General features: G+C 47.4%; 1 protein-coding gene across 1 annotated transcript; it reads right to left on the minus strand.

Annotated features, from left to right (window-relative positions):
• Positions 1-5047: 5047 nt before the first annotated feature.
• On the minus strand, positions 5048-21105 carry LOC103698670 (alpha carbonic anhydrase 7-like). Its single transcript, XM_008780711.4, has 7 exons — positions 20974-21105; positions 20636-20853; positions 20446-20552; positions 20206-20308; positions 19909-20076; positions 19477-19530; positions 5048-5193 (listed from the first exon to the last, which is right to left on the minus strand). Exons 1-7 carry the CDS (start codon positions 21059-21061, stop codon positions 5110-5112), a joined length of 822 nt encoding a protein of 273 aa, XP_008778933.2. The 5' UTR covers positions 21062-21105; the 3' UTR covers positions 5048-5109.
• Positions 21106-72089: the final 50984 nt, after the last annotated feature.

Consider the following 72089-nt stretch of genomic DNA (forward strand, 5'->3'; position numbering starts at 1 on the left):
TTAACTAGCATGAAATGTCTACCCTAATCTAAAGTGGCAGCACATCGCATCTTCCTTAAGCACGGACTATCTTATATTTACTTAGTGATCATGAAGAACAATTGTATAAACATCATATTTAAAATCACAGAATTCAAATATGGAATTAAAGAAATATTCATTAAGATCAAAGAAGTTTATACAATTCCAAGAATATAAATCAAAAATACAAAACCCTTGGCCCTTTGTTAGGGCTGCATCCGGCCCTAGAGAGAAGATCAACCTTCCATGGAGTTGTGGGTGACAGCAGCAGCGATGTAGAAGGCCTTCATCACGACTGGGTTCTTCCTCTTTTCTCCTGCCGGCTTCCTCTCCCACCTGAGCTTCATTATTTTCTTCTTTGGGAAATCATTCCCAAAATACCCAAAACTACTCTCTCACCCTTCCCTTTCTCTTATTTTTTTAATTCTTTCGTGGGACTTGCCTCCGAGGGATGGGAATGCCTTCTCTGTTTCACGGTTGACCCTTTTATAGGCTGCGCCCTTCCTTCTCCTCTTCTTCGTTTCACGTCGAGATAAGGACCGAAGCTGGATGAAGTTGAGATTTGTTGGCTGTGGAGGACTCCGGACATTAGGATAAGGGTGCAAGGAGGTTCGAATGGATCTTGAGTTCGGTAGGATATCTTGTGGAAGATGGATGGAGTTCATCCGGAATGACGCGGGAAACAGGGGATTCGGAAGAAGATTGATGTTGTTGAAGGTTGGAATGGCTGAGAAGAAATCCGGATTGGGATGAAGGTGACGTGGAAGATGAACTCGGAATGGATGTGCACGACTGGGAAGAGATCTTCGGGTGATGAGAGGATGAACTCTGTTTGGATCCCGTGAATGCAGGGGAGTTCGGAAGGAGTTGGATTTGGTTGAGGACATGATACGACGGGATGAGAACTGGCTTGGTTCTGTTCGTGGGAGCTAGGGAGTTAATCCGAATGCTGAGATTTGTTGATGAATGCTGAACGGAATGAAGGGTTCTGTTTTGAGGCAGGGAGAAATGCTTGTAATCCGAGATGCAGGGAAGTTTGGTTTGTTTGATTGGTTTTGTTCATGGGATACGTGGGTGGCTGAAGTTATCGTGAACGCTGGAGAATGGGAAGACGTTGGAACTGCTGGGATACGAATGAATCTGTGAAGAAGAACGGTTGGGATGCTGGGTTTATCCGTGGGAGAATGGGATGAACTCGATTGAAACCGGAGGAAGAGGATGAAGATGCTGTTCACGGTTGGGAACGGCTGTGAAGTGATTTGGATGAAGACGTGCGAAACAGAGGAGCTGTTTGGGTGCCGTGATGCTCGGGAGAATAGCTGAGACATTGTTAAGAGCTGATCCGAAAGATGCTGGGATGAGGATGCACGCGGAGATGGTTGAGAAGATCCCGGCTGTTCCGGAGCAATGGAAGACCGTGGACGTTGGGAGGATCTCATGCGAACGATGGCTGGGAGCTTATCCATTGAGAAAAATCGGAAGGAGTTTGATCTTATCGCGGAAGAAGAAGAGATTCGCGGAATGGCTTGCTTGAGGTTGTTCTAGAGGTAGATTTTGGTTTTCATCCGCACGAAACAGGGGATTTGATATGGATGTTTGGATATCAGCTGATAACAGGGAAGATGAAACCAAACAGCGGAGAAGAGGTGCGAAGTAGTTGCTTCAACGAGGTGGAGATGAAGATGTTGAGGAGATCTGGGCGTGGGAGAATCAACGTGGAGGGGATCTAGCAGGAGAAGATGTGCTTGGTTTTGTTGTGGAAACAGGGGAGTTGGGATGTCGGGTTGTGACAGTTGCGGCTCTAATCCGGAACAAGGCAAACTGAAAATGAATTCGGGCATGAGGGAGGATGTGTGAATTGGAGGAGATAGGTTGAGCTTTGGGATCCGTGCGATGATAGATGGTGCGCTTTGAGATCTATGAGACAAATGATCGAATGGATCATATTATTTTTAATGTTAAACAGGAGAATTGAAATGGAAAAAATTTAGGTGAATGTGTGAAGAGTCAGGAATTAATGGGAAGTACTGGACTTTAGAAAAGAGTTCTTGGAGCCGATTCTGGAGGATGAGGTAGTGTCCATTTAGGCTTTACCTAATTGAGCTCGACTCGACCTGCATGCATTAAGCTTAATCAATAATCAAATCAAACTTGAATTACCTTGGATAATTTATTAAAATGCAATCATGAAGGTAATACAATTTTCAGTTAAATTTACAAAATATGTTAATTAAAATAATGGTAAATGCTATAAATAAGATATTAATTTATGAATTATTTAGCACTTATCAGGCAGCAAGCATGGCTTCTTCTTCCTCCTCTTGGTCAGCTACATGGAAGAAAGGAAGGTGTTCCTCTCTTCCCTCCTTCTTCATCCATGGTAAAGAAAAGAAAAGAAAGTGTTTCTTCCTCCTCCTTCTTTTTCCTCTTGGAAGCAATCAAGAGTTGATTGTTAGAGGAGTTCCAACCATCAAAGGGATCTCTGCAAGGGAGCTAGCACCCCGGTGAGATTGTAACCTCGATTAATCTAGATCTTCGTGTGGATACCCTAGAGGCCGGACACTTGTGCGGCTTCAAACGAACCTGATTTTCACGATCATCAAATAGCGGTGAAGATCTACCCGCTCAAAGGTAAAGATTTGATCTTTATAATTTTTAATAGTAGATCTGAAAATTAATCAAGTAATTAATTTTAATTCTTTCCTTCAGATTTCATGATCTTCTGAGTTAGAGAACTTCGATTTTTTTTGAAATCTACATTCCTCGGAACGTTCATGAGATGAACGACCCTGCGTGCGTCTTTCCGCTGCGATCGTCGCAACGCGTGCGTAGGTAACCCGACATGTCAACCATCGACGTGCAACATGCATCACAGATTACATCCCAGATTAATTTAATATAAAAGAATAATTACAACCCTTTTTCATGAGACACGCAGGTCTCTAGTACATGAATTTAAGATGCACGCAGGCATCTGAAAATCTGAATTACATGCTATCACATAACATCATAGAACATCGTAGAATATTTCAGCACATTCGAAAGGGTTCATTCATGATCATCACCATACGCATCTCATGCATAAATATAATTTGCAGATCTGTAATTTAACTGATTATGTCATCTCATAAGTTGCTGATCATACAAGATATAATTCTAAATATTTATAATCATATTATTAAAGCAATAGAATCATTAATCCAAGCATACAAAAATCAGCATGCAAAAAATCAGCAGCCTGAAATTCTGCATGCAGAAAATTTCAGCAAACATAATCTTTTAAATTTCAGATTTAATATGCCTTTACTAACTAATCCTAATCTTAATCTACGAACGACGGTTTTAAAATAAGTTTATGCGATGAACGGAATTTCGCGCATGCCTTTCGCTGTGTTTAGAATTTTTCTGCGGCGTGCGAGAGATTCCAACAACTAGATCAAGAATGTACCGAAAAACTAATGTACTAGATCAAGAGTAGGAGTATGAGATGTTGAGGTTTGGAGTGAGACCGCGCCTGCCAAGTTTACCTTCACCAAGCTTTTGACAGTATGGTTTGACATGCTGTTGATGGGATTTGGAGCGAGACCGCGCCTGCCAAGTCTACTCGCCAAGCTTTTGACGGTATGGTTTAACGCACTGCTGCTAAGGTTTGAAACGAGATCATGCCTACCAAGTTTATCCGCCAAGCTTCTGATGGTATGGTTTGACATGCTGCTGCTGGAGTTTGGAGCGAGACCGCGCCTGCCAAATTTACCCGCCAAGCTATTGACGGTATAGTTTGACGTGCTACCGCTGGGGTTTGGAACGAGACCGCATCTGCCAAGTTTACCCGTTAAGCTTCTGACGGTATGATTTGACGCGTTGCTGCTAGAATTTGGAGCGAGACTAACTGCCAAGTTTATCTACCAAGCTTCTGACGGTACGGTTTGAGCCACTGCTGCTGGGGTTTGGAACGAGACCGCGGCTGCCAAGTTTATTCACCAATTTCTGACGGTACGGTTTGATGCACTGCTGCTGGGGTTTGAAGCGAGACCGCACCTATCAAGTTTACCTGCTAAGCTTTTGATGGTATGGTTTGACGAGCTGCTGCTGGAGGTTTTTTTTTTAGAGTAAAAAAAAAAATACTTTAGCCCTGAGGATCCAAGTGGGTCGGCGATGTCACCTTCCGATCGAAAGTCAAACAAAAAATAATGAAAAAATAATAAAAAATAATTAAAGAGAAAAAGAAGAAAGAAAGAAAGCTAGAATTTTATCAAGATCTTGATGAGAAGAAGGGGCTTTGAAAGCCACCGAGGCCGGAGCCCCAGCTACACCCCCAAATGAGACAAAAGAAATAGAGGATTACGAGTGATGATGACTACAGAAAAGGCGAAAGAGAGGATGACAGCAGGTTACGTGATCGGTAGCTCTGACACCATGTTGAAAAGGAAGCATGAGAGAAGAGAATTGTATTTCTGTCTGTCAGTTACAATATACAAAAGCAATCTTTATATAGACTAGAAGGCTGACGAAATTTGGTAATGCTGACTACGTTTGGCACAATCAATCACAAATCAATCAAGGTAAAGTTTAGTAAGACCAACTAAGTTTAGCACAATCAATTAAATATCAATCAAGATGAAGTTTAGTAAGGCCGACTAAATTTGATACAATCCATTAATTAATGGATTCCAACAATAGTTTTCAGACTAGAAGGCTTGTGAAAAGGGGTATATTTTAATCCGTGGCTGGCTACGGTTGGTCCCCTTCCCCACTTCCTTTTTCAGATACATGTGTATTCGGTAATCTGATAATTAGATTTTTCTTTTATTTTTCCTCCAAGTTGAAAAGAATAGTTGCTGGCTTCATTATTTATCTTGATTGATAGCCAGTCTCTTCGAGGGATGTACGTAATGGGCACTCCATACTTGGCGGATTGGCACTACAGTGATTTTCTATTTCATGCTTAGTAATTATCGCAATTCTTCGCAATGACGAACTTCTTTATTGCCTAGTAATCCAAGATCCCAGTCCAAATGCTATAAGATTTTCTCAAGGAAACTTCATTAATACAATACATGAATCTTCAAGCCTACAAAGCATTGTGATTTAACATTTAAAATTTGGAGGGCGATAAAGGCTAACAGTCCTTTCATTGATCTCCTGTATTGGTCTTGCATTCATTTCAAAATCCTGCAAATTTCAAGAGGCAGAGATGATAGACCTAAAATATCGAATTACAATTAAAAAATAAGTACAATGGGACTCATATCATAAAATATTTATATGTCTTATAATGCTCATGATCCATATCACATGCTACCAGGAATATCTTACCTAAAAAAATTTTGTTTTATCAATCATTTTACTTATGACTGTGATATTGCATTTTCCCCAGGTTCTTTTATTTTGCATGAAATGTTTCTTTGAAAATTCCTAGGATTCTTGGGATCTTAGATTATTCAGAACATTTCTGGCTTTCCAAAATGTAACAATCTTCATGATGGTGGTTAAAATTAATTTTGGTCCAGGGTAAAGAAACGAATTGAAACGCACAATAGGGATCTAAATCCTCATAAATCTTTACAGTATCTTCCTCAGCTTCCAAATGAAGAAGATAAAAGATAATATTTTAATTGAATTTTAACTACATGGCACTTTGCAATCAGACCAATTTGTTGAATCTATAACATAGTTTTTTGTTTCAATCAAGAAAAATTTTGTATGGTATCAATCCACACTACTGAAAAGTATGGTTTCAGTGATGGCTTTTTATAGTGCAAAATAATATTTACCTCTAAAAAATTTTAGATATATAGTTGGAAAAAACTAATTGCTCCAGAAAAATATTATATTATTGCAACAAAATATGTGGATGATAAAAAAATCTATTTTAGTGAGGCATTTGTTTGCTATGATAACTTATTTTATGTCAACATATAAATTGCCACTAAAATTTTTGCTATGTCTCTATAGAGGCTATTATTTTTTTGCCGCTACTCTGTTAGGATGCTTATGATAACAATTTTATGACTTTTGGTGCCTTTAACTTTTGCCCTTAAAAGCCTATCTCGTTTGTACCAAAAAAAAAAAAAGAAAAAGCCTATCTTGCTGTAGCACTAATAAAAAATCAAATGTCTTTTTTATATGTACAGATTAACATGTCTTTTTATATTCGTCTATATATATATATGCTACTGCTACATCTTGCAAGTAATCAATCAAGAATAAAAATATTAGGAAAAACTTATACTTTATATTGATGATTCAAGCACAAATATAAGAAGTATTTTACTTTGGTCCACAAAATTTTGGGTACATATCATGCGATTTACCTTTCATAACAATTATATATATATATACATATATACATACGAAAAGCAATACGATAAATGGAAAATACACATAAAATGTCTCTTATATTATTTTTATTCAAAATAGGGAAAGAGGTATTATTGAAGCAATGGATGTCAATATCAATAAATAGAGTAAAATTATAACTAATACAACAAGTTGACTATGTTTAGTGGATATTTTTTAATCAAATATAATATATCCACTAATATAATATATATAAGATTATAAAAATTATTTTCTGTTTTTTATTGATGGAGATAAAAGTGAGAACTCGATTTATATTGACATTAGTAGTTTCTAGATTGTCTATATCCCTAACTATAAATGGATTAGTTTATAAGTATCTGATGATACATTTCGTGGATTGGATCTGTTATGGGGGGAATTGAGCCGCCATGCCCCACGTGATCGGCACGCGTATCCAGGAAAGCTACAGCTGCCCTATGATCCAGCACTCCGACCCCGAGTCGGACCTCCTCGGCTCTGCAGCCCGACCCCGGGTCGGCTGCCCTATGATCCAGCACTCCGACCCCGAGTCGGACCTCCTCGGCTCCGCAGCCCGACCCCGGGTCGGCTGCCCTATGATCCAGCATTCCGACCCCAAATCGGAGATCTTTTGATAACGACAGGCTATTCTCCAGAGGCACGCCGCGGCCTCCTGCTCCACTACTCCCTGCAACGGCTGTACCCGATGCTGCCCACGATCTCCTGTATCGACCGTTCAAAGCGGAGCTCCACTACGCCCTGCCATGACCGTACCCGGCGCTGCTCCACGACGCCCCGTAACGGCCATGTCAGTGGCCATTCTATCGTGCCCCACGACGACAAACCCCCCTGAGAGACCTCCCAGCCAGGCATATATGCGGCTGGGGGGAGAAGGGGGGGGGGTAAGCAATACCTCCCAGAGCACTCTCTCCCACTTGTGATTATCATCTCTCCTCCTCCAATCTCCTCTGACTTGACCGTCGGAGGGCCATCACCACCCTGGTGGTGGTGCAAGGCTTGTTTTGCAGGTTCCTTGGCGGAAGGTGGAGCGCAACCAGCACCAACCAAGACAACTCAGGCGGAACCCCGTTCACACCGTCGTGTCAATCGTTCTCGGTTTGGACCACCAGCAACAGTTGGCGCTAGAGGAAGGGACGAATCTCAGAACGATCGTAATGGCACGGCGAGGTGGTCGCGGAGCTTCCAATGCTTCCGGTCGCGGAGCCTCTCGCGCCTCTGGCCGGGAGGCTGCTGCGTCCCCAACACACTCTCAGCAGCATTCCACCGCTTCTCCTCCCATTCAGACGGTCGAACCTGCTCAGTTCGACCAGCTAGCCCAGCAGGTTCGCACCCTCGCGGAGGCAGTGCAGAATCTGCAGGGTGTGATCTCTCGGGTGCCGCAGCGGGCTCAGGAGCCGCTGCTCCCCGAGCACTCGCCTCTTCCTCACAACCCGCGCTCCTTCCTCTCCCATGGAGAGGAGCGCCGGCGCGGGGAGGATTCTCGAGTGCGGTCCATTCTGCCAGGACCTTCTCATCGGAGCTGCGCGGGGTACGAGAGGCGGACCCGGGCGCGTTCTCAGACACCCCAGTCCTCGAGGGGCCCGCACTCCAGTCGGTCCCCCTCGCGCCGCTCCTTGTCTCCCACCCACCGGTCGCGCTCCCTGGACCGGCGGGTGGACGATCTCCACAGACAGCTCCAGGTCCTGAAGGGCCACTCCAAAGATCCCTTCGCCGACTTGGAAATCTCCTCCCAGCCGGCGCTTGCCTCAAGGATCCTGCGAACCCTAAACCCGCCGGGGTTCAAAATGCCGGCGATCGAACCCTACGACGGGGCGGCGGACCCACGGGACCACGTGGAGAGTTTCAGGACTCTTATGCTCCTCCATGGAGCATCGGATCCTCTCCTCTGCAAGGCCTTCCCGGCGACCCTCTGCGGCCCGGCAAGGGCGTGGTTCGCCGGCCTGGAGGCTAATTCCATCCAGTCCTTCCACCAGTTCACCCGTCTCTTCATCAGCCATTTCGCCGTCAGTAGCCGGCGAAGACTGGTCTCCGACTCCCTCTTCGATGTCCGGCAGAACGAGGGAGAGAGCCTGCGGGATTATCTCACCCGCTTCAACAAGGCAACACTGGAGGTCCGGAATTTGAGCCAGGAGGTGGCTCTCTCAGCCCTGAAGCGAGGCTTCCGGAAGGGCAGACTCACCTTCTCCCTGGACAAACGTCTGCCGCGGAGCTTCCCGGAGCTGTTGTCTCGGGCAAACCAGTATGCAGACGCCGAGGAGGCAGCCTCCCACCGGAACAAGGAGGCCGCCGAAGCCCCTCTAAAGCCCGGGAAGAAAAGGCGAAAAGAGGCACCCCAGAGGAGGAGCCCGACGCCTCAACGCCGGCGCAGAAGCCCGTCACCAGCAAGGAACCACGGCGCCACACGCCCTCGTTCTCCGCACCGACGCTTCAACCGGTACACCCCACTCCTGGCCCCCGGGCCCAGATCCTCATGGAGGTCAAGGGGCGGGAGGACCTCCCGGTTCCGAGGCAGATGAAGAAGATCCCTGGGAGGAAGCCTTCTCGGGCGTACTGTGAGTACCACCGAGACCACGGCCACGATACCGAAGACTGCTTCCAGCTTCGGGACGAGATCGAGGCTCTCATTCGCCGAGGACGTCTCGGTCGATATGTAAACGACCGACGTCCCCCCGCAGACCCGCGTTCAGCCGACCCGGCCCCTCAGGAGCCTCGGGAGCAGAATCGACCCGTTGCGGGAGTGATCCACACCATCACTGGGGGCTGCTCTCGGCCCGTGAGGAACGCAGGGGGCTCGGCGGAAGTATCAGGAGTGGCCGTCGCGAAGAGGCAGCGGGTCGGAAATGTAATCACTTTTTGTGATGAAGATGTAAAGGGGGTTCAGACTCCCCACGATGACGCCATGGTGATCTCTCTCACTATGGCGGACTATGATGTAAGGCGTGTTCTTGTGGATAGTGGAAGCTCAGCTGATATTTTGTATTACGAGGCCTTCCAAAAGATGGGCTTTTCCCGACAATTGTTGCACAAAACATCCACCCCCCTCATAGGATTCACTGGAGACGCTATCTCGGCCGAAGGTGTCATCGAGCTGCCTGTGACTGCGGGCATTGCACCCGCAGAAGCCACGGTGCGGCTCGGGTTCTTGGTCGTCCGTGTCCCCTCGGCCTACAACGCTATCCTCGGACGACCCGGACTGAACGCCCTTCGCGCGGTGGTTTCTACCTACCATTTGCTCATGCGGTTCCCCACAGCGGCCGGGATTGGAGAGGTCCGAGGTGACCAGCCGACCGCACGGCAGTGTTTCCTAGCAACTCTCAAAGGGAAGAAGCCCATGGAGGCCCTAAGCGTCGAGTCACTTGACGCCAGAGACGAAGTGGCCTTGCGGCACGGGGAGCCGGCCGAGGGCGTAATCGAAGTTCCCCTCGAAGAAGGCCGCCCGGACCGCACGGTCCGGGTCGGTGCCAATCTCGACTTGGAAGCTCGGCTCCGGTTAGTGGAATTCCTCCGAGCCAATGCAGATGTGTTTGCCTGGTCGGCGGCCGACGTACCTGGGATCGACCCGGAGGTCGTTTCTCACGCCCTCAACGTCGACCCGACCCACCGACCGGTAAAGCAAAAGAAGAGACACTGTGCCCCGGATCGGATCCGGGTGGTCGACCAGGAGGTAGACAAACTCTTGGAGGCAGGTTTCATAAGAGAGGTGAGCTACCCCGAGTGGCTGGCAAACGTCGTACTTGTCCGGAAGGCGAGCGGGAAGTGGAGGATGTGCGTCGACTACACCGACCTGAACAAGGCGTGCCCCAAGGATAGCTTTCCGCTTCCACGGATAGACCAACTGGTCGACGCGACTTCCGGATATCAGCTACTGTCTTTTATGGACGCCTTCTCCGGCTACAACCAAATAATGATGGCTCCACAGGACGAGGAGAAAACTGCCTTCATAACAGACCGGGGGCTGTACTGTTACAAGGTAATGCCCTTCGGTCTGAAGAACGCTGGCGCCACTTACCAGCGCCTCGTCAATAAAATCTTCAAGGAGCAGATCGGCCGGAATATGGAGGTGTACGTGGACGATATGCTGGTAAAAAGCCGCCATGCAGACCAGCACATTGCAGATCTGGAGGAGACTTTCACCACCTTGCGAAAGTTTCGCATGAAGCTAAACCCAGCGAAGTGCGCTTTTGGTGCTTCGGCCGGGAGGTTCCTCGGTTTCATTGTCAACCAGCGCGGGATCGAGGCCAACCCGGACAAGATCAAAGCCATACAAGATATGTCCCCTCCGACCAAAGTGAAGGAGGTTCAGGAGCTCGCTGGAAGGGTCGCCGCGCTCGGACGATTTGTGGCAAAGTCGGCCGAACGCTGCCAACCATTCTTCAAGGTGTTGAAGCGCCCAAAAGACTTCCTCTGGACGGCCGAATGCCATGCGGCGTTCGACCAGCTCAAGGAGTACATGGCGTCTCCTCCCCTGCTGTCCAAGCCGCAAGAGGGGGAGATGCTCTACCTTTACCTGGCGGTCTCCCCAACCGCAGTCAGCGCAGTACTGGTTCGGGAAGAGGCAAGACTTCAGAAGCCTGTATACTACATCAGCCGAGTCCTCCGGGATGCCGAGACGCGGTACACGAAGGCTGAGAAAATCGCCTTCGCGCTGCTGACTGCGACCAGGAGGCTTCGCCCCTATTTCCAGGCTCATTCTGTCACCCTTTTGACCGATCAACCACTGCGGCAGATTTTCAGCAATCCAGAGAATGCGGGACGGCTGGTGAAGTGGGCAGTAGAACTTGGTGAGTTCGACATCCGCTACCAGCCCCGACCAGCCATCAAGGCCCAGGTACTCGCGGACTTTCTCGCTGAGTGCACTGTGCAGGAGGCGGAACCTAAGCCGCCGGAGACACCCAGCCTCGATCTCCCGATCTGGACGCTCCACATTGACGGGTCGTCGAACCCTGAAGGTGGAGGGGCTGGGCTGGTCCTCACCAATCCCGATGGAGTGATAGCCGAGTATGCCTTGAGGTTCGGATTTCCAGTGACCAACAATGAGGCGGAGTACGAGGCCCTAGTCGCGGGACTCAAACTCGCCAAGGAGCTCGGCATCCGGCGTCTGAAAGTCTTCACCGACTCCCAGCTGGTGGTCGGGCAGGTTCGAGGGGAGTTCGAGGCGCGGAGCCCGACCATGCAGAGCTACGTCCGGAAGGTGCAAACACTCATTCCCGACCTCGGCAGTGTTGACATTCAGCAGGTCCCGAGGAGCGAAAATGCCAGGGCCGACAGGTTGTCCCGCCTAGTGGACGCAGACGCGCACAACTTGTCGAGGGCAATCTACCTGGAGACCCTGGATGCCCCGAGCATTGACGGGGCTGGAGCGGTGATGGCAATTGATCCGGAGCCGTCTTGGATGGACCCGCTCGTCGCCTACCTCGCCGAAGGAATCCTCCCTGAAGACGAAGATCAGGCCCGGCGGCTTGTAAAGAAGTCCGCCCACTACGTACTTTATGAAGGGAGGCTGTATCGGACCTCGTTTACCGCCCCCCTCTTAAGGTGCCTCCGCCCCGCGGAAGCGGCCTACGCCCTCGGCGAAGTCCACGAAGGCATCTGCGGATCGCACTTGGGGGCTAGGTCCTTGGCGCATAAGATCATGAGGCAAGGCTACTATTGGCCGACCTTGATGGAGGACTCGAAGGACCACGTGCGGAAATGCGACGCCTGCCAGCGCCACGCCAATGTCCAGAGAGTCCCCTCTGTCCCCTTGGCGCCAATCACCGCGCCCTGGCCCTTCGCACAATGGGGAATGGATATCCTCGGACCATTCCCCGTCGCTTCGGCCCAGCGGAAATTTTTGATTGTCGCCATCGACTACTTCACCAAGTGGGTGGAGGCAGAGCCACTGGCCACCATCACGGAGGCACAAGTCCGGAAGTTCGTGAAGAAGAACATCATTGTCCGATTTGGAGTACCTCGGGTCCTCATCTCGGATAACGGTCGACAGTTTGATAACAAGCACTTCCGGGACTTCTGCGAGGAATTCGGGATCGAGCATCGGTTCACATCCGTGTCGCATCCCCAAACCAACGGCGAGGCCGAGGTCACAAATCGGACAATCCTCCAAGGTATCAAAGCGCGGATCGGCCGGACGGGGCAAGCTTGGGTCGAGGAACTCGAGAATGTCCTTTGGGCGTATCGGACCACACAACGGACTCCTACTGGAGAGACGCCTTTCAGCCTAACCTATGGCACGGAAGCCGTTGCCCCCGTGGAGCTCGGACTCCCCTCGCCTCGGGTGGCCGCGCACCGACCCGAGGCCAATTCAGAGCAACTCCGAGGGAACTTGGATCTCTTGGAAGAGGCAAGGGAAATGGCTCAGGTACGGATGGCAATGTATCAGCAGAGGGTGGCCCGATATTACAACTCCAAAGTCCGACCGAAGCTTTTCAGAATTGGAGATCTGGTGCTGAGGCGAGCTAAGGCATCTCAACCTACGGAAGGTGGGAAGCTAGCGCCAAATTGGGAAGGCCCGTATAAAGTTCGTTGGGTAAACCGACCTGGCTCCTACCAGTTGGAAGCCCTAGATGGCCGAGAAATTCCAAGGGGCTGGAATTCCGCTAACCTGCGGATGTATTACCAGTAGAACAACAAGGCCAGAAAGACAATTTAAAAAGGTGCAATACTTTTCATTTCAATAATTTCTGGTTACAGTGGCGTGCTCGTGTGATTACAAGGAATTCCCAGAGGGGAATTAGGGAGTAAAGAAAGTAAAGAAGAGGTGGGGACCCAAACCCTCAACCCAGGGCGGCTGCAGTCCCACCAGAAGTGGGTGCTTCTAACCGGAGGCGCCATCCAGCACTCACCAAAAAGAGGAGGAGCCGCCGCAGAAGAAGCTCCCGCTGCCCCCAGGGGAACGCCGCCTCCAAAGGATATTCCCATCTTCCCCAGTGGTAGGGAAGAGAAGGGATTCGAGGGGGAAGAGTATATGGAGGCGCGGTCCCGGATTGAGCGTCCGGCGCAGAGCTCAACCGGGAGGCTGAACTTCAAGGAGGGGAGATGTGATCCCGGATGAAACGCCTAGAGCGGAGTTCCGCCGGGGAGACCCTCCTTGTTGATCCCAGATGAAACGGCTAGTTGGCTGAAGTTGTAAGGGGAGCGCCTCCCCTTTCCTTCGACAGGAGTCTCTCAGTCATATGCCAAGGAGGAGGTCCGCGATCCATGGCAACCTGCAGCTCCGGCTTAGCAAATTCCATCGTACCTGCACCTGTATTTATAGCCAAGCTGCGGCCCCCTGGTAGTTCCGATACGGGTGGCTCCAATAAATGCAGGCGCACTGAATCCGGAGCCGTTCCGGCTCCCGAGGCGTATCTCCCCGCGATTTCCTAAGCGTCATTCTCCTTAAATCGCATTCTTTGTGCAGGACGATCCGGGTGACGTATACCCCTAGGTCCACGTGTCTCCGCTCGCGCCCAGGCCGCATCCTCCTCGAAGAACCCGCGTATCGCGGCCGCTCAACTAACACTCCTCACCAGCAGCAACTGGCGATCCGATTTCCCAGGTAACGCATTAATTAGCGTTTAATACCCTTCTCGTGTTCCCCCCAGGCAACGCTTGGAGGAGAGGAGAAACACGGTCGCGGCTGGGCACAGAGAAACCCCGATGGGCGGCGAGCGACAAGTGGCCGACCAACGAGTGGAATGTCCCGAGGCTCGGCCCTCGGATGCCTGGCTAACCCGATGATCATCCCGGGAGCAGACTAGCCGGAAGCCCCGACCGGTCGCCTCGGCTTGCGCCAGCCTTGGCCGACCAACGAGCGGAATTTCCCTGAGGCTTGACAACCCTCAGATGCCTGGCTAACCCGATGATCATCCCGGGAGCAGACTAGCCGGAAGCCCCGACCGGTCGCCTCGGCTTGCGCCAGCCTTGGCCGACCAACGAGCGGAATTTCCCTGAGGCTTGACAACCCTCAGATGCCTGGCTAACCCGATGATCATCCCGGGAGCAGACTAGCCGGAAGCCCCGACCGGTCGCCTCGGCTTGCGCCAGCCTTGGCCGACCAACGAGCGGAATTTCCCTGAGGCTTGACAACCCCCAGATGCCTGGCTAACCCGATGATCATCCCGGGAGCAGACTAGCCGGAAGCCCCGACCGGTCGCCTCGGCTTGCGCCAGCCTTGGCCGACCAACGAGTGGAATTTCCCTGAGACTTGACAACCCTCAGATGCCTGGCTAACCCGATGATCATCCCGGGAGCAGACTAGCCAGAAGCCCCGACCGGTCGCCTCGGCTTGCGCCAGCCTTGGCCGACCAACGAGTGGAATTTCCCTGAGGCTTGACAACCCTCAGATGCCTGGCTAACCCGATGATCATCCCGGGAGCAGACTAGCCGGAAGCCCCGACCGGTCGCCTCGGCTTGCGCCAGCCTTGGCCGACCAACGAGTGGAATTTCCCTGAGGCTTGACAACCCTCAGATGCCTGGCTAACCCGATGATCATCCCGGGAGCAGACTAGCCGGAAGCCCCGACCGGTCGCCTCGGCTTGCGCCAGCCTTGGCCGACCAACGAGTGGAATTTCCTTGAGGCTTGACAACCCTCAGATGCCTGGCTAACCCGATGATCATCCCGGGAGCAGACTAGCCGGAAGCCCCGACCGGTCGCCTCGGCTTGCGCCAGCCTTGGCCGACCAACGAGCGGAATTTCCCTGAGGCTTGACAACCCCCAGATGCCTGGCTAACCCGATGATCATCCCGGGAGCAGACTAGCCGGAAGCCCCGACCGGTCGCCTCGGCTTGCGCCAGCCTTGGCCGACCAACGAGTGGAATTTCCCTGAGGCTTGACAACCCTCAGATGCCTGGCTAACCCGATGATCATCCCGGGAGCAGACTAGCCGGAAGCCCCGACCGGTCGCCTCGGCTTGCGCCAGCCTTGGCCGACCAACGAGTGGAATTTCCCTGAGGCTTGACAACCCTCAGATGCCTGGCTAACCCGATGATCATCCCGGGAGCAGACTAGCCGGAAGCCCCGACCGGTCGCCTCGGCTTGCGCCAGCCTTGGCCGACCAACGAGTGGAATTTCCCTGAGGCTTGACAACCCTCAGATGCCTGGCTAACCCGATGATCATCCTGGGAGCAGACTAGCCGGAAGCCCCGACCGGTCGCCTCGGCTTGCGCCAGCCTTGGCCGACCAACGAGTGGAATTTCCCTGAGGCTTGACAACCCTCAGATGCCTGGCTAACCCGATGATCATCCCGGGAGCAGACTAGCCGGAAGCCCCGACCGGTCGCCTCGGCTTGCGCCAGCCTTGGCCGACCAACGAGCGGAATTTCTCTGAGGCTTGACAACCCCCAGATGCCTGGCTAACCCGATGATCATCCCGGGAGCAGACTAGCCGGAAGCCCCGACCGGTCGCCTCGGCTTGCGCCAGCCTTGGCCGACCAACGAGTGGAATTTCCCTGAGGCTTGACAACCCTCAGATGCCTGGCTAACCCGATGATCATCCCGGGAGCAGACTAGCCGGAAGCCCCGACCGGTCGCCTCGGCTTGCGCCAGCCTTGGCCGACCAACGAGTGGAATTTCCCTGAGGCTTGACAACCCTCAGATGCCTGGCTAACCCGATGATCATCCCGGGAGCAGACTAGCCGGAAGCCCCGACCGGTCGCCTCGGCTTGCGCCAGCCTTGGCCGACCAACGAGTGGAATTTCCTTGAGGCTTGACAACCCTCAGATGCCTGGCTAACCCGATGATCATCCCGGGAGCAGACTAGCCGGAAGCCCCGACCGGTCGCCTCGGCTTGCGCCAGCCTTGGCCGACCAACGAGTGGAATCTCCCGAGGCTCGGGCCTCGGATGCCTGGCTAACCCGATGATCATCCCGGGAGCAGACTAGCCGGAAGCCCCGACCGGTCGCTTCGGCTTGCGCCAGCCTTGGTCGACCAGCGAGCGGAAGAATTGCCTGAGGCCTAACCCTCGGATGCCTGGCCTAGCGCCGGAAGAATTTCCTGAGGACTAACCCTCGGATGCCTGGCCCTAGCGCCGGAAGAGTTGCCTGAGGCCTAACCCTCGGATGCCTGGCTCAGCGCCGGAAGAGTTTCCTGAGGCCTAACCCTCGGATGCCTGGCCTAGCGCCGGAAGAATTCCCTGAGGACTAACCCTCGGATGCCTGGCCTAGCGCCGGAAGAGTTGCCTGAGGCCTAACCCTCGGATGCCTGGCTCAGCGCCGGAAGAGTTTCCTGAGGCCTAACCCTCGGATGCCTGGCTTAGCGCCGGAAGAATTTCCTGAGGCCTAACCCTCGGATGCCTGGCTTAGCGCCGGAAGAGTTTCCTGAGGCCTAACCCTCGGATGCCTGGCCTAGCGCCGGAAGAGTTTCCTGAGGCCTAACCCTCGGATGCCTGGCTCAGCGCCGGAAGAGTTTCCTGAGGCCTAACCCTCGGATGCCTGGCTCAGCGCCGGAAGAGTTTCCTGAGGCCTAACCCTCGGATGCCTGGCTTAGCGCCGGAAGAATTTTCTGAGGCCTAACCCTCGGATGCCTGGCTTAGCGCCGGAAGAATTTCCTGAGGCCTAACCCTCGGATGCCTGGCTTAGCGCCGGAAGAATTTCCTGAGGCCTAACCCTCGGATGCCTGGCTTAGCGCCGGAAGAGTTTCCTGAGGTTTAACCCTCGGATGCCTGGCCTAGTGCCGGAAGAACTTCGGGAATCAAAAGTCAGCAAGAAGCAACCAAGAGCTAAAAAAAAAAAAAAGAGGACGAGGGCGAGATGAAGAAATATTCAACGTGCATTAATTTTCAGGGCCGAGGCCCATACAATTGGGCAAAACGCCGACATACAAAAATAAAAAAGACAATGGAAGGTACAAGAGGTCAGCTTGGAGGAACTCCCGAGTCGGGAACGCCGGGCTCGTCCGCGGGAGGTAGGGAAGCAGCAGGAGAACCAGCAGGCGATGGCGCCGGAGAGGAGTCCAGGAGGGAGATCTCGCTCAGGTCAACTTCGGGATACTTAGCCGACACCCTTGCCAGGCCCTCCTCGAAGCCCAAGGTGAAGGCTTCGGCCCCCGCGTCCGACGCGTCATGGACAAACTCGTCAGACTGGCGATAGGTCCGCACTGCCTCCGACATATCATGGGCGAACTCGGCGGACTGGCGATAAGCCTCTACCGCCTAACGCCCGATTTCCGCCCTCTTCTCGGCCAGCTCCGCCTCAGCTCGCTCCATAATCTGAGCCTTGGCCTCCAAGACCTTCGCCACAATCCGGCCTTCGGCCTCAGAGGAGACCCTCAGCAGATCAGCCTGAGCCTCTTTATGCTTCGCCTCGGTAGCAACCCGAGCGGCCTCGGCTTCCTTCAGGCGCGAACGGAGCTCTTGGACGTCCGTGCATGACTTCTCCAGGGCCGACTCCAGTTCGCCTAGTTTGGCTTCAAAAGAGCGGATTCGGTCGCAGGCGTTGTCGGCAGACCGCTGGGCCTTCTCCCACCGCTCTCGATAGTCCGCGATCTTCCGGGACTGCTTTTCAGCCCGTTCCTCCGCCTTCTTGACCCTGCTTTCGAGGCCCGAGGCGGCTTTGAGTTGCTCCCGAGCCTCTGACAGTTGCTCCTCCAGGGCGGCGAAGCCGAGAGCCCGCTCTTCGGCCTCCCGGAGCCTCGCCTCGAGGTCCCCGGTCGTCCTGCCTGCCGCAGCCCGGCCTCCCTCTTCCATTGCTTTCAGCCGGTCCTCGGCCTTCGCCAAAAGCCCCGCCTGTTCCTTGTAGCACTCCTCCAGACGGATCATGTACTGGGCGAGCTAAGAAATAGGAAAAATAAGGGAGTCAGGCGGAGAACAACATAGCCAATAAATGGTGAAAGACGGCCAGAAGAACACTCACCGACATGAGACAGACGCAGCTGGCGGCCCCGACGTCAGAGACATCCAACTCCCGGACCCGCCGACGGTCCTTCTCCAGCAACACTGTTTCGATGAGATTTCGGGCGCCATCGGTAGTGAAGGCAGACCCCGATTTCTCCCCGGAGCCGGATGGTGGTTCTGCAGCCTTACCCTTATCCATCGCCTGGGGAAGAGTCCGGCTGATCACGCTCGCGGCGGGGGTCGCCCCAGGAATTGATAGCGCCAACTGTTGCTGGTGGTCCAAACCGAGAACGATTGACACGACGGTGTGAACGGGGTTCCGCCTGAGTTGTCTTGGTTGGTGCTGGTTGCGCTCCACCTTCCGCCAAGGAACCTGCAAACAAGCCTTGCACCACCACCAGGGTGGTGATGGCCCTCCGACGGTCAAGTCAGAGGAGATTGGAGGAGGAGAGATGATAATCACAAGTGGGAGAGAGTGCTCTGGGAGGTATTGCTTACCCCCCCCCTTCTCCCCCCAGCCGCATATATGCCTGGCTGGGAGGTCTCTCAGGGGGGTTTGTCGTCGTGGGGCACGATAGAATGGCCACTGACATGGCCGTTACGGGGCGTCGTGGAGCAGCGCCGGGTACGGTCATGGCAGGGCGTAGTGGAGCTCCGCTTTGTACGGTCGATACAGGAGATCGTGGGCAGCATCGGGTACAGCCGTTGCAGGGAGTAGTGGAGCAGGAGGCCGCGGCGTGCCTCTGGAGAATATCCTGTCGTTATCAAAAGATCTCCGATTTGGGGTCGGAATGCTGGATCATAGGGCAGCCGACCCGGGGTCGGGCTGCGGAGCCGAGGAGGTCCGACTCGGGGTCGGAGTGCTGGATCATAGGGCAGCCGACCCGGGGTCGGGCTGCGGAGCCGAGGAGGTCCGACTCGGGGTCGGAGTGCTGGATCATAGGGCAGCCGACCCGGGGTCGGGCTGCGGAGCCGAGGAGGTCCGACTCGGGGTCGGAGTGCTGGATCATAGGGCAGCTGTAGCTTTCCTGGATACGCGTGCCGATCACGTGGGGCATGGCGGCTCAATTCCCCCATAACAGGTTCCATTTGCGACCATAGCTTAATATTTTTTGTTTTAAATTTTTTTCTCAAGAGAGATCTAAAGTTGGTAAGCGTTGAAAACATTAATAAGAGTTTCTTTTCTTAGCACACAATGGACGGCAGGAAGGGAGGGAGGGGGAAGAGATCTAGAGAGAAGACAGAGGAAACGCGTTGGAAAGAATGAAAAGAATGGAAGGGATTGCTTTCCACATGCTACTTACATCATGGACAGCCTCTCTAAGTCTATCCACCTGCTTCCTTGATACAGTCCGCACCTGCCAACAATAAACTGGCTCCTTAATGAACCAAAAAACGAAAAAGAGACAGCTTGGACCTTAATCCAATTCCTTTATTCAACCTTTGTCTAATTGACACAAAAAATAGATTGGAGTGAGTTTAGATCCTCTGCGGTGTGTATTTTCACTTCAGAAGCCCATGTATGGTTGGATGGTGATATATATCGCCTATCATGTTGCTATGTCAAACACAGGTAGCATGCCAAACATGATGGGTAACATGACGAGCGAACTCATCCAACATATCATCCATTCAGCCTTGCAAGGCCTTCTGCGGTGCAAAATACACACACCATAGTATCCTAAATAGATTTGGTTAGCACCACAGTGGACGCCTAGTTTGTAATTGAAACCAACCTTTTTTATAATGGTCCACACAACACCTTCAGTGCAAGGTGGAACAGTGAGCGAGCCCAAATATCTATAGTACTTTCTGCTTCCCCATTTTGCATGCCTTGGATTTACCATTCCCAACACCTCCTCTTCCCCCGTCAAGTCTCCTATCTTCATAATTTCTTCCTCCACCTAATCGAAAAAAAGAAAAAAAAAACATTCATGTCCAGCAACACAATTGGCATCCATAATAAAGCATAATTCGGAGAACCATTCCTAAACAATAGAACACTTTGCTTTGCCCATGGAGCACAAACTGACCTCCTCTAGGAATGAATCAGGGCGGCCAATTTTGTACAGAATACCGACCACGGCGACCTTCTGATCGGCACTCTCATGCACCATATGCATCTCCACAGCATACCTGCGTGCAAATTCAGCACAATATCACCTGCGAATTCTATATAGCTAGGATCAGTGTGCCTCAGTGTTTTCTTATAAACCTAAGAAGTTAAGAAGTCAATTTATGATAGTTATTAAAATGACTGAGAGATGAAGCACCTCCGGCCGTTGAGGGTGTGCTCCGAAGGCGCATGCCAGTGCAACTGTTTAAGTGTATACATGGTTTCATTGATCCAGATGGCCCCTGGATCTTCCTCCCATTTGACCTGAATCCATGGAAGAGGAAGCATCGCATGCATTAAGCTATAGTGGACTAAAAGATTGAGAATTTCGGTCCTGAGACTCTCACCATAATATCGTGGCCACGATTCTTGACGACGGCAAGGGCGGCGCGGTAGGTTCGGCGGAGCGGCCCCACGTGGTGATGCACTTGCACTCTTTTGTCCAAGAGATCAAGGGGGGACTGCATCTGACCTTTATTACATATGGCCCAGTCCTCATGGATTTTGCCCCAGTTCTCAGGTCCGTGCTCGCTATCACTCTCGTAGCTGAACTCTCTCTCATCCCCTGCAAGGAATATATGGCACAATTTTAGATCGGAGCTAGCAATCATTTATGCTAAATACCAATGGAAACGGATAAGGAAGCATATAACCCAGAGATGAGAACATGTAAGGAGCTGCATACCAACTTCTTCGGCCGTGGTCCGGGGGATGCACCGTAAAAGAAAAACTGCAACCACCGTTGAGATGATGAGAAGCTTGCGGCGGCCCATGTTTATGTTCTCTAGCCTGGAGAGGGGAAGGTGGATGGCGAAGTATAAATAAAGAGCAGGGAGGGTATTTGAGTCTGGACGTTTTCTTTGTGCATTGTATAATCTCTTTAAAGAAAAAATGGACCGGGTTCAGTCCTAGGCATTAAACATGATCATGGGATGACACAGTTTACTTGCAAGTTAATACGTCTCAAACAGATTAATAGGATTTCAGTGGAATTTAATAGATTAGACATGATTCGGCATTATGTTTAACTGGAAGAAATTTAATGAGTGTCTATATTTTAAGATCATTTTAAACTCCCATCAGAAGACGGACGGGGCCGGGTCTTGTCGATGGCTTTAATTGGAACTAAAATAATCCATATCTGACTCGAATTTAAGCCATATGGTGCAATGCATGCAAAGTCAACTTTGTTAGATTTAAGCCATACGGTGCAATGCATGCAAAGTCAACTTTGTTAGATTTAAGCCATACGGTGTCAAATATTGAAAGAGTAAACGGACATCGGAAACATCGGAGCAAAGAATGGAATATATATAATAGCGAAAGGAGAAGTGGACCGGGGGGCTCTGGGGAAACAAGCCAAACCGAGAAGGTAATAAAAAAATTTTTTGGCGAGAATCAGACCTGCCATCACTCGGGCAAAATGGAACCGGAGGTCATATATAGTCCCTTCTTTTTGGGTTTTCCTCAAGTGCTTCAGTACTTGTTTTGCATCGCCGGTTTCCGCAAAAGATCATCGAAGGTAACCCAGGCCGAATGGATGGATGGAGATCAAATCCTTAGACATAATACCACTCAAAACTCTGACCTCGAATTCTTTGCTGGTCTGAGACCTGAATCTAAAATTTTCAACTAAGGCCTTCAAGAAAACCACCGAAATTAATTAGATCAAAACTTTGAGAGATAATGCTATCCAACATTTGATCCTCATCAAGGTTCATCAACTTGGTATCAGATTCTGCACTGGTACTATTTTATTATAGTGTCGACATGCGATATGGTACGAGACGATGAAATGTACAGAATGTTGGTACGGTATATATGAAATCGTATACCAGTTCAGTATCTAGACAGTATGTTATGCTTGATATGATACATTGATAAGTGTTAAATAATGCGTAAATTAATCTATTTTACATAGCATTTATTATTATTTTTATACACATATTCTAAATTTAAACATAAGAAAATGTATTTTCCTTCATCATTTCATTTTAAATAAATTATTGAAGTTTGATTGATTTTCTTAATTATTTGAGCCCAATGTATGCAGGTCGAGCCAAACTTAATTGGATGATGCCTAAACCCACACTACATCCCATCAATTTCTTTTCTTTTTCTTCACACGTTCACCCACCAAGACTCTTTCTCTCCACGTGTCCAAACTTCCCCAGTTTTAAGCTTCAAACAGAGTCAACCCCAATTTTCTTTTCATCACGAATCACAGCCACATCCAGCCACGTCCGTTTCCCTTCATCCGCATGAGTCCAGCATCCACGTAAGCTCTAAGTCCCAGCTCGTGTCCAGCCTCACGTCCATGTTGATCCAGTCTTCATCTCAGCCGTGAACAGCATCTCAGTTTCTTCCAAATCCCCTGCATCCCAGAACATAGTTCATCTTCTCCAAAAATCAAGCATCCCGTGAGCCATATCCTCCCATTCGGATTAACTCCATCAACCACGGATGAATCCCTTGCATCCCGGAACCGAGTCTTCTCCGCGTTCCCTCCACGACCGTAATCCAACTCATCTGTAGCATTCCTCCCAACTGTCCGCCCTTTCTCTCGTTCGTAAGCTCCAAGTCCAGCTGCTCAACCGCAGATCCAACTTAAAGTTTTCCGGATTAGCCTCATCTCCCACGGATAAGGATCCCAGCCAACCGCAAATCAAATTCAAAGTCATCCTTATCCCCTTCTTCGAAACAGAGTCCCAGCGATTTTTCTGTGATCCATCTTCATCCCGTCCGCTTCCTCCGTGCATCTCCACATGATCCATCTATCCAGCTGCTAGCCAAGTCCCAAGCTTCATCCCGTTCGCGATGACCATCCAGGATCCATGGGATAGGTCCCAGGCGTCTGTTCACAGCATCCCGAGCTTCACATCCAACTCCAGCAAGATCCCAGCCTTCCTTCTTCACGATTTATCCTCACGCTTCCGGCATCTTCTCTCAGCCGTGAGCGTCATTCCCGTGTCCACATCCTCGCCATCCCCTGCATCCAAGGATCAAGCCGACTTCTGCAACGTCTCTTCCGCGCGATCAGCTCCCAGCGCATCTTCTTCCCAACGTCCAGATCGGATATTGCAAAATCTCCTATCATCCACGGATCAACTAAAGCCTCCGTATCCTTATCTTCCCATTCAGAACAGCCACAGAGGAGGAGAGAGAAGGAAATGTGCAGCCTATAAAAGGCCCAGGCATGAGACAGAGAAGGCATTCTTTAGACCCGGCTGATCCCATCCATCCTTCGGAGGAGTTCCCACGGGAGGCAGAAAAGGGAGTAGAGAATCAGAGACGGGAGAAAGAAACGAAGAAATGGAAGCTCTCGGCACTGCCACTGTTCAACTCTTTATGGAAAGTTGAGCTCATCTCTAGGGCTGGATGCAGCCCTAACAAAGGAACACGGATTTTGTATATTTAATTTTCTATTCTTAGAGTTGTATGAACTAATTATTTTTAATGAATATCCCTCGCATCTCATATTTAATTTTTGTGATTTTAAGTATGGCGTTTATACAACTGCTCTTCATGATCACTAAGTTAAATAAGATCATCCATGCTTAGGGAAGATACGGTGTCCTGCCACAATAGTTTAGGGTAGATATTTCATGCCAACCGAAGATGGATATTCCTAAATTACTTTTGTAAAATTTTATTTGAATATTTGTTAGGCTTGTAGCCAATTTGCATGTTAATCCAAGAATAAATCAAAATACAATTAATCTTTGTTCCTATGTTAGTGATGAAGTTCTTGCCCTAGGCTCTCTCAACTGATATCATTTTAGTTGCATTTCTTATTAAATTGCTTAGTTCAATTGTCCTCACCAACTCTCTTTTTCAAATATTATTTTTTTTAAGAAAACAACTGTATCCCAATTCCTGTGAATCGATACCCGCAATTACTATCCTGCAAGATACGTGCTATTGCGTGGTCTTTAAAACTGACTATCAATTTTTGGCGCCGTTGCCGAGGATTGCTAGCACGGTTGTTTTCTTTTTGTTTATTTATTTTTATTTGTTTCTTTTTAGCAATTGGATACATGTACTTCCTTATATTGCTATATTTTTGAGATGTACTAATCATTATTTATTTTGTTAGGACTATCGAAAAAAAAAGAAGGAACGAATTTTGGACGACTAGAGGACATGCACTGAAGAGGTTTGATCAATTAGCTTGCTGCAATTTTTGCTTGGTAACCTCTAAACCTCTCTTGTTTTTATTTTTCGTGCATCAGCTTGCAAACGTAGTGGGAAAGCTCGGCACATATGTCTCGTCATATGTGTGTCTAGTCTGTCGCCCCCTTTTAAACTATGAGTGCTCGAATAGATATTATTTAGGTTGCTCATGCATTTGAATTCTTATTGTGATTGTTTGATTTAATTTGAGTAAGGCGTGTATTGTTGCTTGACACACCATTTAATTCATCATGCGCATAGTAAGGGCAATCACCTCAACAAGATAAGAACTGGATTTCATCACCAGATTCTTGCCCAAATTAGGTGAACCAATTCTCACTTAGCTATCACTTTAATTAAAATCAATTAGACGTTGGCCCCTAAGGACATTCGAGCTTAATAGGACGAAGATCACCGAAAGTTGCACCAATTTTGCTCTGTGGCTCAGTTGATGTTTAGGCAAGCTTTGTCCCTCTAAGGGAGATAGTTCATCTGTTCGAGGTAAGTGGTTTTTAAGTGGGACCTTTGCGAATGCATCGTGACCCCCCCACTTACCTGAGAGCTTACCTGGTTAACTCAGTTCATTACACCGGATTGGAGGCTTGGGTGCCCTCTTCAAACCAGTTAGGAGTCGTCTAGTGATTTTAGGGCAAACACAAGGATTTGATGTGTTTTTTTTTAATGCATGCTTGACTGCACTTGACTGATCAGAAGAGTTTTAGTGTATGCTATGGTGTCGTTCCAGATCTTCTGAATTAGTACCTTTTGACCCTAAAATAGAGCATTCTATTAGGGCCCTTCGAGCTGAAATCTGCACCTATAGAACCATAGGATATGCTCCACCTATCGAGATGGCTGAAGAATAACCCAAACTGCTAAAGAAGTACTTCACTCCTTCTATTTATACCTCTCCATCTTGTATTCAATTACCCGATACTGCTGTTGTACAGTTTGAAATTAAGTCTAGTGTCATCCAAATGCTTTCCTCTTTTTATGGATGAAGGGAAAAGCCGGTTTTTGCATGCATGTAATTTAAAAAATTTTCAGAAAAATACAGCGGAAAGATAGAATTAAACTCTTTAATTCCAAGCATGCAAGGAAGATCATATTCAAAAATAAATTATAGGAACGTTTAAACTATTTATGTAAAAATAACTATAAGCATGATTAATCATAGAATTAGAAAATCAGCAATCCTTGTTAAGTTCTAAACCTAACTAAGATAAAATAAATCTCATACTTTATGATGAAGAGGTTGGATTTGAAGATCTGAAAGTCGAGCCTCGCAGCCACACACGTGTCTGGCCTCTAAGGATGATCCACGCGAAGCTCCGAGTTGATCTGATCCCGCGGAAGTGCTAGCTTGCACGGAACCCTGCTGTGGCTGATTTTGTTCTTCCTAACATCAATCAACCTTTGATTGATCTTATGAGATGAAGAAAGAAGATGAAGAAGAAGAAAAGGAGAAGAGATGAAGCGACCCTTTTCTGAATTTTTCAGAACTCTAAGTTCTTAAAAAATCATAATCACTAAACCCTTGGCGTGGAGAGAAAGAGGAGAGAATTGATTCATAATGTCTCTCTTGCTACCCTTTTATAGATTGGGTTTAGGGCTTCTCCTAATTTTATTAGGAGTATGGGACTATAACCCACCCTTGGATTAATGCCAAGTGTCCAATCCTTGTGCTCATAGATGCATGACATGTGTCCACTTAATCAATTGATTAATTTCCTAATCATATTAGGATTCCTAATCTCATTAGGAGAATTAATTGATTTGGGAGCATGCATCCTACGACGCCATGTGGACTTTAAAGTCCGCATAGTGTGAACATGACTTAAGTCATATTCATCCTACGACGATATATGGTCTTTAAAATCCGCACAAACCTTGGTTTAATCAAATTGAGCCAATCATGAACCCAAATTAATTTGGGTCGAACCCAATTTGATTTGGTTCATTAATTCAGCCCAATTGCAATCCAATTGCAATTAATTCCACTTAATTCTTCATAATAATGACTCTTAATTGACTAGAGTCAAACCCTAATTTAGCCCAAATTGAATCTAACTCAATTTGGCTTAATTAAAGTCCAATAATTCAATCAAATTAAATTTATTAGTAATCCAATTACTAATTAACCCTCCAATAATTCAATAATTATTTTAATGCAACTTTTGCTTAGGATAATTTTGTCAATCGAATTGACCAAACTACCCCTGAATGATTCTTAATCATTAATCAGCCATTTGATCAACCTAGAAACTTCTATGCATGTGACCCCATAGGTTCGAACCTAAGCCGGTAGCACAAGAACAACTTTTTGTACTAATCGAAATGACCATCTAGCAATGGTATCCGACGTTCGGATAGGACGAATGATTGCAAAGCAACATTCAAAAACCCTTGGACTATGGTTACCGTATAATTTATCCCTATGACTCCTAAATGCCAGGATGACTTCAGAGTTCTGTCAACTCTGTAATAAGTGCATCCATGATGTGATTCAACTTTAGAAATCCTGTGACTTCTCACAAGGATTACCCTGGCCAAGGTTTTGCTAAATTGAACATAAGGCATTATCTTCTGTTTCTAGGAGGGGTCAATTCCATCTTGACTCACAACTGACTACGCAAGTACTTGACTATACCCAGTGACCTTCCATCACTGAATTAGAAATTCTGGTAGTCCGGTACCAAAGTACAGTGAATTGCTTGCTAGTCACAGGTTGCGATCTTAGGTCAGAGGGCCAAACTTATACCCATATGCACTCGGAACATCTCTTGACAGTAGAGCATTCCGGAATTGGTCACGTTTAGTGAAATGTACTCCTACACTTCACCTGTGTGACATATCAGTGTCTCCACACTCCTTGGTTAAGAGGACAACCAACGTATATGTCACACAACGACCTAATCTCGATAATGCTATCGTCCTAGTAACAGCATATCATTTGATCGCGAACAGTTTTAAGGACTTGAAGATAAATCCTCCTTTATCATAAAACAAGTCCTATGGACTTCATCATATAAGAGTTCATTTGAAGATGTACAATGAAATGATGAACAATGCCAAATAACATTTTATTAATTTGTCAATTTATTTACAAAATTTAATCATCAGCGCATTGACGATTGACTCTTAGGATACAATTTCCAACAACTCCCACTTAGCCTAAAGCCAATCGGCACAGTATCTAATACCCATCTTCGACTTGTGTTCGTTGAACTCTTTAATGCCGAGGACTTTGGTAAATGGGTCAGCCAGATTTTTTTTGTGGGTCAATCTTCTGAAGATCAATATCACCTCGTTCGACGATCTCTCGAACCCAGTGGTAGCGACGTAGAATATGCTTGGTCCGTTGATGTGCTTTGGGTTCTCTTGCTTGAGCTATGGCTCCAGTGTTGTCACAAAATACAGGGGCACTGGACCATCAATGGAGGGTGTCACTCCAAGCTCAGTGATGAACTTCCACAACCATACAGTTTCCTTGGCGGCATCAGATGCTGCGATGTATTCTGCTTCACATGTAGAATCTGCCACTGTATGCTGTTTGGAACTTTTCCAGCAGATGGCCCCACCCTTAAGAGTAAAGATATATTTCGACACGCTCTTGCTATCATCTTGATCTGACTGAAAACTTGAATCGGTATATCCCTCAAGTTTTAAGTCAGAATCACCGTAGATAAGCCACTGGTCTTTAGTATTTCTCAAATACTTAAGGATGGTTTTTACAATCTTCCAGTGGTTGCTACCCAGATCAGACTGATATCTGCTCACTACTCCTAGTGAGTATGCTACGTTTGGTCTAGTACATGTCATAGTATGCATTATAGATCCCACTGCCGAAGCATATGGAATTCTATCCATGCTCTCTCTTTCTTGAGGGGTTGTCGGACAATCCCTCTTAGAGAGGTTAATTCCATGGCCCATCGAAAGATAGCCTTTCTTGGAATTAATCATACTAAACCTCTTTAGTATAGTATCAATGTATGTGGATTGGGATAATCCAAGCAATCTTCTAGATCTTTCTCTATAGATCTTCATCCCTAGGATGTAAGATGCTTCTTCCAAATCCTTCATGGCAAATTGAGATGATAGCCAAACCTTTATTCCTTGTAATGCAGGAATGTCATTTCCGATTAGAAGAATGTCATCCACATCCAAAACAAGAAATATAATAACAGAACCATTTGCCCATTTATAAATGCAAGGTTCCTCTTCATTCTTAATGAAGCCATACGATTTGATCACCTTATCAAATCGTATATTCCAACTCCGTGAAGCTTGCTTTAATCCATAAATGGATTTTTGAAGCTTGCACACCTTAGACTCATCTGTAGATATAAAATCTTCAGGTTGCATCATATACACTTCCTCTTCTAAATCTTCATTTAGAAAAGCGGTCTTCACATCCATTTGCCAGATTTCATAATCTAAGTGTGCTACTATCGCAAGCATAATCCGAATGGATTTGAGCATTGCCACAGGAGAAAACGTCTCGTTATAGTCAATACCATAACGCTGACGATTACTTTGGCAACCAGATGGGCTTTATAGGTTTCTACCTTTCCGTCTGCGTCCCGTTTCCTTTTGAAAATCCATTTACACCCTATGGATTTAATCCCTTCGGGTGGGTCAACTAATGACCGTACATCATTGACCTTCATGGATTCAATTTCGGATTGCATGGCTCCAAGCCATGCATCAGAGTCATACCTCATTGCATCCATGTAGGTGATCGGATCCTCATCGTTTTCATCAAGTTCGACAGGATCCTCGTCCCGGATCAAGAAACCATAGTATCTGTCCGGCTAACGTGGTACTCTACCTGATCGCCTTAATGGTGCATCTAAGATGGGTTCTGGATATGATTTAATCAAATCCGACTCAATTGGTTCAGTAGATGGTATCAGATCTTCTACATGTTGAACTTTCCTAAGTGTTGCCCAAGGTGACAACCCAAGAGGGGGGGGTGAATTGGGTCTTTTAAAAACTTTTCAACTACTTCTAATCTTTTAGAGTTAATTAAGCTAAGTTGTATGGATGCATAGTAGAATTTAAACTTAGCAAGCGTATGATTCTAATCTAATCAACTATTAAGCAGCGGACTCAATAAAAGATTAGTCTAAGTTTGCCCAAGTATGCAATTCAATACAATGAGTCTTAATGTTGTTATATTGAATGAGACTTGATTAAGTAAATTGAATATGCTCGCAACTAAAGGATGCATGGAGAAGAGTTAAGCAAGCAATGTATCTAAGTAAGTAAGTGAGTGAGAAAGTTAGATAACAAAGAGCATCACAAACACAACAAAAGTATAGTGGTTCGGTGCATCCCAGCACCTACATCCACTCCCCAAGACCTCTTGGGAATTTCACTATAATCCCTCAGATTACAGCCGGTTGTTTTACAAGCTCACAACCCAACTTGTTGTTTTACGAGATCACAACGAACTCGGTCGGTTTTCACAGGCTCACCGACTAGAACCAACCGATTGTTTTCACGGGCTCACAATCCAACCCAGTTGGTTTTCCCAAAGGCTCACCAACCACAACCTTACAACGATTGTTTTCCGGGTTCACAATCAACCCAGTTGGTTTTCCCAAAGGCTCACCAACCACAACCTTACAACGTTGGTTTTCCCTTTGGCTCACCAACAAACCTTAACCCCTTGATTCAATCCCTTGATTGAATCAAGTTACAAGATATTAGAACAAGAGTTTAAATCAAATACAAGCTTCTCACATAAGCAAATATAGCAAATATAAATAAGTAAAGAAAAGAGAAGAAGCCCTCAAACTAATTTGTAGATGGAGGAACTCGGCTTCTTCTTCACTTGACCCTCTTCTGATTTTGCACGAAGTAGAGGATCTCCGAGGCAGCACACGGATGGAGAGGAAGCTTTGGGATTCACTTGGATGCTCTTCTTCTCTCTATTTTACTTTGAATGGCCCTTTTGTGCTTATGGGAGATTTCTCTTGTAATCTCTTTCAAATCTCTTCCCTAAATGTTTTCTCCCACTTCCATACCCTCTTTCCTAGCTCTCCTCTTGATTTTATAGCTTTAGAGGGAGTGGAAACAAAAATCTAGCCGTTAGAGACAAAAATAGAGCCGTTGGAATCAACAAAAAACTAGCCGTTATGCCTCCCAGCGTGCTGGAGTCGACTCGGCTGAAGTAGGAGTCGACTCGACTGAAACAGAAGTCACTTGTGAATAGTAGTCTGTCGGCACTGTAGCTGGGAGTCGACTCCGCACTGTAGCACTGAAGTTGGAGTCGACTCGAGATCACTGTAGCGCTGAAAATCAACTTTCTGTTTTTTGTTTGTTCTCAGTCGGAGTCGACTCGTAGAGTCCCGGAGTCGACTCGAGCACTGTTTCTTGAAACTCTAGAGTGCCAGAGTCGACTCTAAACTTCCCAGAGTCGACTCGAGGACTATTCTTTTGAATCTTTCTTTGAATTTGCTCCTCCAACTTAAATCCTTTGAACTTGAAACTTGGGCCAATAAATTGTAGCTTTCTTCTAACTTTTCTTGAGAGCTTTTGAGGCCTTCTTGTATTTTTTAACTTGCTATGTTCCTTGCAAAATAAATTATCTTTCTTCTTGCAACACAAACATTAGTAATTATACTTCAAGGTTTTGTGATCATCAAAATTAATCTTTAAATCAATTTTTGGATCATCAATCTCCCCCTTTTTGATGATGACAAAACTTGGAGTATATGCAATATAAAATATAATGTGTTCTAGAAGTAATGCATAGCTAAGTTGCATGAAGTAGAAAACATATATATTTAAAAACATACTTCATGATAATGCTTTAGATTTATTCAGCTTAACACAATCAACATATTTCAATTTAAGCTGATTTGTATTCAATTCACAACATAAAGCATTATGAGCATATACTTCGATATTTCTCCCCTTTTTTGACAACATCAAAAAGGTTGCAAGATAATGAAACATTAAGCACAAAGATAAGAATACTCAAATATTTCTTTTTCTTTTTGTACTCTGATTTGCATGTCAAATTATTGCAAGAATATGAATCATATAACTCAAGGCAATAATGTTAGAAAAAGATTAATGAGCATAGATCAGAGCCAATTATAGTGAGAATACATCGAATGTGGTTCCAAAGATAGTTTTCAAATCAAGTGTAGGTGGAATCTTTCTCAAGTTAATTCAAGAAGTACCAAGAATGATATTCAAAGAAAGCACGAATGAAAATCTCACCATTCTTTAATAATAAATATGAAAGCTTGTTCATTTAAGATCTTTTGCCCAATATATTAAGTATTTTAGCAACATGAGAGCAATTTAACTAATTTTCAGAGTATAAGAGCAATATATTAAGTATGATTGTAAAGGTTTTTTTTTTTAATGGTGTAAAAATATTGTGGAATAAATACTAAAACATGAATTCATGCAATTTATGATATATCTTAGAGTATACATAAAAATGAAAGCTTTGAAGGTTCTTTTAAAGCTCTTTTAAAGACTTTATTCCTTTAAAAAGAAGCACATTTTGGTACATATAATAATGAATTGGCACTAAATTGAAGTTCTAAAGAATAAGCCAATAAGAACTCATTAGTGAATTCCAAAAATAGGTTTTCTAAGAGATACTCAAGAAAATTCAACACATTATTCTTCCTCTATTTCATTAAACTAGAGGCTCTTAAGATCAACTATTTGAATTGTAATTTGGTTCATGATTGATGCATAAGATATACTAACCAAATAACAAGCCTCAAGGTGTATCATAAAGATTTTCAAATTTAAATTTCAAATGATACATATTGGAGAGTATTAGGATCACATCTCATTTAGTATTCTTTCTCTCTCCTTTAGTTATAGATTTATGCGATTAAGTTCCATAAGATCTCTCCTTCTGAAATTTTCTTTCTCCCCCTCAATTGATCATTCCATTTAAGAGTTTAGAATTTGAAAATAATGTTCAATAAAATTGTCAATCTCAAAACAATATTTTCTATAAGTTTCAGCTTATTTTCATAAGACTCAAGGTTTGAGATAAGACAACCTTTATAGAACTCATCTCAAGGTATAAACTTATTATATAATTAAAGCAAGTCTTGCAATATAAGGAGGTTCATCAAAATCAATCCACAAAAATTAAGGTATGCATCAAATTAAAGTAACTTTAGGATAAGATACTGAATATCTAAAGCTCCCCCTCAAAAGATGCATTCCTCTTTAATCATTGAGAAAATGTACTGAAATATTAATCAGAAAATGATTCATTTGAAGCTCAAATTCTTTCAAAAGCACTTACATTTTCTTTCTTTCAAGAGTCATTTGAGTGAGCTGAAATATTTCTAGACTTAAGATCATTCACTCTTTTAAGAATATACATATATATATATAGTTATAGATCTCAATTTCTTAATCATAGTGTTACGGGGGAACTTAGCCACCATGCCCCACGTGACCGGCACGCGCGCCCAGGAAGACTACGGCAGCCCCTTGATCCAGCAATCCGACCCCGAGTCGGACATCTTCGGCTCCGCAGCCCGACCCCGAGTCGGCTGCCCCTTGATCCAGCAATCCGACCCCGAGTCGGACATCTTCGTCTCCGCAGCCCGACCCCGAGTCGGCAGCCCCTTGATCCAGCAATCCGACCCTGAGTCGGACATCTTCGTCTCCGCAGCCCGACCCCGAGTCGGACATCTCTCGACAACAACAGGCTATTCCCCAGAGGCACGCCGCAGCCTCCTGCTCCACTACTCCCTGCAACGGTTGTATCTGGCGCTGCTCCACGATCCCCTGTAACAGTCGTACAAGGCGGAGCTCCACTACGCCCTGTCACGGCCGTACCCAGCCTCCTGCTCCATGACGCCCTGTAACGGCCGTGTCAGTGGCAGCTCCATCGTGCCCCACGATGACGAACCCCCCTGAAAGACCCCCCAGCCTGGTATATATGCGGCTGGGGGGAGAAGGGGGGGTAAGCAAGAACTTCCAGAGCATTCTCCTACTTGCTACTATTATCTCTCCTTCTCCTCCAATCTCCTCTGACTTGATCGTCGGAGGGCCCCCACTACCCCAGTGGTGGTGCGAGGCTTGCTTGCAGGTTTCCCGGTGGAAGGTGGAGCGCAATCAACACCAACCAAGGCAACTCAGACGGAATTCCGTTCACACCGCTGTGCCAATCGTTCTCGTTTGGACCACCAGCAACAGTTGGCGCTAGAAGGAGGGCCCGAATCTCAGAGCGATCGTAATGGCACGGCGAGGTGGTCGTGGAGCTTCCAATGCCTCCGGTCGCGGGGCCTCTCGCACCTCCGGCCGGGAGGCCGCTGTGTCTCCAACACATTCTCAGCAACACTCCACCGCTCCACCTCCCATTCAGATGGTCGAAGCCGCTCAGTTCGACCAGTTAGCCCAGCAGGTTCGCACCCTCGTGGAGGCAGTGCAGAACCTGCAGGGTGTGATGTCTCGGGCGCTGCAGCGGGCCCAGGAGCCGCTGCTCCCTGAGCGCTCACCTGTCCTCCTCAACCCGCGCTCCTTCCTCTCCCATGGGGAGGAGCGCCGGCGCGAGGAAGATTCTCGAGCACGGTCCATTCTGCCGGGACCTTCCCATCGGAGCTGCGCGGGGTACGAGAGGCGGGCCCGGGCGCGTTCCCAGACCCTCCGGTCCTCAAGGAACCCGCGCTCCAGTCGGTCTCCCTCTCGGTGCTCCTTGTCTCCCACCCATCGGTCGCGCTCCCTGGACCGGCGGGTGGACGATCTCCACCGACAACTCCAGGTCCTGAAGGGCCACTCCAAAGATCCCTTCGCCGACTTGGAGATCTCCTCCCAGCCGGCGCTTGCCTCGAGGATCCTGCGGACCCCGAATCCGCCGGGGTTTAAAATGCCGGCGATCAAGCCCTATGACGGGGCGGCGGACCCGCGGAATCACGTCGAGAGTTTCAGGACTCTTATGCTCCTCCACGGAGCATCAGATCCTCTCCTCTGCAAGGCCTTCCCGGCGACCCTCCGTGGCCCGGCAAGGGCGTGGTTCGCCGGCTTGGAGGCTAACTCAATCCAGTCCTTCGACCAGTTTACTCGCCTCTTCATCACCCATTTCGCCGTCAGTAGCCGGCGGCGACTGGTCTCCGACTCCCTCTTTGATGTCCGGCAAAACGAGGGAGAAAGCTTGCGGGATTATCTTACCCGCTTTAACAAGGCTACGCTGGAAGTCCGGAACCTGAGCCAGGAGGTGGCTCTTTCAGCCCTGAAGCGTGGCTTCCGAAAGGGCAGACTCACCTTCTCCCTGGACAAACGCCTGCCGCGGAGCTTTCCGGAGCTGTTGTCCCGGGCGAACCAGTATGCGGACGCCGAGGAGGCGGCCGCCCACCGGAGCAAGGAGGCCGCCGAGATCCCTCCAAAGCTCGGGAAGAAAAGGCGAAAAGAGGCACGCCAGAGGAGGAGCCCGACGCCTCAACGTCGGCGCAGAAGCCTGTCGCCGGCGAGGAACCACGGCGCCCTACGCCCTCGTTCTCCGCCCCGCCGCTTCAACCGGTACACTCCTCTCCTGACTCCCCGGGCCCAGATCCTCATGGAAATCAAGGGGCGGGAGGACCTCCCGGTCCCGAGACAGATGAAGAAGATTCCTGGGAGGAGGCCCTCTCGGGCGTACTGTGAGTACCACCGGGACCACGGCCACGACACCGAAGACTGCTTCCAGCTTCGGGACGAGATCGAGGCTCTCATCCGCCGAGGGCGTCTCGGTCGATATGTGAACGACCGACGTCCCCCCGCAGACCCGCGTCCGGCCGATCCGGCCCCTCAGGAGCCTCGGGAGCAGAATCGACCCGTCGCGGGCGTGATCCACACTATCACTGGGGGCTGCCCCCGGCCCGAGAGGAACGCAGGGGGCTCGACTGAAGCGTCAGGGGCAGCCGTCGCAAAGAGGCAGAGGGTCGGTAATGTAATCACTTTTTGTGATGAAGATGTAAAGGGGGTTCAGACCCCCCACGATGACGCCATGGTGATCTCCCTCACTATGGCAAACTATGATGTAAGGCGTGTTCTTGTGGATAGTGGAAGCTCAGCTGATATTTTGTTTTACGAGGCCTTCCAAAAGATGAGCTTGTCCAGACAATTGTTGCACAAAACATCCACCCCCCTCTTAAAGTGCCTCCGCCCCTCGGAAGCGGCCTACGTCCTCGGCGAAGTCCACGAAGGCGTTTGCGGATCACACCTGGGGGCTAGGTCCTTGGCGCACAAGATCATGAGGCAAGGCTATTATTGGCCTACCTTGTTAGAGGACTCAAAGGATCATGTATGGAAATGCGACGCCTGCCAGCGCCACGCCAACGTCCAGAGAGTCCCTTCTGTCCCCTTGGCACCAATCACTGCACCCTGGCCCTTCGCCCAGTGGGGAATGGATATCCTCGGACCATTCCCCGTCGCTTCAGCTCAGCGGAAATTTTTGATTGTTGCAATCGACTACTTCACCAAGTGGGTGGAGGCAGAGCCGCTGGCCACTATCACGGAGGCGCAAGTCCGGAAGTTCGTGAAGAAGAACATCATTGTCCGATTTGGGGTACCTCGGGTCCTCATCTCGGATAATGGCCAACAGTTCGACAACAAGCATTTCCGTGACTTCTGCGAGGAGTTCGGGATCGAGCATCGGTTCACATCTGTGTCGCATCCCCAAACCAACGGCGAGGCCGAGGTCACAAATCGGACAATCCTCCAAGGAATCAAAGCGCGAATCGGTCGGACGGGGCAAGCTTGGGTCGAAGAACTCGAGAATGTCCTTTGGGCGTATCGGACCACGCATCGGACCCCTACCGGGGAGACGCCTTTCAGCCTAACCTATGGCACGGAAGCCGTTGTCCCCGTGGAGCTCGGACTCCCCTCACCTCGGGTGGCCGCGTACCAACCCGAGGCCAATTCGGAGCAACTCCGAGGGAACCTGGATCTCTTGGAAGAAGCGAGGGAAATGGCGCAGGTTCAGATGGCGATGTATCAGCGGAGGGTGGCCTGATATTACAACTCCAAGGTCCGACCGAAGCTTTTCAGAATCGGAGATCTGGTGCTAAGGCGAGCTAAAGCATCTCAACCTGCGGAAGGTGGGAAGCTAGCGCCAAATTGGGAAGGCCCGTATAGGGTTCGCTGGGTAAACCGACCTGGCTCCTACCAATTGGAGGCCCTAGATGGTCGAGAAATTCCAAGGAGCTGGAATTCCGCTAACCTGCGGATGTATTACCAGTAGAACGACAATGCCAGAAAGACAGTTCAAAAATGTATAACACTTTTCATTTCAATAATTTCTGGTTACAACGGCATGCTCGTGTGATTACAAGGAATTCCCAGAGGGGAATTAGGGTGTAAAGAAAGTAAAGAAGAGGTGGAGACTCCGAGGAGCTGGAGATCTGGGATCCCGAAACCTCCATCCGAAGCGGCTGCAATCCCACCGGAAGTGGGTGCTTCCAACCGGAGGCGCCATCGACGTCCCGCGAAAAAGACGAAGAGCCAGCGCGGATGAAGAAGAAGTGGACGAAGGAGAAGTCCACACTGCTCCTACCCAGAGGCGCCATCCACGCCTCACGAAAAAGACGAGGAGCCACCGCAGACGAAGCTCCCGCTGCCTCCAGGGGAACGCCACCTCCAAGGGATATTCCGGTCCTCCCCAGTGTTAGGGGAGAGAAGGAATACAAGGGAGAAGAGCATATGGAGGCGCGGTCCCGGATCAAGCGCCTGGTGCGGAGCTCAATCGGGAGGCCGAACTTCAAGGAGGGGAGACGTGATCCCGGATGAAACGCCTAGAGCGGAGTTCCGCCGGGGAGAACCTCCTTGTTGATCCCAGATGAAACGGCTAGTTGGCGGAAGTCGCGAAGGGCGCGCCTCCCGTTCCTTCGGTAGGGGTCTTTCAACCATGCGCCGGAGAGGAGGCCCACGATCCATGGCAACCTGAACAGCTCCGGCTTGGCAGGCTCCATCGCAGTTGCACCTATATTTATAGCCAAACTGCGGCCTCCCGGTCGTTCCGATGCGGGTGGCTCCAATAAATGCGGGCGCATTGAATCCGGAGCCGATCCGGCTCTCGAGGCGTATCTTCCCGCGATTTCCTAAGCGTTATTCTCCTTAATCGCATTCTTTGTGCAGGACACTCCGGGTGGCCTGTACCCCTAGGTCCACATATCTCCGCTCGCGCCCAGGCCGCATCCGCCTCGAAGAACGCGCGTATCGCGGCCGCTTAACTGACACTCCTCGCAAGCAGCAACTGGCGATCCGATTTCCCAGGTAACCCCTCAATTAGCATTTAATGCCCATCTGGTGTTCCCCAGGCGACGCTTGGAGAGGAGGAGAAACACGATCGCAGCTGGCCACGGAGAAATTCCGTCGGGCGGCAAGCGACAGGCGCACGACCAGCGAGCGGAATTTTCCGAGGCTCGGCCCTCGGATGCCAGGCTAACCCGATGATCATCCCGAGAGCAGACTAGCCTGAAGCCCCGACCGGTCGCCTCGGCTTGCGCCAGCCTTGGCCGACCAACGAGCGGAATCTCCCGAGGCTCGGCCCTCGGATGCCAGGCTAACCCGATGGTCATCCCGGGAGCAGACTAGCCTGAAGCCCCGACCGGTCGCCTCGGCTTGCGCCAGCCTTGGCCGACCAACGAGCGGAATCTCCCGAGGCTCGGCCCTCGGATGCCAGGCTAACCCGATGGTCATCCCGGGAGCAGACTAGCCTGAAGCCCCGACCGGTCGCCTCAGCTTGCGCCAGCCTTGGCCGACCAACGAGCGGAATCTCCCGAGGCTCGGCCCTCGGATGCCAGGCTAACCCGATGATCATCCCGGGAGCAGACTAGCCCGAAGCCCCGACCGGTCGCCTCGGCTTGCGCCAGCCTTGGCCGACCAACGAGCGGAATTTCCCGAGGCTCGGCCCTCGGATGCCAGGCTAACCCGATGATCATCCCGGGAGCAGACTAGCCTGAAGCCCCGACCGGTCGCCTCGGCTTGCGCCAGCCTTGGCCGACCAACGAGCGGAATTTCCCGAGGCTCGGCCCTCGGATGCCAGGCTAACCCGATGATCATCCCGGGAGCAGACTAGCCTGAAGCCCCGACCGGTCGCCTCGGCTTGCGCCAGCCTTGGCCGACCAACGAGCAGAATTTCCTGAGGCCTGACAACCCTCAGATGCCAGGCTAACCCGATGATCATCCCGGAAGCAGACTAGCCTGAAGCCCCGACCGGTCGCCTCGGCTTGCGCCAGCCTTGGCCGACCAACGAGCGGAATTTTCCGAGGCTCGGCCCTCGGATGCCAGGCTAACCCGATGATCATCCCGGGAGCAGACTAGCCTGAAGCCCCGACCGGTCGCCTCGGCTTGCGCCAGCCTTGGCCGACCAACGAGCGGAATTTTCCGAGGCTCGGCCCTCGGATGCCAGGCTAACCCGATGATCATCCCAGGAGCAGACTAGCCTGAAGCCCCGACCGGTCGCCTCGGCTTGCGCCAGCCTTGGCCGACCAACGAGCGGAATTTCCTGAGGCCTGACAACCCTCAGATGCCAGGCTAACCCGATGATCATCCCGGGGAGCAGACTAGCCTGAAGCCCCGACCGGTCGCCTCGGCTTGCGCCAGCCTTGGCCGACCAACGAGCGGAATTTTCTGAGGCCTGACAACCCTCAGATGCCAGGCTAACCCGATGATCATCCCGGAGCAGACTAGCCTGAAGCCCCGACCGGTCGCCTCGGCTTGCGCCAGCCTTGGCCGACCAACGAGCGGAATTTCACGAGGCTCGGCCCTCGGATGCCAGGCTAACCCGATGATCATCCCGGGAGCAGACTAGCCTGAAGCCCCGACCGGTCGCCTCGGCTTGCGCCAGCCTTGGCCGACCAACGAGCGGAATCTCCCGAGGCTCGGCCCTCGGATGCCAGGCTAACCCGATGATTATCCCGGGAGCAGACTAGCCTGAAGCCCCGACCGGTCGCCTCGGCTTGCGCCAGCCTTGGCCGACCAACGAGCAGAATTTTCCGAGGCTCGGCCCTCGGATGCCAGGCTAACTCGATGATCATCCCAGGAGCAGACTAGCCTGAAGCCCCGACCGGTCGCCTCGGCTTGCGCCAGCCTTGGCCGACCAACGAGCGGAATTTCTGAGGCCTGACAACCCTCAGATGCCAGGCTAACCCGATGGTCATCCCGGGAGCAGACTAGCCTGAAGCCCCGACCGGTCGCCTCGGCTTGCGCCAGACTTGGCCGACCAACGAGCGGAATTTTTCGAGGCTCGGCCTTCGGATGCCAGGCTAACCCGATGATCATCCCGGGAGCAGACTAGCCTGAAGCCCCGACCGGTCGCCTTGGCTTGCGCCAGCCTTGGCCGACCAACGAGCGGAATTTCCCGAGGCTCGGCCTTCGGATGCCAGGCTAACCCGATGATCATCCCGGGAGCAGACTAGCCTGAAGCCCCGACAGGTCGCCTCGGCTTGCGCCAGCCTTGGCTGACCAATGAGCGGAATTTCCCGAGGCTCGGCCCTCGGATGCCAGGCTAACCCGATGATCATCCCGGGAGCAGACTAGCCTGAAGCCCCGACCGGTCGCCTCGGCTTGCGCCAGCCTTGGCCGACCAACGAGCGGAATTTCCTGAGGCCTAACCCTCGGATGCCTGGCTTAGCGCCGGAAGAAGTTCCTGAGGCCTAACCCTCGGATGCCTGGCTTAGCGCCGGAAGAAGTTCCTGAGGCCTAACCCTCGGATGCCTGGCCTAGTGCCGGAAGAATTTCCTGAGGCCTAACCCTCGGATGCCTGGCCTAGTGCCGGAAGAATTTCCTGAGGCCTAATCCTCGGATGCCCGGCTTAGCGCCGGAAGAAGTTCCTGAGGCCTAACCCTCGGATGCCTGGCCTAGTGCTGGAAGAATTTCCTGAGGCCTAACCCTCGGATGCCTGGCCTAGTGCCGGAAGAATTTTCTGAGGCCTAACCCTCGGATGCCTGGCCTAGTGCCGGAAGAATTTCCTGAGGCCTAACCCTCGGATGCCCGGCTTAGCGCCGGAAGAAGTTCCTGAGGCCTAACCCTCGGATGCCTGGCCTAGTGCCGGAAGAATTTCCTGAGGCCTAACCCTCGGATGCCTGGCCTAGTGCCAGAAGAATTTTCTGAGGCCTAACCCTCGGATGCCTGGCCTAGTGCCGGAAGAATTTCCTGAGGCCTAACCCTCGGATGCCTGGCCTAGGGCCGGAAGAATTTCCTGAGGCCTAACCCTCGGATGCCTGGCCTAGCGCCCGAAGAATTTCAAGAGTCGGCATTAAGGAAGGATGTCCGCCGAAATCCTCAGACTGCCAGGTCAGCAACAATCGCCATACGCCATAAAGATGGCGGGGAGCTCGAAGTGCGCGCGCCTCTCCGAGGGATGGCGGCAATCTCGAAGCATCACTCCCTTCACCCGTTCCCCTTCTGGTTCCAGGCTCGGAAGTGGGGGGCTACTGTTATGGGGAAACTTAGCCACCATGCCCCACGTGACCGGCACGCACGCCCAGGAAGACTACGGCAGCCCCTTGATCCAGCAATCCGACCCCGAGTCGGACATCTTCGGCTCCGCAGCCCGACCCCAAGTCGGCTGCCCCTTGATCCAGCAATCCGACCCCGAGTCGGACATCTTCGTCTCCGCAGCCCGACCCCGAGTCGGCAGCCCCTTGATCCAGCAATCCGACCCCGAGTCGGACATCTTCGTCTCCGCAGCCCGACCCCGAGTCGGACATCTCTCGACAACGACAGGCTATTCCCCAGAGGCACGCCGCAGCCTCCTGCTCCACTACTCCCTGCAACGGTTGTATCTGGCGCTGCTCCACGATCCCCTGTAACAGCCGTACAGGCGGAGCTCCACTACGCCCTGTCACGGCCGTACCCAGCCTCCTGCTCCACGACGCCCTGTAACGGCCGTGTCAGTGGCAGCTCCATCGTGCCCCACGATGACGAACCCCCCTGAAAGACCCCCCAGCCTGGTATATATGCGGCTGGGGGGAGAAGGGGGGGTAAGCAAGAACTTCCAGAGCATTCTCCTACTTGCTACTATTATCTCTCCTTCTCCTCCAATCTCCTCTGACTTGATCGTCGGAGGGCCCCCACTACCCCAGTGGTGGTGCGAGGCTTGCTTGCAGGTTTCCCGGTGGAAGGTGGAGCGCAATCAACACCAACCAAGGCAACTCAGACGGAATTCCGTTCACACCGCTGTGCCAATCGTTCTCGGTTTGGACCACCAGCAACACATAGTTTTTTCAGCAATGTATACATGAAGCCCAATAAATTTTTAATATCAAAATGAAATCATATAGTTAAAAAATATTTGTTTGCGATCAAGATCATTGAAAGACACATCATTTAGACCAATATTAGTACATTTTAACGATAAGAAAAGATATGTTTCGAATGCGTATCGAGACAATCAACCAAGGCGTTAAAATTAATTCTGTTTTTCTTGTGTTAAAGTTTTCATTTAGAAATCATATTGAGTTATTCTTCAAAATGACACGATCATTGAAGCATATAACTAAGGTTATAATGATGTAACGATATAAGCATTTTTAAGTTAAGTTTAAGCTTTTATATAAAATCAGATTCTGAATTTCATAAAGATTTTCAATAGAGGCTTTCAAAGTCATAATTTGAGATATGTATCTTCCACATTGTAGCTCATCTTAAATCATTACGATTGAAAACACATATTTCAAACATATAAGAGCATATTCAGAATATTTGCATTTAAGTTGAGTTTTGGTATGAATTAGAACATTATATACCAAAGTTAAGCAAGTTGAAGGATAAAACAAACTCAATTCATTTTGCCTAAATAGAGATATCCTTCTCTTCTCCTTTTTACAAATTTATTCACCTTTCAGATTTTAACAATGATTGTGAAGTATTTCTTTTCAATAATACCAAACAAAAATTTATGTAGTATTTTAAACATTCAATCAAATTGTCCAAGCATGGAGCATTACAAAATATTGAGAGCCCATAATTCAAGACATCATGCCACATGCAAAATATATTATGTGTTAAGTCATGTATTAAAATAACAAGCATGTCAATGATCAAAATCAATTCTTTTCAAATAAAACTCCCCCTATTTAAATATACTCTTGCATTGATTTCATCCCTAAATTGTGTTTTCAAGTGATTAAAAAAATTTGACTTGATTCTTCTTATATACTTTCATTAACTTTGTCTTTCATGTTTACTTTCTTATGCTCTATACTCTATTTGCTCCCTATCCGGTGGAGTTGGGAAGGGGCACGAGGTACTACCGCTAGCCTCCCTCTTGTGCCGTCCCTAATATGCCCTACACCGAATAGTTGGGTCAAATAGTGCCGGGTACTACCACTAGCTTCCCCTTTGGCACCATCCCTATGATGAGCAATATAGAAATGTTAAAATGTTTACTTCAAACTCTCCCTGTTTAAGTGTAATTAATTACAGATTTTATCCCTTCCAAAAGAATGCTCACACAAGTCTCACAAATGTGCTGAATATATTATGCTTGTTTTGCTTTTTCTTAAGATTGGAGTATTTGCCTTTACTTAGATTTTACTTCTCTTGAATAATATCCATTTTCTTTTCTTTATCTCTCTCTCTTTTTGTTATTCTCAAGTAATTTACATGAAAGAGCAGAATAAAGAAATAATCTTATATATCATATAAATGTATATCATGCAAACAACATATTCATTGTGCTCAAGGATTTATAACTTCTCACAAGTTATTTTAAATCAAAATTTTAAGCATTTACTTGTATATTTCATGGTTATGATATAGGCAAAGAATTATTTTAGTTTGAGCAAATCATGAAACAATTTCTAAAAGCATAAGTCAATTAATGCATATATAGACATGATATCTAGAAATTAATATTTAAAGATTTTAATCATGCCACAATATGATTTAAGTTATTGACTTTGCTTAGCTAATTTATGAGAGAGGTATCTAAAATTACCGATTCATTCTGCATTCTTCAAGTCAAATACCTACTAGATTTCTTATGTATGAACTTTTGGCTGAAGAAGGTCCTCTCTCTTGTTTGCATGTGAATGTTTATTGTATCTTACATGGAGATATCCTTCAAGTTGAGATCTCTCATTTTCTTGCTCAAGGATCCTGCATTATTAACAAACTCCTTTTCTTTTTTGAAAGAAAGTCTTTAGTTTCTTTAAGATACAAACCATTCATCCAACATATTTCTAACTAGATGACTCAATATAAGATATGACAATAGTTGAATATTGAGTCACTTTACTCAAGAGATTGCCTAAATATAAGCAAGCACATATCACTTGAACTAAAGAGATAGTTTCATTAACCAAGATAGTTCAAGGACAAGCATGTGAGGCAATAGGAAGATTTATCAAGGTCAAATCAATTTCTTATTTTCAAAATCGATTTAGTATAGATTTTATTTACTTAAGATAATTATCAATAAGACATGCTAGCTAAGTTTTAATCAACTTATCTTAAACAGTTGTTTCTATCAAAATTCAGATTATGATTTATTTGTTATCAATAAAATATGATTCATTAAAGTTAGATTGAAGTCTTGCACAAGGTCACATAATGAGAATACAATCTGGTCTACTAGCTGTATGATAAAATAATTATTCTATCATGCTTCAATACAGCTTTAAAACAATAGATCTACTTTGCTCATCCTTTTCAAATTCTACAAGATGGGGTCATAGACATACCTTCTTCATGCCAATCTTCTATAAGAGTTTTCTTGTGGACTAACTTTGGTCAATGAAGATCTCCTTTCTTGTTTGTCTTAATTTAGAGTTTGAGAGAAGATGTTAATTCATTCATCATACATATTTCAAACTCACCTTACATGAGCTTAGTAAAATCTTCATATAACTCTTCATTAGTAGAACCAAAAAATGAAGTCATCAATGCATGCCTTGAGCAAATAAGATATCACAAATTCTTCTTTTTGATGCATAGATTTATCACTATTACTTTCTATCAAAAAGGTTACTTAAGCTTTTATATATCATGCTTTTGATGCTTGTTTCAAATCATATATTGCTTTATCATATTTGTAATGAGTGTTTTCAAATATGGTGGTTATTTAACATATATCTTCTTTAATAAAGTAAGCACATAGGAGTCCATTCTACACACTCATTTGATGGACTATAAAGCTCATAAAGCAAGCAAATGATGATGGTGATCTTTACTTCTAATCATGCAAAAATTTCATCAAGATCTATTTCATCTTTTCTTGATTTAGTCTTTTAGTAGTCATCAATTTTTCTTCATTAAGTGCATTTCTGAAAAACTCAATTTGGTTCTAATTATTAACATATTTTTAGATTGTTATATGTAAAAGATTAACCATATACATATATAATTTGATCTTAGTATCTTGATAATAAATCATTAGTCTCATAAAGAATAAAATGACTTGATATTTCTGCAACTAAAATCTTTTCATTGAATATTCTATATGCATTGCTTGATGAATGATATCCAAGGATAGACATATCTCTATCAGATTTGGCATTATTTTCATAATAACATGTACGACTGAAAAATATGAAAGATATGCAATGGTTCATTTTCCATTTTTCAGAAGATCAAAAGGAGTTTTCATCAAAAATAGAACTAATAGAAATCATATGTATGACAAGCAGTGATGATAGCTTTTAAAAATCATTTGAGTAGATGACTATCATACACAATTGTCTTTTTCATTTCTTCAAGAATTCTATTAACCCTATTTTACTTAAGGTGTCTGTTGCTGGTGGTCCAAACCGAGAACGATTGGCACAGCGGTGTGAACGGGGTTCCGTTTGGGTTGCCTTGGTTGGTGTTGATTGCGCTCCACTTTCCACCGGGAAACCTGCAAGCAAGCCTCGCACCACCACTGGGGTAGCGGGGGCCCTCCGACGATCAAGTCAGAGGAGATCGAAGGAGAAGGAAAGATAATAGTAGCAAGTAGGAGAATGCTCTGGAAGTTCTTGCTTACCCCCCCTTCTCCCCCCAGCCGCATATATACCAGGCTGGGGGGTCTTTCAGGGGGGTTCGTCATCGTGGGGCACAATGGAGCTGCCACTGACACGGCCGTTACAGGGCGTCGTGGGGCAGCGCTGGGTACGGCCGTGACAGGGCGTAGTGGAGCTCCGCCTTGTATGGCTGTTACAGGGGATCGTGGAGCAGCGCCAGATACAACCGTTGCAGGGAGTAGTGGAGCAGGAGGCTGCGGCGTGCCTCTGGGGAATAGCCTATCGTTGTCGAGAGATGTCCGACTCGGGGTCGGGCTGCGGAGACGAAGATGTCCGACTCGGGGTCGGATTGCTGGATCAAGGGGCTGCCGACTCGGGGTCGGGCTGCGGAGACGAAGATGTCCGACTCGGGGTCGGATTGCTGGATCAAGGGGCAGCCGACTCGGGGTCGGGCTGCGGAGCCGAAGATGTCCGACTCGGGGTCGGATTGCTGGATCAAGGGGCTGCCATAGTCTTCCTGGGCGCGCGTGCCGGTCACGTGGGGCATGGTGGCTAAGTTCCCCCGTAACAGTAGCCCCCCACTTCCGAGCCTGGAACCAGAAGGGGAACGGGTGAAGGGAGTGATGCTTCGTGATTGCCGCCATCCCTCGGAGAGGCGCGCGCGCTTCGAGCTCCCCGCCTTCTTTATAGCGTATGACGGTTGTTGCTGACCTGGCAGTCTGAGGATTTCGGCGGACATCCCTCCTTAATGGCGTCGATTCGCCTTTGGGGCGCGAGCGACCAGGAGCTTCATTCGCGCCTGGAGGAGGCTGAGGCTGCTCGCATTGCTGCCGAGGCGAAGCACAAGGAGGCTCAGGCTGATCTGCTGAGGGTCTCCTCCGAGGTGGATGACCGGATTGTGGCGAAGGTCTTGGAGGCGAAGGCTCAGATTATGGAGCGGGCAGAGGCGGCGCTGGCCGAGAAGAGTGCGGAGATCGGGCGTCAGGCGGTACAGGCTTATCGTCAGTCCGCCGAGTTCACCCATGATATGTCGGAGGCGGTACAGGCCTATCGTCAGTCTGACGAGTTCGTCCGTGACATGTCGGACGCGGGGTCCGACTCCTTTGTCTTAGGCTTCGAGGAAGGCCTGGCAAGGGTGTCGGCTAAGTACTCCGAAATTGACCTGAGTGGGATCTCCCTTCTCGACTCCCCTCCGGCGCCATTGCCTGCTGCTTCTCCAACCGTCTCCCTACCCCCTGCGGACGTGCCCGGCGTTCCCGACCCGGGGGTTCCTCCAAGCTGACCTTCTGTATTTTTGTTCTTTTCTTTGTGTGTTGGCGTTTTGCCAAGTTGTATGGGTCTCGGCCCTGAAACAATGAAAGTTAATGCAAATAGAGTTTCTTCATTTCACTTTCGTCCTTCTTTTTAACTCTTGGTAGCGTCTCGCTGACTCCCGACTCTTGAAATTCTTCTGGCGCTAGGCCAGGTATCTGAGGATTAGGCCTCAGAGAATTCTTCCGGCGCTAAGCCAGGCATCCGAGGGTTAGGCCTCAGGAACTTCTTCCGGCGCTAAGCCAGGCATCCGAGGGTTAGGCCTCAGGAACTTCTTCCGGCGCTAAGCCAGGCATCCGAGGGTTAGGCCTCAGGAACTTCTTCCGGCGCTAAGCCAGGCATCCGAGGGTTAGGCCTCAGGAACTTCTTCCGGCGCTAAGCCAGGCATCCGAGGGTTAGGCCTCAGGAACTTCTTCCGGCGCTAGGCCAGGCATCCGAGGGTTAGGCCTCAGGGAATTCTTCCGGCGCTAGGCCAGGCATCCGAGGGTTAGGCCTCAGGGAATTCTTCCGGCGCTAAGCCAGGCATCCGAGGGTTAGGCCTCAGGAACTTCTTCCGGCGCTAAGCCAGGCATCCGAGGGTTAGGCCTCAGGAACTTCTTCCGGCGCTAAGCCAGGCATCCGAGGGTTAGGCCTCAGGAAATTCCGCTCGTTGGTCGGCCAAGGCTGGCGCAAGCCGAGGCGACCGGTCGGGGCTTCAGGCTAGTCTGCTCCCGGGATGATCATCGGGTTAGCCTGGCATCCGAGGGCCGAGCCTCGGGAGATTCCGCTCGTTGGTCGGCCAAGGCTGGCGCAAGCCGAGGCGACCGGTCGGGGCTTCAGGCTAGTCTGCTCCCGGGATGACCATCGGGTTAGCCTGGCATCCGAGGGCCGAGCCTCGGGAGATTCCGCTCGTTGGTCGGCCAAGGCTGGCGCAAGCCGAGGCGACCGGTCGGGGCTTTAGGCTAGTCTGCTCCCGGGATGATCATCGGGTTAGCCTGGCATCCGAGGGCCGAGCCTCGGGAAATTCCGCTCGTTGGTCGGCCAAGGCTGGCGCAAGCCGAGGAGACCGGTCGGGGCTTCAGGCTAGTCTGCTCCCGGGATGATCATCGGGTTAGCCAGGCATCTGAGGGTTGTCAGGCCTCAGGAAATTCCGCTCGTTGGTCGGCCAAGGCTGGCGCAAGCCGAGGCGACCGGTCGGGGCTTCAGGCTAGTCTGCTCCCGGGATGATCATCGGGTTAGCCTGGCATCCGAGGGCTGAGCCTCGGGAAATTCCGCTCGTTGGTCGGCCAAGGCTGGCGCAAGCCGAGGCGACCGGTCGGGGCTTCAGGCTAGTCTGCTCCCGGGATGATCATCGGGTTAGCCTGGCATCCGAGGGCCGAGCCTCGGGAAATTCCGCTCGTTGGTCGGCCAAGGCTGGCGCAAGCCGAGGCGACCGGTCGGGGCTTCAGGCTAGTCTGCTCCGGGGATGATCATCGGGTTAGCCTGGCATCCGAGGGCCGAGCCTCGGGAAATTCCGCTCGTTGGTCGGCCAAGGCTGGCGCAAGCCGAGGCGACCGGTCGGGGCTTCAGGCTAGTCTGCTCCTGGGATGATCATCGGGTTAGCCTGGCATCCGAGGGCCGAGCCTCAGGAAAATTCCGCTCGTTGGTCGGCCTAGGCTGGCGCAAGCCGAGACGACCGGTCGGGGCTTCAGGCTAGTCTGCTCCCGGGATGATCATCGGGTAGCCTGGCATCCGAGGGCCGAGCCTCGGGAAATTCCGCTCGCTGGTCGTGCGCCTGTCGCTTGCCGCCCGACGGGATTTCTCCGTGGCCAGCTGCGATCGTGTTTCTCCTCCTCTCCAAGCGTCGCCTGGGGAACACCAGATGGGCATTAAATGCTAATTGAGGGGTTACCTGGGAAATCGGATCGCTAGTTGCTGCTTGCGAGGAGTGTCAGTTAAGCGGCAGCGATACGCGCGTTCTTCGAGGCGGATGTGGCCTGGGCGCGAGCGGAGATATGTGGACCTAGGGGTACAGGCCACCCGGAGTGTCCTGCACAAAGAATGCGATTAAGGAGAATAACGCTTAGGAAATCGCGGAAAGATACGCCTCGAGAGCCGGATCGGCTCCGGATTCAATGCGCCCGCATTTATTGGAGCCACCCGCATCGGAACGACCGGGGGGCCGCAGTTTGGCTATAAATATAGGTGCAGGTGCGATGGAGCCTGCCAAGCCGGAGCTGTTCAGGTTGCCATGGATCGTGGGCCTCCTCTCCGGCGCATGATTGAGAGACCCCTACCGAAGGAACGGGAGGCGCGCCCTTCGCGACTTCCGCCAACTAGCCGTTTCATCTGGGATCAATAAGGAGGTTCTCCCCGGCGGAGCTCCGCTCTAGGCGTTTCATCCGGGATCACGTCTCCCCTCCTTGAAGTTCGGCCTTCCGATTGAGCTCCGCACCAGGCGCTTGATCCGGGACCGCGCCTCCATATGCTCTTCTCCCTTGTATTCCTTCTCTCCCCTAACACTGGGGAGGACCGGAATATCCCTTGGAGGTGGCGTTCCCCTGGAGGCAGCGGGAGCTTCGTCTGCGGCGGCTCCTCGTCTTTTTCGTGAGGCGTGGATGGCGCCTCTGGGTAGGAGCAGTGTGGACTTCTCCTTCGTCCGCTTCTTCTTCATCCGCGCTGGCTCTTCGTCTTTTTCGTGAGACGTCGATGGCGCCTTCGGTTGGAGGCACCCACTTCCGGTGGGATTGCAGCCGCTTCGGATGGAGGTTTCGGGATCCCAGATCTCCAGCTCCTCGGAGTCTCCACCTCTTCTTTACTTTCTTTACACCCTAATTCCTCTCTGGAAATTCCTTGTAATCACACGAGCACGCCGTTGTAACCAGAAATTATTGAAATGAAAAGTGTTATACATTTTCGAACTGTCTTTTTGGCATTGTCGTTCTGCTGGTAATACATCCGCAGGTTAGCGGAATTCCAGCTCCTTGGAATTTCTCGATCATCTAGGGCCTCCAACTGGTAGGAGCCAGGTCGGTTTACCCAGCGAACCCTATACGGGCCTTCCCAATTTGGCGCTAGCTTCCCACCTTCCGCAGGTTGAGATGCTTTAGCTCGCCTTAGCACCAGATCTCCGATTCTGAAAAGCTTCGGTCGGACCTTGGAGTTGTAATATCGGGCCACCCTCCGCTGATACATCGCCATCCGAACCTGCGCCATTTCCCTCGCTTCTTCCAAGAGATCCAGGTTCCCTCGGAGTTGCTCCGAATTGGCCTCGGGTCGGTGCGCGGCCACCCGAGGTGAGGGGAGTCCGAGCTCCATGGGGACAACGGCTTCCGTGCCATAGGTTAGGCTGAAAGGTGTCTCCCCGGTAGGGGTCCGATGCGTGGTCCGATACGCCCAAAGGACATTCTCGAGTTCTTCGACCCAAGCTTGCCCCGTCCGACCGATTCGCGCTTTGATTCCTTGGAGGATTGTCCGATTTGTGACCTCGGCCTCGCCGTTGGTTTGGGGATGCGACACAGATGTGAACCGATGCTCGATCCCGAACTCCTCGCAGAAGTCACGGAAATGCTTGTTGTCGAACTGTCGGCCATTATCCGAGATGAGGACCCGAGGTACCCCAAATCGGACAATGATGTTCTTCTTCACGAACTTCCGGACTTGCGCCTCCGTGATAGTGGCCAGCGGCTCTGCCTCCACCCACTTGGTGAAGTAGTCGATTGCAACAATCAAAAATTTTCGCTGAGCTGAAGCGACGGGGAATGGTCCGAGGATATCCATTCCCCACTGGGCGAAGGGCCAGGGTGCAGTGATTGGTGCCAAGGGGACAGAAGGGACTCTCTGGACGTTGGCGTGGCGCTGGCAGGCGTCGCATTTCCGTACATGATCCTTTGAGTCCTCCAACAAGGTAGGCCAATAATAGCCTTGCCTCATGATCTTGTGCGCCAAGGACCTAGCCCCCAAGTGTGATCCGCAAACGCCTTCGTGGACTTCGCCGAGGACGTAGGCCGCTTCCGAGGGGCGGAGGCACTTTAAGAGGGGGGCGGTGAACGAGGTCCGATACAGCCTCCCTTCATAGAGTACGTAGTGGGCGGACTTCATAACAAGTCGCCGAGCTTGATCTTCGTCTTCAGGGAGGATCCCTTCGGCGAGGTAGGCGACAAGCGGGTCCATCCAAGATGGCTCCGGATCAATCGCCATCACTGCTCCAGCCTCGCCGATGCTCGGGGCATCCAGGGTCTCCAGGTAGATCGCCCTCGACAAGTTGTGCGCGTCTGCGCTCACTAAGCGGGACAACCTGTCGGCCCTGGCATTTTCACTTCTTGGGACCTGCTGGATGTCGACACTGCCGAGGTCGGGAATGAGTGCTTGCACCTTCCGGACGTAATTCTGCATGGTCGGGTTCCGGGCTTCGAACTCCCCACGGACCTGCCCGACCACCAGCTGGGAGTCGATGAAGACCTTCAGGCGCCGGATGCCGAGCTCCTCGGTGAGTTTGAGTCCCGTGACTAGGGCCTCGTACTCCGCCTCGTTGTTGGTCACTGGAAATCCGAACCTCAAGGCATACTCGGCTATCACTCCATCAGGGCTGGTGAGGACCAGCCCGGCCCCTCCACCTTCGGGGTTCGACGACCCATCGATGTGAAGCGTCCAAATCGGGAGGTCGAGGCTGGGTGTTTCCGGCGACCTAGGTTCCGCCTCCTGCACCGTGCACTCAGCGAGGAAATCCGCGAGCGCTTGGGCCTTGATGGCGGGTCGGGGCTGGTAGCGGATGTCGAACTCACCAAGTTCTACTGCCCACTTCACCAGCCGTCCCGCATTCTCAGGATTGCTGAGGATCTGCCGCAGCGGTTGATCGGTCAAGAGGGTGACAGAATGGGCCTGGAAATAGGGGCGAAGCCTCCTGGTCGCGGTCAGCAGCGCGAAGGCGATCTTTTCAGCCTTCGTATACCGCATCTCGGCATCCCGTAGGACCCGGCTGATGTAGTACACAGGCTTCTGGAGCTTTGCCTCTTCCCGAACCAATACCGCACTGACTGCGGTTGGGGAGACCGCCAGATAGAGGTAGAGCATCTCCCCTTCTTGCGGCTTGGACAGCAGGGGAAGAGACGCCAAGTATTCCTTGAGCTGGTCGAATTCTGCTTGACATTCGGCCGTCCAGAGGAAGTCTTTCGGGCGTTTCAACACCTTGAAGAAAGGTTGGCAGCGTTCGGCCGATTTTGCCACAAATCGTCCGAGCGCGGCGACCCTCCCAGCGGGCTCCTGAACCTCCTTCACTTTGGTCGGAGGGGACATATCTTGGATGGCCTTGATTTTGTCCGGGTTGGCTTCGATCCCCCGCTGGTTGACAATGAAACCGAGGAACCTCCCGGCCGAAGCGCCAAAGGCGCACTTCGCTGGGTTCAGCTTCATGTGAAACTTCCGCAAGGTGGCGAAAGTCTCCTCCAGATCCGCGATGTGCTGGTCTGCATGGCGGCTCTTCACCAGCATATCGTCCACGTACACCTCCATGTTCCGGCCGATTTGCTCTTTGAAGATTTTGTTGACGCGGCGCTGGTAAGTGGCGCCAGCATTCTTCAGACCGAAGGGCATTACCTTGTAACAGTACAGCCCCCGGTCTGTTATAAAGGCAGTTTTCTCCTCGTCCTGTGGAGCCATCATTATCTGGTTGTAGCCGGAGAAGGCGTCCATGAAAGACAGCAGCTGATATCCGGAAGTCGCGTCGACCAGTTGGTCTATCCACGGAAGCGGAAAGCTATCCTTGGGGCATGCCTTGTTCAGATCGGTGTAGTCGACGCACATCCTCCACTTTCCGCTCGCCTTCCGGACAAGTACGATATTTGCCAGCCATTCGGGGTAGCTGACCTCCCTTATGAATCCTGCCTCCAAGAGTTTGTCTACCTCCTGGTCAACCACTCGGATCCGATCCGGGGCACAGTGTCTCTTCTTCTGTTTTACCGGTCGGTGGGTCGGGTCGACGTTGAGGGCGTGAGAAATGACCTCCGGGTCGATTCCAGGTACATCGGCCGCCGACCAGGCAAACACATCGACATTGGCTCGGAGGAATTCCACCAACCGGGCCCGAGCTCCCAGGTCGAGATTGGCGCCGACCCGGATCGTCCTGTCCGGGCGACCTTCCTCGAGGGGAACTTCGATCACACCCTCGGCCGGCTCCCTGTGCCGCAAGGCCACCTCGTCTCTGGCGTCGAGGGACTCGACGCTTAAGGCTTCTACGGGCTTCTTCCCTTTGAGAGTTGCTAGGAAACATTGCCTTGCGGTCGGTTGGTCACCTCGGACCTCTCCAATCCCGGCCGCCGTGGGGAACCGCATGAGCAAGTGGTACGTAGAGACCACCGCGCGAAGGGCGTTCAGTCCGGGTCGTCCGAGGATAGCGTTGTAGGCCGAGGGAACACGGACGACCAAGAACCCGAGCCGCACCGTGGCTTCTGCGGGTGCAACGCCCGCAGTCACAGGCAGCTCAACGACACCTTCGGCCGAGATAGCGTCACCAGTGAATCCTATGAGGGGGGTGGATGTTTTGTGCAACAATTGTCTGGACAAGCTCATCTTTTGGAAGGCCTCGTAAAACAAAATATCAGCTGAGCTTCCACTATCCACAAGAACACGCCTTACATCATAGTTTGCCATAGTGAGGGAGATCACCATGGCGTCATCGTGGGGGGTCTGAACCCCCTTTACATCTTCATCACAAAAAGTGATTACATTACCGACCCTCTGCCTCTTTGCGACGGCTGCCCCTGACGCTTCAGTCGAGCCCCCTGCGTTCCTCTCGGGCCGGGGGCAGCCCCCAGTGATAGTGTGGATCACGCCCGCGACGGGTCGATTCTGCTCCCGAGGCTCCTGAGGGGCCGGATCGGCCGGACGCGGGTCTGCGGGGGGACGTCGGTCGTTCACATATCGACCGAGACGCCCTCGGCGGATGAGAGCCTCGATCTCGTCCCGAAGCTGGAAGCAGTCTTCGGTGTCGTGGCCGTGGTCCCGGTGGTACTCACAGTACGCCCGAGAGGGCCTCCTCCCAGAAATCTTCTTCATCTGTCTCGGGACCGGGAGGTCCTCCCGCCCCTTGATTTCCATGAGGATCTGGGCCCGGGGAGTCAGGAGAGGAGTGTACCGGTTGAAACGTCGGGGCGGAGAACGAGGGCGTAGGGCGCCGTGGTTCCTCGCCGGCGACAGGCTTCTGCGCCGACGTTGAGGCGTCGGGCTCCTCCTCTGGCGTGCCTCTTTTCGCCTTTTCTTCCCGAGCTTTGGAGGGATCTCGGCGGCCTCCTTGCTCCGGTGGGCGGCCGCCTCCTCGGCGTCCGCATACTGGTTCGCCCGGGACAACAGCTCCGGGAAGCTCCGCGGCAGGCGTTTGTCCAGGGAGAAGGTGAGTCTGCCCTTTCGGAAGCCACGCTTCAGGGCTGAAAGAGCCACTTCCTGGCTCAGGTTCCGGACTTCCAGCGTAGCCTTGTTGAAGCGGGTAAGATAATCCCGCAAGCTTTCTCCCTCGTTTTGCCGGACATCAAAGAGGGAGTCGGAGACCAGTCGCCGCCGGCTACTGACGGCGAAATGGGTGATGAAGAGGCGAGTAAACTGGTCGAAGGACTGGATTGAGTTAGCCTCCAAGCCGGCGAACCACGCCCTTGCCGGGCCACGGAGGGTCGCCGGGAAGGCCTTGCAGAGGAGAGGATCTGATGCTCCGTGGAGGAGCATAAGGGTCCTGAAACTCTCGACGTGATCCCGCGGGTCCGCCGCCCCGTCATAGGGCTCGATCGCCAGCATTTTAAACCCCGGCGGATTCGGGGTCCGCAGGATCCTCGAGGCAAGCGCCGGCTGGGAGGAGATCTCCAAGTCGGCGAAGGGATCTTTGGAGTGGCCCTTCAGGACCTGGAGTTGTCGGTGGAGATCGTCCACCCGCCGGTCCAGGGAGCGCGACAGATGGGTGGGAGACAAGGTGCACCGAGAGGGGGACTGACTGGAGCGCGGGTTCCTTGAGGACTGGGGGGTCTGGGAACGCGCCCGGGCCCGCCTCTCGTACCCCGCGCAGCTCCGATGGGAAGGTCCCGGCAGAATGGACCGTGCTCGAGAATCTTCCTCGCGCCGGCGCTCCTCCCCATGGGAGAGGAAGGAGCGCGGGTTGAGGAGGACAGGTGAGCGCTCAGGGAGCAGCGGCTCCTGGGCTCGCTGCGGTGCCCGAGACATCACACCCTGCAGGTTCTGCACTGCCTCCGCGAGGGTGCGAACCTGCTGGGCTAACTGGTCGAACTGAGCGGCTTCGACCATCTGAATGGGGGGTGGAACGGTGGAGTGTTGCTGAGAATGTGTTGGAGACGCAGCGGCCTCCCGGCCGGAGGCGCGAGAGGCCCCGCGATCGGAGGCATTGGAAGCTCCACGACCACCTCGCCGTGCCATTACGATCGCTCTGAGATTCGGGCCCTTCCTCTAGCGCCAACTGTTGCTGGTGGTCCAAACCGAGAACGATTGGCACAGCAGTGTGAACGGGGTTCCGTTTGGGTTGCCTTGGTTGGTGTTGATTGCGCTCCACTTTCCACCGGGAAATCTGCAAGCAAGCCTCGCACCACCACTGGGGTAGTGGGGGCCCTCCGACGATCAAGTCAGAGGAGATCGGAGGAGAAGGAAAGATAATAGTAGCAAGTAGGAGAATGCTCTGGAAGTTCTTGCTTACCCCCCCTTCTCCCCCCAGCCGCATATATACCAGGCTGGGGGGTCTTTCAGGGGGGTTCGTCATCGTGGGGCACGATGGAGCAGCCACTGACACGGCCGTTACAGGGCGTCGTGGGGCAGCGCTGGGTACGGCCGTGACAGGGCGTAGTGGAGCTCCGCCTTGTATGGCTGTTACAGGGGATCGTGGAGCAGCGCCAGATACAACCGTTGCAGGGAGTAGTGGAGCAGGAGGCTGCAGCGTGCCTCTGGGGAATAGCCTGTCGTTGTCGAGAGATGTCCGACTCGGGGTCGGGCTGCGGAGACGAAGATGTCCGACTCGGGGTCGGATTGCTGGATCAAGGGGCTGCCGACTCGGGGTCGGGCTGCGGAGACGAAGATGTCCGACTCGGGGTCGGATTGCTGGATCAAGGGGCAGCCGACTCGGGGTCGGGCTGCGGAGCCGAAGATGTCCGACTCGGGGTCGGATTGCTGGATCAAGGGGCTGCCATAGTCTTCCTGGGCGCGCGTGCCGGTCACGTGGGGCATGGTGGCTAAGTTCCCCCGTAACAGTGTCCTTGGTGCTGAAATAATTAATTTCTGTATAAACTTTATCAGGATTTTGGTTTTCAACACTGTGCCATTATACTCTTTATCTTCACAGTTTGGAAACCTTTATCATTTGAAACACTTTTACAAGATTTAGCAAATACAGAAAATATTTCAATTTTATTTGCCAAGAACAAATCCAATGTAAGCTTTTGAAAACTTAGTGATGGAAACAACATCTTTAGATTTAGAAATTGATTTTTGTTTGTTTTCTTAGTTAGCATGCATAGCAAACTTTGACCTTTCAGAAGATAATCTAAGTAAGCCAATGGCAAGGTCTTTTGAGATTAAGTACATACTAGCATGAGTTGATTTTATATGCCAAAGATGGTTTCTTTAATCTTGGTATTCATAGTGCATATATTCAAAAGCTGATGACCCAAAGATTGATTCAAAGATTGATTTTGATGATCACAAAACCTTGAAGTATAAATACTAATGTTTGTGTTGCAAGGAGAAAGATATTTATTTTGCAAGGAACATAGCAAGTTGGAAGAATACAAGAAGGCCTCCAAAGTTCTCAAGAAAAGTTGGAAGAAAGCTACAAGTTATTGGCCCAAGTCTCAAGTTCAAAAGATTCAAATTGGAGGAGCAAATTCAAGGAAAATTTAAAAGAATAGTCTTCGAGTCGACTCCTGAGGAATTCGAGTCGACTCCAATGCTTGGCGAGTCAACTCGAGAGTAGAACGAGTCGACTCCAGGGTGTAAAAGGCAGAAAAGTCAGAGAGGGATTTTCGACCCTGAGATTCGAGTCGACTCCTGAGGAATGCGAGTCGACTCCAATGGTTGTCGGGTCGACTCCAAAGAAAGCGAGAGTCGACTCTCAGTGGTACACAAGGGAAAACTCAGAGAAGCAGTTTTTGGACACTGAGATTCGAGTCGACTCCCACAAAGTCCGAGTCGACTCCAAAGACAGCGCAACCCCAAGACAGAAGACGGTATTTTCGTCTCTGAGAGGCGAGTCGACTCCAAGACAAGTCGAGTCGACTCCAAGGCAGCGCGGCTCCAAAATACAGAGGATCAGTTTTCCGACTCTGAGATTCGAGTCGACTCCCAGACAGCTCGAGTCGACTCCAAGGCAGCACTACACTAAGATGGCAGAAGACCAACTTTCGAAAACTGAGAGCCGAGTCGACTCCAAGGAAGTTCGAGTCGACTCCAAGACTGGACGAGCCAAAAGACAGAGGATCGGGAGTTCGGACTCTGGGATTCGAGTCGACTCCCAGGATAGTCGAGTCGACTCGAGTGGACAAAATTCAAATTTGGAACAGTTGCCGAGTCGACTCCGGAAAAGCTTGAGTCGACTCCCGCTACAGCCGAGTCGACTCCTGATCGCGCGAGTCGACTCCGATCCCAACGGTAATATTGTCAGGAGGTGCAGACTGGTTCCAACGGCTATATTTTTGTCTCTAACGGCTATATTCTTGTTTCCACTCCATCTAAAGCTATAAAAACAAGAAGAGAGCTAGGGGAGAACTCATGGAAGTGGGAGAGAACATTTAGGAAAAAGATTCCAGAGAGATTACACGGAAAATCTCCCATAAGCACAAAAGGGCGCCATTCAAAGGAAAATAGAGAGAAGAAGAGCATCCAAGTGAATCCCAAAGCTTCCTCTCCATCCGTGTGCTGCCTCGGTGATCCTCTACTTCGTGCCAAATCAGAAGAGGGTCAAGTAAAGAAGAAGCCGAGCTCCTTCATCTTCAAAACTCGTTTGAGGGCTTCTCTTTACTCTATTTGTTTATATTGTCATATTTGCTTGTTTAAGAAGCTTTGTTTTGTTTTATACCTTGTTTTAATATCTTGTAACTTGATTCAATCAAGGGATTGAATCAAGGGGTTAAGGTTTGTTGGTGAGCCAAAGGGAAAACCAACTGTGCAAGGTTTGTTGGTGAGCCAAAGGGAAAACCAACTGTGTAAGGTTTGTTGGTGAGCCAAAGGGAAAACCAACTGTGTTAGGTTTGTTGGTGAGCCGAGGGTAAAACCAACGAGTAGGGTTCGATTGTGATCCCGGAAAAACAATCGGAGTGGTTCTAGTCGGTGAGCCTGGAAAAACCGACCGAGTTCGTTGTGCGCTCGTAAAACAACAAGTTGGGTTGTGAGCTTGTAAAACAACCGGCTGTAATCGGTAGGATTATAGTGAAATTCCCAAGAGGTCTTGGGGAGTGGATGTAGGTGCTGGGGTGCACCGAACCACTATATGTCCTTTGTGTTTGTAATGCCTCTAGTTATTGTCTAACTAACACACTTACTTACTTAGATAAATTGCTTGCTTAATTCTTATCCGCACATCCTTTAGTTGCAAGCATATTTAATCAAGTCGAAGTCTATACATCAAACCCTTGCTAAGTTTAACTTTCACTGTGCATCTATACAACTTAGCATAGTTAATCAAAAAGTTTTAGAAGTAGCATAAAAGTTTTGAAAGACCCAATTCACCCCCCCTCTTGGGTTGTATCTACTGGGCAACAAGTGGTATCAGAGCAGGTGCTCTAAGTTTAATCATTGATCTCACGATCAAGAGCCAAAGATCATGACAACTCAAATAGATAGTTTTCTAGGAGAAGGACAATCAATTAATACACCTCCACTATTTAATGGCATAAACTATACACATTGGAAAATACGCATGCGCATCTTTATTCAATCACAAAACTATTATTTATGGAAAATCATAACAAATGACCTTCACACACTCTCACAAACTATTAATGAAAAGGACTTAGCACAATTGAACGCTAATGCTATGAACATGTTATATTGTGCTATTCAAGAAACGAAGTTTAATGAAATTTCTGCATGCTTATCTGCTAAGGAGATCTGGGATACTTTAGAAAATATTTATGATAAATCTCAGACTAGCTCACATGTGCTTCAAATATATACTAACAATGAGACTGCAGAAAAGGGTGTTGAATCTCCCTCAGTCGAGTCGACTCCAAGTATCTCAGAGTCGACTCTCAAGTTCACCGAGTCGACTCCAATAAGGTCCGAGTCGACTCCGAGGCAAATCAGCTTCCTAAAGACAAAGAAGAAAAGGAAGCAAGAAGAAAGGAAGAAAGAGATAAAAAGGAAGAAAGCCTTGACCAAGAAAGAGTCAAGCCAGAAAATAAAAGTTAGGAGCGACAATGATGATATTAGCTCCAAGAAACTACAAGAGGTAACTGACTTGTGCTTTATGGCACAAGAAGACAAGGTAAAAACTGAATCTACTCTTACATCAAATAATTTTCAAGAAGAATTTTCTTATGATGAATTATTAAATGCTTTTCATGATTTGTATGGTGAATGTAGAAAATTAGCTGTAAAGAATAAAAATCTTAAGAAACTAAATCTGAAAATTTCAAAAGAAAGAAATTCTAATGATGAAATACAAGAGAAACTAAATTCTGAAAATGAATGCTTAAGGTCATTTTCAGAAGAATTGATTCAGAAAAATCATAGCTTAATTAAAGAAAATCAAAACTTAAGCGAAGAAATTAATCAATTAAAATCTTGCATTAACAAATTCACCGTAAGCTTAGAAAGATTAAAAATGATGTTTGAAAGCCAACATGCTGATTTTGATAAATCAAAATTTAGCTTGACTCCTTCACTTAGCCATAAATCTCTAGAGAAAAAGGTTATCAATTTACCAAGCAAACCATTAAATAAGATAATTTATTTCAAAAATAAAAAGGATGGGAATAACAACTTTACCTATCGTTCTAGTATAATTAAATCAAATGGTAAAGTTATTACTATTAAACAGATATGGGTTCCAAAAGGAACCATATGTCCTAACTCTCAAGGACTCAAGCAAGCTTGGGTACCCAAAATGAGAAAATGAGGATGTACACATAGGTGTACCAAGGTACCCATGGAACATAAAGAAACTTAAAAAGTTATTAACAAAAAAAATAATAATGAAATCAGTAATTCTTGCATCTCATCATTATTTGTGCTTTAGTATTTGATATGATTTGCTAGTAGTGATCAATTTTGTATATAGAAAATACTTTTGGAAATATAATCAAATCATTTCATTTTACTCACTAGTGGATAAGGTGCTAAATGATTAATCAACTTATTAAGAATAACTCTATGAATTCTCTATATGCTTGATTGAAAGTTTTTATCTATGGCATTATTGTTTATTGATCATAGATATGATAATGTGTACTTGGTATGCTTTTGAATATATGCACTATGAATACCAAGATTAAAGAAACCATATTTGGCATATGAAATCAGCTCATGCTAGTATGTACTTAATCTCAAAAGACCTTGCCATAGGATTACTTAGATTATCCTCTTAAAGGTCAAAGTTTTACTATGCATGCTAACTAAGGAAACAAACAAAAATAATTTCTAAATCTAGAGATGTTGTTTCCATCACTAAGTTTTCACAAGCTTACATTGGATTTGTTTTTGGCAAGTAAAATTAAAGTATTTTCTACATTTGCTAAATCTTGTGAAAGGGATCAAATGAAAAAGGTTTGCAAACTATGAAAGTAAAAGAAGTATCATGGCATAGTGATTAAAAACCAATTTTGTGTTAAGTTGTGCACAGAAAAATAATATTTTCAGCACCAAGGACACCTTAAGTAAAATAGGATTAATAGAATTCTTGAAGAAATGAAAAAGACAATTGTGTATGATAGTCATCTACTTAAATGATTTTTTTTTAAAAAAAAAACTATCATCACTGCTTGTCATACATATGATTTCTATTAGATCTATTTTTGATGAAAACTCCTTTTGATCTTCTGAAAAATGGAAAATGAACCATTGCATATCTTTCATATTTTTCAGTCGTACATGTTATGCTTGATATGTTCTCTTGAAAAATAATGCCAAATCTAATAAAGATATTTCTATCCTTGGATATCATTCATCAAGCAATGCATATAGAACATTCATGAAAAATTCTAGTTGTAGAAGTATCAATTCATTTTATTCTTTATGAGACTAATGATCTATTATCAAAATACTAAAATCAAATTATATGGTTAAATCTTTTACATATAACAATCTGAAAAACTTGTTAATTAGAACCAAATTGGATTTTTCAGATATACACTTAATGATGACTACTAGAAGATTAAATCAAGAAAAGATGAAATAGATCTTGATAAGATTCTTGCATGATTAGAAGTAAAAATCACCTTTATCATTTGTTTGCTTTATAAACGTTATATCCTATCAAATGAGTGTGTAGAATGGACTTCTATGTGCTTACTTTATATATGTTAGATAACCACCATATTTAAAAATTACACATTACATATATGATAAAGCAATATGTGATTTAAAACAAGCATCAAAAGCTTGATATATAAAAGCTTAGGTAACCTTGTTGATAGAAAGTAATAGTGATAAATCTATGCATCAAAAAGAAGAATCTATGATATCTTGCTTGCTCATAGCACACATTGATGGCATCATTTTTGTTCTACCAATGAAAATTTATATGAATAGTTATATTGCAAAGTGAATTTGAAATATGATGAATGAATTAACATCTTCTCTCAAACTCCAATTAAGACAAACAGGAAAGGGGATCTTCATTGACCAACGTTAGCCCACAAGAAAACTCTTATGGAAGATTGGCGTGAAGAAGGTATATCTATGACCCCATCTTGTAGAAATTGTAAAGGATGAGCAAAGTAGATCTATTGTTTAAAGCTGTATTAAAGCATGATAGAATAATTATTTTATCATACAGCTAGTAGACCAGATTGTATGCTCATTATGTGACCTTGTGCAAGACTTCAATCTAACTTTAATTAATCATATTTTATTGATAACAAATACGTCATAATCTGAATTTTGATAGAAACAAACGCTTAAGATAAGTTGATTAAAACTTAGTTAACACATCTTATTGATAATTATCTTAAGCAAATAGAATCTAAACTAAATTGATTTGACCTTGATAAATCTGTCTATTGCCTCACATGCTTGTCCTTGAACTATCTTGGTTAATGAATCTATCTCTTTAGTTCAAGTGATATGTGCTTGCTTATATTTAGGCAATCTCTTGAGTAAAGTGACTCAACATGCAACTATTGTCATATCTTATATTGAGTCATCTAGTTAAAAATATATATGTTGGATGAATGCTTTGTATCTTAAAGAAACTAATGACCTTCCTTCAAGAAAGAAAAATGAGAAATTTCAACTTGAAGGATATCTTCATGTAAGATACACTAAAGATTCACATGCAAACAAGAGAGAGGATCTTCTTCAGCCAAAAGTTCACACATAAGAAATCTAGTTTGGCTTGAAGAACATATAATGAATAGGTAATTTAGATACCTTTCTCACAAATTAGTTGAGCAAAGTCAGTAACTTAAACCTTATTATGGCATGATTAAATTCTTTAATTATTAATTTTTGATATCATGTCTATATGTGTAGTGACTGACTTATACTTTTAGAAATTATTTCATGGTTTGCCCAAACTAAAATATATCTTTGCCTATATCATAACCATGAAATACACAAGTATATGCTTAAAATTTTGATGTAAAATAACTTGTGAGAAGTTATGAATCCTTGAGCACAATGAAAATGTTGTTTGCATAATATACATCTATATGATACATAAGATTATCTCTTTATTCTACTCTTTCATGTAAATTACTTGAGAATGACAAAAAGAGAGAGAGATAAAGAAAAGAAAATGGACATTGTTCAAGAGATGAAAAATCTGAGTAAAGGCAAGTACTTCAATCTTAAGGAAAAGCAAAACAAGCATAATATATTCGGCACATTTGGAAGGGATAAAATCTATAATTAATTACACTCAAACAGGGAGAGTTTGGAGTGAATATTTTAACCTTTCTATATTGCTCATCATAGGGATGGTGCCAATGGGGAGGCTAGTGGTAGTACCCGGCACTATTTGACCCAACTATTCGGTGTAGGGCATATTAGGGACGGCACAAGAGGGAGGCTAGTGGTAGTACCTCGTGCCCCTTCCCAACTCCACCGGATAGGGAGCAAATAGAGTATAGAGCATAAGAAAGTAAAAATGAAAGACAAAGTTAATAAAAGTATATAAGAAGAATCAAGTCAATTTTTTAAACACTTGAAAACATACTTTAAGGATGAACTCAGTGCAAGATTATATATAAATAGGGGGAGTTTATTTGAAAAGAATTGATTTTGATCCTTGACATTCTTGTACTTAGTATTTTAATGCATGACTTAACACATGGTATATTTTGCATATGGTATGATGTCTTGATTTATTGATTCTCAATGTTTTGTAATGCTTCATCCTTGGACAATTTGTTTGAATGTTTGAATTGCTACATAACATCTTTTGTTTGGTTCTATTGAAAAGAAATTTCAGATTTGTCATTCATAATCATCTCTAAAATCTGAAAGTCGAATAAAATTGTAGAAAGGAGAAGAGAAGAGTATCTCTATTTAGGAAAAATAAATTGATTTTGATCTATCTTTCTAATTGCCTAACTTTGATACATAATGTTCTAATACTTGTTAAAATATCCTTATTTTGTAATAATTTAAGATGAGCCACAATGTGAAAGATACATATCTCAAACTATGACTTAAAAAGCCTCTATTGAAAATCTTTATGAAATTCAGAATATGATTTTGTATAAAAGTTTAAACTCCATATGATTACTAAATAAAATGTTAATGTAAGAAAAACAGAATTTATTTTGATCGCTCCGATACACTTCCGAAACATATCATTTCTTATCTTCAAAGTGTACTCATATTGGTCTAAATGGTGTGTCTTTCAATGATCTTGATTACAAGCAAATATTTTTAAATATATGACTTTATTTTAATATTTAAAATTTTATTGAGCTTCATGTGTACATAGCTGAAAAACTGTGATTAAGAAATTGAAGTTTATAAAATATATACCTCAATGATCATCTATATGTTTTTCCCTCCTACATTATAAAAGACTTCCATTAATATAGTGAATGATCTTAAAGCCTAGAAATATTTCACCTCACTCAAATGAGTCTAAAAGAAAGAAAATGTAAATGGTTTTGAAAGAAACTGAGCTTCAAATGAATCATTTTTGATTAATATTTCAGTACATTTTCTCAAAGTTGAAGAGGAAGCATACCTTGTTCTTAAAGGATTAGAAAGAGTAATTGCTACAAATTTTGAATAATACTAGATTACTCTACATTCTCGATGTCATAGAATTTCAGTGTTATTCACGTTTATCACTATAATCTGAAATTCAACAATTTAAAATGATTAAAGAAGAATGCATCTTTTGAGGGGGAGCTTTAGATATTCAGTATCTTATCCTAAAGTCACTTCAATTTGATGCATACCTTGCACTTTATGGATTGATTTTGATGAAGCTCCTTATATTGCAAGACATGCTTTAATTACCTTGAGATGAGTTCTATAAAGGTTGTCTTATCTCAAACCTTGAGTCTTGTGAAAATAAGCTGAAACTTATAGAAAATATATTTTTGAGATTGACGATTTTATTGAACATTATCTTCAAATTTTAAAACTCTTAGATGGAATGATCAATTGAGGGGGAGAAAGAAAATTTCAGAAGGAGAGGTATGATGGAACTTAATTGCATAAATTTATAAAGGAGAGAGAAAGAATACTAAATGAAAAGTGATCCTAATACTCTCCAATATGTATCATCTGAAATTTAAATCTGAAAACCTTTATGATACACCTTGAGGCGTGTTATTTGGTTAGTATATCTTATGCATAAATCATGAACCAAATTGCAAGTTGATCTTAAGAGCCTTTAACTTAATGACAAAGGGGGAGAATAACGTGTTGAATGGTCTTGAGTATCTCTTAGAAAATTTATTTTTGAACTTCACTAATGAGTCCTAATTGGCTTGCTCTTTAGAACTTCAATTTTGTACCAATTCATTATTTTATGTATCAAATTGTGCTTATTCTCTAAAGAAGTAAAAGAAAGTCTTTAAAAGAGCTCTAAGATGTATCAAAAATTGCATGAATTCATATTTTGGTATTTGTGCCCCAATGTTCTTATTATCATAAAAGAACTTTGAAGACATTAAAAATTAATGATCCAACATGATGATATGTCTCTCAAATATATAAGTTTTGATCTTTTACTCTGAAAATTAACTAAAATTGCTCTCATGTTTGATAAAATACTTAATAGATTGGGCAAAAGGTCTTAAATGAACAAGCTTTCATACTTATTATTGAAGAGAGGTTAGATTTCCACTCGTATTTTCTTTGAATATCATTTGTAGTACTTCTTGGATTAACCTAAGGAAGATTCCACCTACACTTGAATAGAAAACTATCTGTGGTATCAAATTAGAAAACTTCTTGAAATCACATTTAATGTGTTCTGTTCTGAAATTATCTTAATTGGCTCTGATCTGTGCTCATTAATCTGATTCCAATATTATTGCCTTGAGTTATATGATTCATATCCTTGCAATAATTTAACATTCAAATCAGAGTACAATAAGGAAAAGAAATATATGAGTATTCTGATCTTTGTGCTTAATGTTTTCCTATCTTTTTGATGTTGTCAAAAAGGGGGAGAAATATCTAAGTATATGCTCATAATGCTTTATGTTTTGAATTGAATACAAATCAGCTGGAATTGACATATATTGATTATCTTAAGTTGATTAAATCTAAAGCATTATCATGAAGTATGTTTTTTAAATATATATGTTTTCTACTTCATGCAACTTTGCTATGTATTACTTCTAGAAAACAATATCTTTTATATTGCATATACTCCAAGTTTTGTCATCATCAAAAAGGGGGAGACTGATGACCCAAAGATTGATTCAAAGATTGATTTTGATGATCACAAAACCTTGAAGTATAAATACTAATGTTTGTGTTGCAAGGAGAAAGATATTTATTTTGCAAGGAACATAGCAAGTTGGAAGAATACAAGAAGGCCTCCAAAGTTCTCAAGAAAAGTTGGAAGAAAGCTACAAGTTATTGGCCCAAGTCTCAAGTTCAAAAGATTCAAATTGGAGGAGCAAATTCAAGGAAAATTTAAAAGAATAGTCTTCGAGTCGACTCCTGAGGAATTCGAGTCGACTCCAATGCTTGGCGAGTCAACTCGAGAGTAGAACGAGTCGACTCCAGGGTGTAAAAGGCAGAAAAGTCAGAGAGGGATTTTCGACCCTGAGATTCGAGTCGACTCCTGAGGAATGCGAGTCGACTCCAATGGTTGTCGGGTCGACTCCAAAGAAAGCGAGAGTCGACTCTCAGTGGTACACAAGGGAAAACTCAGAGAAGCAGTTTTTGGACACTGAGATTCGAGTCGACTCCCACAAAGTCCGAGTCGACTCCAAAGACAGCGCAACCCCAAGACAGAAGACGGTATTTTCGTCTCTGAGAGGCGAGTCGACTCCAAGACAAGTCGAGTCGACTCCAAGGCAGCGCGGCTCCAAAATACAGAGGATCAGTTTTCCGACTCTGAGATTCGAGTCGACTCCCAGACAGCTCGAGTCGACTCCAAGGCAGCACTACACTAAGATGGCAGAAGACCAACTTTCGAAAACTGAGAGCCGAGTCGACTCCAAGGAAGTTCGAGTCGACTCCAAGACTGGACGAGCCAAAAGACAGAGGATCGGGAGTTCGGACTCTGGGATTCGAGTCGACTCCCAGGATAGTCGAGTCGACTCGAGTGGACAAAATTCAAATTTGGAACAGTTGCCGAGTCGACTCCGGAAAAGCTTGAGTCGACTCCCGCTACAGCCGAGTCGACTCCTGATCGCGCGAGTCGACTCCGATCCCAACGGTAATATTGTCAGGAGGTGCAGACTGGTTCCAACGGCTATATTTTTGTCTCTAACGGCTATATTCTTGTTTCCACTCCATCTAAAGCTATAAAAACAAGAAGAGAGCTAGGGGAGAACTCATGGAAGTGGGAGAGAACATTTAGGAAAAAGATTCCAGAGAGATTACACGGAAAATCTCCCATAAGCACAAAAGGGCGCCATTCAAAGGAAAATAGAGAGAAGAAGAGCATCCAAGTGAATCCCAAAGCTTCCTCTCCATCCGTGTGCTGCCTCGGTGATCCTCTACTTCGTGCCAAATCAGAAGAGGGTCAAGTAAAGAAGAAGCCGAGCTCCTTCATCTTCAAAACTCGTTTGAGGGCTTCTCTTTACTCTATTTGTTTATATTGTCATATTTGCTTGTTTAAGAAGCTTTGTTTTGTTTTATACCTTGTTTTAATATCTTGTAACTTGATTCAATCAAGGGATTGAATCAAGGGGTTAAGGTTTGTTGGTGAGCCAAAGGGAAAACCAACTGTGCAAGGTTTGTTGGTGAGCCAAAGGGAAAACCAACTGTGTAAGGTTTGTTGGTGAGCCAAAGGGAAAACCAACTGTGTTAGGTTTGTTGGTGAGCCGAGGGTAAAACCAACGAGTAGGGTTCGATTGTGATCCCGGAAAAACAATCGGAGTGGTTCTAGTCGGTGAGCCTGGAAAAACCGACCGAGTTCGTTGTGCGCTCGTAAAACAACAAGTTGGGTTGTGAGCTTGTAAAACAACCGGCTGTAATCGGTAGGATTATAGTGAAATTCCCAAGAGGTCTTGGGGAGTGGATGTAGGTGCTGGGGTGCACCGAACCACTATATGTCCTTTGTGTTTGTAATGCCTCTAGTTATTGTCTAACTAACACACTTACTTACTTAGATAAATTGCTTGCTTAATTCTTATCCGCACATCCTTTAGTTGCAAGCATATTTAATCAAGTCGAAGTCTATACATCAAACCCTTGCTAAGTTTAACTTTCACTGTGCATCTATACAACTTAGCATAGTTAATCAAAAAGTTTTAGAAGTAGCATAAAAGTTTTGAAAGACCCAATTCACCCCCCCTCTTGGGTTGTATCTACTGGGCAACAAAAGCACACCAAGTACACATTATCATATCTATGATCAATAAACAATAATGCCATGGATAAAAACTCTCAATCAAGCATATAGAGAATTTATAGAGTTATTCTTAATAAATTGATTAATCATTTAGCAACTTATCCAATAGTGAGTAAAGTATACTATAAAATGAAGTGATTTGATTATATTTCCAAAAGTATTTTCTATATCACAAAATTGATCAATACATGCAATTCATATTTTAATCAAATACTAAAGCAAAAATAATGATGAGATGCAAGGATTACTGATTTCATTATTATTATTATTATTATTATTTAAAATTACTTTTCATAAGTATGTTTTAAGTTTCATTTTTTTTTTTGACGTGTGTCTAGAACACCCATTTGTATGAATCTATTTGTTCCATGGGTATCTTGGCACATCTATGTCTACATCCTCATATTTTTATTTTGGGTACCCAAGCTTGCTTGGGTCCTTGAGAGTTAGGACATATGGTTCCTTTTGGAACCCAGATTTGTTTAATTGTAATAACTTTACCACTTGATTTAATTATGTTAGAACGATAGGTAAAGTTGTTATGCCCATTCTTTTTATGTTTGAAATAAGTTATCTTATTTAATGATTTGCTTGGTGAATTGATAACCTTTTTCTCTAGAGATTTATTATTAAGTAAAGGAGTCAAGCTAAATTTTGATTTATCATAAGCAACATATTGACTTTCAAACATTATTTTTAATCTTTCTGAACTTACAGTGAATTTGTTAATAAAAGATTTTAATTGGTTAATTTCTTCATTTAAGTTTTGATTTTCTTTAATTAAATTCTGATTTTTCTGAATCAATTGTTCTGAATTGAACCTTAAGCTTTCATTTTCAGAATTTAGTTTGTCATATATTTCAGCAATAGAATTTTTTTCTTTTGAGATTTCGAGATTTAGCTTTTTAAGATTTTTATTTTTGAGAGCTAATCTTCTACATTCACTATACAAATCATGAAAAGCATTTAATAGTTCATCATAAGAATATTCTTCATGAAATTCATTAGATTCAGATTCTACTTTATCTTCTAGTGCCATAAAACATAAGTTAGTTACCTTTTGTAGTTCATTGTTGCTTCTAGCTTTTAATTTCTTGCTTGACTCTTCCTTGGTCAAAACTTTCTTCCTTTTTATCTCTTTCTTTCTTTCTTCTTGCTTCCTCTTCTTCTTTGTCTTTAGGAAGCTTTTGAATTTTTTTGTTGTTCTTTCTTCCTCGAGTCGACTCGGGTTTACTTGGAGTCGACTCGACTGACTTGAGAGTCGACTCGAGATCTTCGGGAGACGTCTCGTTCTCAGAGGCCTAAAAGATGATTCTCTGTCTTTTGAACTGTTCTGCCTCGGAGTCGACTCGGGCCTTGTTGGAGTCGACTCGGCTAACTTGGGAGTCGACTCGGAACTACTTGGAGTCGACTCGTTCACAGGGTCTTCAAGACTGTGTCTCTGCCTTTCAGACTGTTCTTCTCTAGGAGTCGACTCGGACAAACTGGGAGTCGACTCGGCTACTGTGGAGGATTCTGCAATCTCATTGTTAGTACGCAATTGAAGCACATGTGAGCTAATCTGAGATTTATCATAAATATTTTCTAAAGTATCCCAGATCTCCTTAGCAGATAAGCATGCAGAAATTTCATTAAAGTTCGTTTCATGAATAGCACAATATAATATGTTCATAGCATTAGCATTCAATTGTGCTAAGTCCTTTTCATTAATAGTTTGAGAGAGTGTGTGAAGGTCATTTATTATGATTTTCCATAAATAATAGTTTTGTGATTGAATAAAAATGCGCATGCGTGCTTTCCAATATGTGTAGTTTATGCCATTAAACAATGGAGGCCTATCAATTAACTGTCCCTCTCCTAGAAAACTATCTATTTGAGTTGTCATGATCTTTGGCTCTTGATCGTAAGATCAATAATTAATCTTGAGCACCTGCTCTGATACCACTTGTTGCCCAAGGTGACAACCCAAGAGGGGGGGGGGGTGAATTGGGTCTTTTAAAAACTTTTCAACTACTTCTAATCTTTTAGAGTTAATTAAGCTAAGTTGTATGGATGCATAGTGGAATTTAAACTTAGCAAGAGTATGATTCTAATCTAATCAACTATTAAGCAGCGGACTCAATAAAAGATTAGTCTAAGTTTGCCCAAGTATGCAATTCAATACAATGAGTCTTAATGTTGTTATATTGAATGAGACTTGATTAAGTAAATTGAATATGCTCGCAACTAAAGGATGCATGGAGAAGAGTTAAGCAAGCAATGTATCTAAGTAAGTAAGTGAGTGAGAAAGTTAGATAACAAAGAGCATCACAAACACAACAAAAGTATAGTGGTTCGGTGCATCCCAGCACCTACATCCACTCCCCAAGACCTCTTGGGAATTTCACTATAATCCCTCAGATTACAACCGGTTGTTTTACAAGCTCACAACCCAACTTGTTGTTTTACGAGATCACAACGAACTCGGTCGGTTTTCACAGGCTCACCGACTAGAACCAACCGATTGTTTTCACGGGCTCACAATCCAACCCAGTTGGTTTTTCTAAAGGCTCACCAACCACAACCTTACAACGATTGTTTTCCGGGTTCACAATCAACCCAGTTGGTTTTTCCAAAGGCTCACCAACCACAACCTTACAACGTTGGTTTTCCCTTTGGCTCACCAACAAACCTTAACTCCTTGATTCAATCCCTTGATTGAATCAAGTTACAAGATATTAGAACAAGAGTTTAAATCAAATACAAGCTTCTCACATAAGCAAATATAGCAAATATAAATAAGTAAAGAAAAGAGAAGAAGCCCTCAAACTAATTTGTAGATGGAGGAACTCGGCTTCTTCTTCACTTGACCCTCTTCTGATTTTGCACGAAGTAGAGGATCTCCGAGGCAGCACACGGATGGAGAGGAAGCTTTGGGATTCACTTGGATGCTCTTCTTCTCTCTATTTTACTTTGAATGGCCCTTTTGTGCTTATGGAAGATTTCCCTTGTAATCTCTTTCAAATCTCTTCCCTAAATGTTTTCTCCCACTTCCATACCCTCTTTCCTAGCTCTCCTCTTGATTTTATAGCTTTAGAGGGAGTGGAAACAAAAATCTAGCCGTTAGAGACAAAAATAGAGCCGTTGGAATCAACAAAAAACTAGCCGTTATGCTTCCCAGCGTGCTGGAGTCGACTCGGCTGAAGTAGGAGTCGACTCGGCTGAAACAGAAGTCACTTGTGAATAGTAGTCTGTCGGCACTGTAGCTGGGAGTCGACTCCGCACTGTAGCACTGAAGTTGGAGTCGACTCGAGATCACTGTAGCGCTGAAAATCAACTTTCTGTTTTTTGTTTGTTCTCAGTCGGAGTCGACTCGTAGAGTCCCGGAGTCGACTCGAGCACTGTTTCTTGAAACTCTAGAGTGCCAGAGTCGACTCTAAACTTCCCGGAGTCGACTCGAGGACTATTCTTTTGAATCTTTCTTTGAATTTGCTCCTCCAACTTAAATCCTTTGAACTTGAAACTTGGGCCAATAAATTGTAGCTTTCTTCTAACTTTTCTTGAGAGCTTTTGAGGCCTTCTTGTATTTTTAACTTGCTATGTTCCTTGCAAAATAAATTATCTTTCTTCTTGCAACACAAACATTAGTAATTATACTTCAAGGTTTTGTGATCATCAAAATTAATCTTTAAATCAATTTTTGGGTCATCACTAAGTTCAACATTAGAGCTATTAGTTCCTTCACTAAGGAATTCTTTCTCTAAGAAAACAGCTCTATTGCTTACTGTTGCTGGTGGTCCAAACCGTGAACGATTGGCACTACGGTGTGAACGGGGTTCCGTCTGAGTTGTCTTGGTTGGTGTTGGTTGCGCTCCACCTTCCGCCAAGAAACCTGCAAACAAGCCTTGCACCACCACCAGGGTGGTGATGGCCCTCCGACGGTCAAGTCAGAGGAGATTGGAGGAGGAGGAGTGGTGATAATCGTAAGTAAGAGAGTGCTCTGGGAGATATTGCTCACCTCCCCCCTTTCTCCCCCCAGCCGCATATATACCTGGCTGGGGGGTCTCTCAGGGGGGTTCGTTATCGTGGGGCACGATGGTGTGTCCACTGACATGGCCGTTACAGGGCGTCGTGGAGCAGCACCGGGTACGGCCACGTCAGGGCATAGTGGGGCTCCGCTTTGTACGGCTGATGCAGGAGATCGTGGAGCAGCATCGGATACAGCCGTTGCAGGGAGTAGTGGAGCAGGAGGCCGCGGCGTGCCTCTGGGGAATAGCCTGTCGTTAT

The sequence above is a fragment of the Phoenix dactylifera genome, unplaced genomic scaffold (assembly GCF_009389715.1).
Source record: "Phoenix dactylifera cultivar Barhee BC4 unplaced genomic scaffold, palm_55x_up_171113_PBpolish2nd_filt_p 000195F, whole genome shotgun sequence".
Classification (NCBI taxonomy): domain Eukaryota; kingdom Viridiplantae; phylum Streptophyta; class Magnoliopsida; order Arecales; family Arecaceae; genus Phoenix; species Phoenix dactylifera.

What these genes read in the sequence shown, in the direction of transcription:
- LOC103698670 (XM_008780711.4), bottom strand. Translation starts at nt 21,061, where the DNA reads ATGGGCCGCCGCAAGCTTCTCATCATCTCAACGGTGGTTGCAGTTTTT. An exon ending in TGTGGACCATTATAAAAAAG is followed by an intron (nt 19,531 to 19,908) that starts GTTGGTTTCAAT and finishes TATTGTTGGCAG; the next exon opens with GTGCGGACTGTATCAAGGAA. An exon ending in TTAGAGAGGCTGTCCATGAT is followed by an intron (nt 5,194 to 19,476) that starts GTAAGTAGCATG and finishes TGAAATTTGCAG; the next exon opens with GATTTTGAAATGAATGCAAG.